Source organism: Pleurodeles waltl, chromosome 6, assembly GCF_031143425.1.
Source record: "Pleurodeles waltl isolate 20211129_DDA chromosome 6, aPleWal1.hap1.20221129, whole genome shotgun sequence".
Taxonomy (NCBI): domain Eukaryota; kingdom Metazoa; phylum Chordata; class Amphibia; order Caudata; family Salamandridae; genus Pleurodeles; species Pleurodeles waltl.
The window spans coordinates 146,174,085-146,246,173 of NC_090445.1; positions in this window are offsets into that span (position 1 = coordinate 146,174,085).

The following is a 72,089-nucleotide window of genomic DNA, read 5'->3' on the forward strand; positions in this document are numbered from 1 at the left end:
GAGATTTTCTTCCTGTGTAAGAATGGTAGATATTAATCATTAGGTATCAAAAGGTTGAAATCTAAATGTATATAAAGGCAAAAACAGTGTCATATGTCAAAGAAACACTAATTAAATTTTAAAATTTGTAAATTGTGTTTGTGCAATTTACATCCCAAATATTTTGAAGATTCTATGTGTACTTGACACTTAGGGATAACCCAGATCTCTAGTTTGGCTTTTGCTCAATTTCAAAACCATATAAAGACATGGACAAAGTAGGCAATTGCCTTGCACAACCTTGCAAGGGGTCTGGCCCCTGCTCACCCTTCAAAAGCACTAACAGCGGACCATTGCACCAGAAGAGTTTGCCAAGGTGGATGGGTGCTGCTTGTTCAACCACTTGACAGTGCCCCTTCTGTTTCGCTCCTGTGTGCAGATACAACTCCCCAGGTTCCCAATACCTTTGAATAGTCTTGGTGGACCCATCTTGTCTGATTTTAGGAATTGTCCCACCCTGTACTTCTCTTCCTCATTTACCCAGTTCTTGGCAACAACCCTTTGAATTACTTGCCGTGGATCTCCCATTTGCTCTCGATTTCATCCTCCTCTTTTATTATCTTTGATTGGTAGTCCGGGCTCCCATTTCTGAGATAAATGTAGAGTCCCGGACATACACTCTAGTGCTGTGAGACCACAGACAAGTTATGGTACATCACATCCTGACATTAGGTGTGAGACTGTCGCCCACACCATCTGCCCTGCCTCGTTAAGTTGAAAGTCCATGGGCGGTTGGGGTAAGCCAGATGTTTTTGTTCAATTTGTTTAAACTAGAATAAGGTTAATTACCTTAATGTTTCCCAAACTGTTTGCCAGGGGTTTTAAAATGTTCAGAAACATAATCAAAATTTTGCTGTTACTTTCTCTTCAGGAAAGATCGGGTAGATTTGGGTAGGGGTGGTGGCCTTGCCGTGAAGGGCATTAATTTACTACTGCACAAGGCCGTAATGTGACACCTGAATGTAGCACACCAGGAGGCAATCACAAAAAGACCACAGTGAATAAATAGTGCTATGTTAAAAAAGAGTAAATAAATGCACTGACAACATAGTGAGGCATGGCCTCTCTTGCGCGCGTCTGTAAAACTGACGTTTGTTCTTGAATTTTTGTCCTGAATTTTGACCCTTTGTCCTGAATTTTTGTCCTGAATTTTGACCCTTTGTCCTGAATTTTTTACAGTCCTGTCCAGAATTTGCCTTAATGCCAGGTGGTCACCCTATCTCAAGTAGGCTGAAATGGTGGATCTACAAATGGAGATATCAGAAGAATTGTGTTTTGTGGAGAGTGAAACTTTGTTGTCAATCTGAAAATGAGAGAAGACCCATTTGAGAGAGGACATCCTTCAGTTGTGAAATGCCAATGATGTCACCTGGGGAAAATGTGTCCCCAGTCACAATGCTGTCTCCCTCGTTAGTCTTTCCAGTCACTGGATCGCACAGAGGAATTCTATCCAAATATCCAACACCACTTTAGGGGCCAGAGTTTTCTCCATACACACAGCGTTCAGTGCCTGTAAGATGTGCTAGGTCGTCTCAGTAGTCAAAAACACAATCGATACTCATCAAAGATGGAAAGTATGGTAGTGTCTGAGACATTTCTGATTAATAAATAATGTCTGCTTAGCATTTGGACGTTTTGATATGAAAATAAAAACACTGCATTTTACAAAGTCATGTTTTGCTTGCCATTGGCCGAAGTAGGACGACACTAAGCCAGACTACTCCTTGCATTTCTTTGTATTTCTGGGCCCCATTTTTTCATTTTTCATTTGATTTCACGTAGCAAAATGTGCATTACTGAAAAGTTGTGTTTTGACTCGATATTCTGATATTCTCGATAAACTTCAGAAGAAGCTTGCCTTCCAAATGCAACTTTTCAAGGTGTTTCCTGTCTGTTCTCTCTTGATCTATTCATGACTTCATAGGAATCAGCCATTTGTTTTGTTTGTAACTACAGTATATCTGTACTGTCACATCAATGACATTAGGTCAAGAGGGATCTAGTAATTATTTATTTAAGGGATGTGATTCTTATTTTTAATTCTGTTGACATGATGCGGACGGTGTGGTTTCTCACTGTGAATTCTCTTATTAAAATGACTCATTTTGGAAGTGAGACCAGAATCACCTTTTTAAGAGCAGACACTTGTCAGCCTGTCTCATGCGTAGGACATAGAACTGTGTCATTATTCTTTCTGAAGCTTAACTTTATGTCAGATCTCCTGCTGCATTTGACTGAGCCTTATTGAAAATGCGCCCTTTATGCAGGGTCACCACAGATGTTTGCCTTCTATTGCCAGTTCTAGCTGTGTTGGCAATAGGGCATTGTACACTTTGCCCTGTTAACCTGCGTTAAAGTGCTTGTGCCCTCTCTTTTAAATGTGTTAGAATGTTCGTATCCCTAATTGACACATTTGATTTACTTATACGTCTCGAGTACATGGTACTAAATGTAGGCAAGGCTTGTACATTAATGCTTCCAGTAGGCTACAGCAATCATTGTACCACCCACCAAAGTAGCACTGTCGCCAGGCCCACCTGTGTGTTCAGTTTTATAATTGACATTTAGACCTCACAACAAAATCTTTTGCAAGGCCTACACCTTACTTTTAAATGCTTACAATTTACATGTCCTGGCATTGAAAAACCTCCAAAGTCGTTTTGCACTGTGACAAGGCTCGCTCTCCCATAGGTTAACACCGGTTTACACTATTGCCTTTAGTAAGTGCTAAATTAAGTTTGGGGATAGATACAAACATTGTGGAAGCACTCATTTTAAAAGTAATTTAAAACCCATCTTAATGGTCAAGTTACATTTTATAGCACTAATTTGAAAGGTGTGATTTTCCTGCCTAAAACCAAAAAGCTTTCCTGCCATTGTCCAGCTGTCTCCTGGCTTCCCTATGGTAAGATGTGTATTGCTTGCAGAAAGTGGACAAAGGTCTCTAGTGTGTTGAGGGGGAACCCTCCCTTGACAGGATTGGGGTACTGTGTCCAGCCCCTTCATGAGCGTCAAAGGATGCCTACCTTGTCACTGGCAGACATATATTCTACTGTCTTTTGAAGTTATTTTATATAGGAGTAAGCGCAGACTGCATTTAGGACTTTTACATATTGAGACACCGACCTGCACACTTGGATTGGCGGCGCTCTCTTTCTTCTTACTAACAATATCATTAGACATGTTTTATCTTCTTATACTTTCACTTTGCTAGATACACTACGTTGATTTGCTACAGAATCTTGTTTCCACGACTGTAGTTACCTGTAATACGGGCAATTTTAACCTGTCTGCTACATGGAACCCTGCACTGTAACCATTTATAATTGATTCTGTTTATACGTGCTTCAGTTTAGTATCCATTGAACGTGATTCTGTGTTCCCAGAGATGATACATGTTAGAAATGGGGTTTTTGGTTGGCAGTCAGGTTGCCCTCTGTCCAAGCAAGAACCCTCACTCTAGTCAGGGTAAGTCACACACAATCCAAAATCAGCCTGTGCTCACCCTCCGGTAGCTTGGCACGAGCAGTCAGGCTTAACTTAGAAGGCAATGTGTAAAGCATTTGTGCAATAAATCATACAACACCATAGCATAACACCACAAAAATACACCACACAGTGTTTAGAAAAATATATAATATTTATCTGGGTATCTTCAGGTCAAAACGACCAAAGTTGCAATACGAATTTGTAAAGATATCACTGAAAAGTGATAGAAAGTGTCTTAAGTCTTTAGAAAGTAAACAAAGTCTCTTTCAAACACAAAGTACCTGGTTTCTGGTGGAAAATCTCCTCAGAGGGCCACAGGAGAAGAGGTGCGTGGAAAACTGGTGTGTGCGTTGATTTCTCCTCAGCACACACGGACTTGCGTCGTTATTTTCCACGCGGGGAGTCGGGCGTCGTTTTCCGGCGCGTGGACAGTCTCTTACTGTGGTTTGCGGGGAGTACCAGATGTCCCGGGTCTGTGCGTGGATTTTCCTGCTTGTTTTCCGGCTGCGCGTCGTTCTGCGGGGCTGGGCGTCGAAGTTTCGATCTCACGGCAGGCGTCGCGTCGATTTCTCCTGCGGAGTCGGGCGGCGTTGTCCTTGCAAGGCCGTGCGTCAAAGATTTGATCTCACGGCAGGCGTTGCGTCGATTTCTCCTGGGAAGTCGGGCGGCGTTGTCCTTGCGAGGCCGTGCGTTAAAGTTTCAATCTCACGGCAGGCGTCGCGTCGATTTCTCCTGCGGAGTCGGGTGGCGTGGTCCTTGCGAGGCCGTGCGTCAAAGTTTTGATCTCACGGCAGGCGTCGCGTCGATTTCTCCCGGGAAGTCGGGCGGCGTTGTCCTTGCGAGGCCGTGCGTCAAAGTTTCGGTCGTCCCGAAGACGTCGTGTCGATCAGCGTCGGTGTGCGGCGTTTTTCTTGCCGCGGAACAAACTGTGTGTCTAAAAGTTCGGCGCACGGAGCGTCCAAGAGGAAGAGAGAAGTCTTTTTGGTCCTGAGACTTCAGGGAACAGGAGGCAAGCTCTATCCAAGCCCTTGGAGAGCACTTTTACAGCCAGACAAGAGTTCAGCAAGGCAGCAGGCCAACAGCAAGGCAGCAGTCCTTTGTAGAAAAGCAGACAGGTGAGTCCTTTGAGCAGCCAGGCAGTTCTTCTTGGCAGGATGTAGTTTCTGGTTCAGGTTTCTTCTCCAGCAAGTGTCTGATGAGGTAGGGCAGAGGCCCTGTTTTATACTAAGTTGTGCTTTTGAAGTGGGGGTGACTTCAAAGAGTCTCTAAGAAATGCACCAAGCCCCCTTTCAGTTCAATCCTGTCTGCCAGAGTCCCAGTAGAGGGTGTGGCAGTCCTTTGTGTGAGGGCAGGCCCTCCACCCTCCCAGCCCAGGAAGACCCATTCAAAATGCAGATGTATGCAAGTGAGGCTGAGTACCCTGTGTTTGGGGTGTGTCTGAGTGAATGCACAAGGAGCTGTCAACTAAACCTAGCCAGACGTGGATTGAAGGGCACAACAAGATTTTAGTGCAACGAAATGCTCACTTTCTAAAAGTGGCATTTCTAGAATAGTAATATTAAATCCGACTTCACCAGTCAGCAGGATTTTATATTACCATTCTGGCCATACTAAATATGACCTTCCCGCTCCTTTCAGATCAGCAGCTGCCACTTCAACAATGTATGAGAGCAGCCCCAATGTTAGCCTATGAAGGGAGCAGGCCTCACAGTAGTGTAAAAACGAATTTAGGAGTTTTACACTACCAGGACATATAACCACACAAGTACATGTCCTGCCTTTTACCCACACAGCACCCTGTTCTAGGGGTTACCTAGGGCACACATTAGGGGTGACTTATGTATAGAAAAAGGGGAGTTCTAGGCTTGGCAAGTACCTTTAAATGCCAAGTCGAAGTGGCAGTGAAACTGCACACACAGGCCTTGCAGTGGCAGGCCTGAGACAAGGTTAAGGGGCTACTGAGGTGGGTGGCACAACCAGTGCTGCAGGCCCACTAGTAGCATTTAATCTACCTGCCCTAGGCACATGTAGCGCACTCTACCAGGGACTTACAAGTAAATTAAATAGTCAATCATGGATAAACCAATCAGTAGTACAATTTACACAGAGAGCATATGCACTTTAGCACTGTTTAGCAGAGGTAAAGTGCCCAGAGGTCAAAAGCCAACAACAACAGGTCAGAAATAATAGGAGGAAGGAGGCAAAAAGTTTGGGGATGTCCCTGTCAAAAAGCCAGGTCCAACATGACCCCCTACCAGCCTAAAGCCAGGGGAGAACAATCACTATCCTGATGTACTTCCCTGTTTGAGGCGACAGAACAAGGACCCAGGCCCACAACAGCAGGGGCATGCTCCAGTTCTTCGCCTTCCTGACTCCAATTGGATCCCTCTGTCCATACTCTCAGGGCCCACTAAGCCAACCCATGGGGAACCTTTCTCCTTACCTGCGGATCCCATCTGTGCAGCACCTAACCTTACTTTGCTCACAGATGTATCCCAGGAGCAGGATAGTACCACCATGACCAACACAGTGGTGTTGCCCACTCTACCCCCGGGGTGTGACACTTGTCCCCTCCCCAGGGATAACTCTGTCCACCCGGACAGCAAGCCACAGTGATTACTGGCAGCTGCCAGGGATGAGAGCCAGGCCCCAGGCCTCTTAAAGCTCTCCAACCACTGTGGCTGTGGAGAGTGGGGGGCGGTAGCCCCAGGTGCTGGGCACCCTTTAACCACTCTCCCTTCCACCAGGTCAGGGATGACAGCCTGAACCTGGTCCTTCCCTCTGGGGCTCTGTACCCTACCTCCTGGAGCGGTACCCCCAGAGTCCAACATGGTCAGGGTGCTTACAGAAGTCGCCCTGTACCATTCCTCCACCAGTGCAGGGCTGTTAACCTGCAACTGGCCCTCCAACCTGAGGTCTGTACCTTCAGGTTGGACTAGGGCCTGGGGTGAGGCTTCCCTCCCCCTGCCCTCCCTTCTGGGGTCCAGCACCCTCCAACTCGGAGTGGCCTCCTCAGAAGACAACATGGTAGGGGCACTGTTATCAGTAGCCCCTCCCTCCAGGTCCGGGGGGACACCCTGAACCTGGTCTTCCAGCCCAGGGTCTGTACCCTCAGACTGGATCACTGCCTGGCAAACCAGGACTTTCTGGGAGGCACACCTACCCCCCACCAGGTCAGAGTTTAACCTCTGGACTTGGCCATTCAACTCAGAGTCACCACCCTGAAGTTGAACAATTGCCTGGCACGCCAGGACTTCCTGGAGGGCACACTGACCCTCCACCAGGTCAGAGTTTAACCTCTGAACCTGGTTCTCCAACCTAGGGTCACCACCCTGAGGTTGGGCAACTGCCTGGCACACCAGGACTTTCTGGGAGGCACACCTACCTCCCACCAGGTCAGAGGTTAACCCCTGAACCTGGTTCTCCAACCCAGGGTCACCACCCTGAGGTTGAACAATTGCCTGGCACGCCAGGACTTTCTGGGGGGCACGCCTACCTCCCACCAGGTCAGAGGTTAACCTCTGAACCTGGTTCTCCAACCCAGGGTCACCACCCTGAGGTTGGACAAGTGCCTGGTACACCAGGACTTTCTGGGGGGCACTAGTACCCCCCACCAGGTCAGAGTTTAACCTCTGAACCCGGTCATCCAACCCAGAGTCAACACCCTGAGGTTGGACAATTGCCTGGCGCAGCAGGACTTCTTGGGAGGCACACCTACCTACCACCAGGTCAGAGTTTAACCTCTGAACCTGGGTATCCAACCCAGAGTCACCACCCTGAGGTTGGGCAACTGCCTGGCACACCGTGACTTTCTGGGAGGCACGCCTACCTCCCACCATGTCAGAGGTTAACCTCTGAACCTGGTTCTCCAACCCAGGGTCACCACCCTGAGGTTGAACAATTGCCTGGCACGCCAGGACTTTCTGGGGGGCACACCTACCCCCCAACAGGTCAGAGTTTATCTCCTGAACCTGATTAGCCAACCCAGAGTCACCACCCTGAGGTTGAACCATTGCCTGGCACAGCAGGACTTCTTGGGAGGCACATCTACCTCCCACCAGGTCAGAGTTTAACCTCTGAACCTGGGTATCCAACCCAGAGTCACCACCCTGAGGTTGAATCTTTGCCTGGCATGCCAGGACTTCCTGGGGGGCACTCTCACCCCCCACAAGGGACACACCATCCCCAAGGGCCACACAAGAGTCTGGTTGGCGCAGGTCTCCCGACCTCTGCCCATCCGGCAGAGTCTGGGTTTCCCCAAAACCAGAAACGGTTTCACCTGGGTCATTCCTGGGGGCTCTGCTCTCAGAGCTGTCCCCTGACTCTCAAGGTCCTCCACTGGGGTCTGCAACCCCCTCTCAACCCTATGTCTGGACTTCTGCACCCCCGCACTAGGAGGGGTACTGCCAGACACCAGAACTGTTGGGATGCTGGCTACAGTCACCCCCCCAAGTTCTTCTGACACTGCGGGGCTTCCCTCAAAAGGTGGCCCTACGGTACAGGCTAGGCTTCCCTCCTGGTGTTCCCTCATGGAACCCTCTAGGACCTGGGACCTACCTGGGACACTACCATCCTTTCCCACCTCACTCGGTTGGGAACCACCTAGACCACTCCCTTCAGGAGCACCCCCAAATGCCTCTTCAGACTCTCTGGTACTCACCCAGAAGTCTGCCTCCATTGTAAGTTCCCTTAGGTCAGAGAACTCACACTCCACCTGGTGTTGGCGTAGCTCTGGAAAATAAGGACCAGACATATGCTCTCCAGCAATTACATCATTCTGCCCTTCACATGTATTAACCACAGTACCCTTCACCCAACCACCCAGTAACTCAACCTTGAAAAAGCACTCTACCTCACCCTCCTGAGACTGGTGAGACAGTATCTGTCTGTCCCTGACACTCAACCCATACTCTTCTGGGATGTCTCTACACTCTATATCCAGGACGTCCACCAGGGGGGAACCCTTTTCTCTGTCACTCTCTGCTAGAGTCAGTAAAGTGTCCCTCCCCCCAGTAGGAATATGACTCCCTGTGCCAGTTCCCCAATCCTTCTCAGGGACCCTGTGCATAACGGGAACTACCTCATACCCTTGAACCGCCTGGGGTGTGTCAACTCCCTTCTTCAAGTTGGGCACCACATCTCTGGGCTTGTGCCCTTCTTCAGCAGTACTAGATGCAAGATTTTTGCTGCCACCATCTGAACTGGACTCAGCCCTTCTGGCCTCCAGTTTCAGCTCTTTACAGCTCAGCTCTTGAGCTGCAATCTTTTCTTCTTCCAGGGCTAAGAGTCTTTTTGCCTCAACCTCTGCAAGATACTCCTCTAATTGTTGCTCCTGTCGCCTTTGACCTCGGAGCCATTCATCTATTTCTGGGTCACTGTCCAAATCTGAGTAGTCTTCCTCCTCAGGTGCGTAGTCCTCCTCCTCATCTGAGGGGTACTTAGTCATTTGGTTTCTTGCTGCCTCTCTCTCTGCCCATCTTTCCTCCCCCCAGACTATGTAGGCATGTAGCATCTCCGCTTTAGTAGATCTCCTTGCTACAGGAAGGCCCCATTGTCTGCAAAGCTTCCTTAGGTCAGCCTTAGTGAGGTGGTCAGTACGAACAAAGAATGAGCAGGTAAGCAATCCCATTCTGATAAGATCTTACTAGCAAAAACCAAAATCCAAAGTCCAAAATATCAATAGTATATCCAGGAGGACATCAGAGAACCAAAAGCAAAAAAGATGAAAAATCGAGTTGACCTTCAACTGTGGGTAGGTAGTGAAATACTTAGCTACTGTATGTCATTGCACAAACACAAGTCCTATCCTCACCGCTGATCACCAATGTTAGAAATGGGGTTTTTGGTTGGCAGTCAGGTTGCCCTCTGTCCAAGCAAGAACCCTCACTCTAGTCAGGGTAAGTCACACACAATCCAAAATCAGCCTCTGCTCACCCTCTGGTAGCTTGGCACGAGCAGTCAGGCTTAACTTAGAAGGCAATGTGTAAAGCATTTGTGCAATAAATCATACAACACCATAGCATAACACCACAAAAATACACCACACAGTGTTTAGAAAAATATATAATATTTATCTGGGTATCTTCAGGTCAAAACGACCAAAGTTGCAATACGAATTTGTAAAGATATCACTGAAAAGTGATAGAAAGTGTCTTAAGTCTTTAGAAAGTAAACAAAGTCTCTTTCAAACACAAAGTACCTGGTTTCTGGTGGAAAATCTCCTCAGAGGGCCACAGGAGAAGAGGTGCGTGGAAAACTGGTGTGTGCGTTGATTTCTCCTCAGCACACACGGACTTGCGTCGTTATTTTCCACGCGGGGAGTCGGGCGTCGTTTTCCGGCGCGTGGACAGTCTCTTACTGTGGTTTGCGGGGAGTACCAGATGTCCCGGGTCTGTGCGTGGATTTTCCTGCTTGTTTTCCGGCTGCGCGTCGTTCTGCGGGGCTGGGCGTCGAAGTTTCGATCTCACGGCAGGCGTCGCGTCGATTTCTCCTGCGGAGTCGGGCGGCGTTGTCCTTGCAAGGCCGTGCGTCAAAGATTTGATCTCACGGCAGGCGTCGCGTCGATTTCTCCTGGGAAGTCGGGTGGCGTTGTCCTTGCGAGGCCATGCATTAAAGTTTCGATCTCACGGCAAGCGTTGCGTCGATTTCTCCTGCGGAGTCGGGCGGCGTGGTCCTTGCGAGGCCGTGCGTCAAAGTTTCGGTCGTCCCGAAGACGTTGCGTCGATCAGCGTCGGTGTGCGGCATTTTTCTTGCCGCGGAACAAGCTGTGCTCGAAAAGTTCGGCGCACGGAGCGTCCAAGAGGAAGAGAGAAGTCTTTTTGGTCCTGAGACTTCAGGGAACAGGAGGCAAGCTCTATCCAAGCCCTTGGAGAGCACTTTTACAGCCAGACAAGAGTTCAGCAAGGCAGCAGGCCAACAGCAAGGCAGCAGTCCTTTGTAGAAAAGCAGACAGGTGAGTCCTTTGAGCAGCCAGGCAGTTCTTCTTGGCAGGATGTAGTTTCTGGTTCAGGTTTCTTCTCCAGCAAGTGTCTGATGAGGTAGGGCAGAGGCCCTGTTTTATACTAAGTTGTGCCTTTGAAGTGGGGGTGACTTCAAAGAGTCTCTAAGAAATGCACCAAGCCCCCTTTCAGTTCAATCCTGTCTGCCAGAGTCCCAGTAGGGGGTGTGGCAGTCCTTTGTGTGAGGGTAGGCCCTCCACCCTCCCAGCCCAGGAAGACCCACTCAAAATGCAGATGTATGCAAGTGAGGCTGAGTACCCTGTGTTTGGGGTGTGTCTGAGTGAATGCACAAGGAGCTGTCAACTAAACCTAGCCAGACGTGGATTGAAGGGCACAGCAAGATTTTAGTGCAACGAAATGCTCACTTTCTAAAAGTGGCATTTCTAGAATAGTAATATTAAATCCGACTTCACCAGTCAGCAGGATTTTATATTAACATTCTGGCCATACTAAATATGACCTTCCTGCTCCTTTCAGATCAGCAGCTGCCGCTTCAACAATGTATGAGAGCACCCCCAATGTTAGCCTATGAAGGGAGCAGGCCTCACAGTAGTGTAAAAACGAATTTAGGAGTTTTACACTACCAGGACATATAACCACACAAGTACATGTCCTGCCTTTTACCCACACAGCACCCTGCTCTAGGGGTTACCTAGGGCACACATTAGGGGTGACTTATGTATAGAGTTCTAGACTTGGCAAGTACCTTTAAATGCCAAGTCGAAGTGGCAGTGAAACTGCACACACAGGCCTTGCAGTGGCAGGCCTGAGACAAGGTTAAGGGGCTACTGAGGTGGGTGGCACAACCAGTGCTGCAGGCCCACTAGTAGCATTTTATCTACCTGCCCTAGGCACATGAAGTGCACTCTACCAGGGACTTACAAGTAAATTAAATAGTCAATCATGGATAAACCAATCAGTAGTACAATTTACACAGAGAGCATATGCACTTTAGCACTGTTTAGCAGAGGTAAAGTGCCCAGAGGTCAAAAGCCAACAACAACAGGTCAGAAAAAATAGGAGGAAGGAGGCAAAAAGTTTGGGGATGTCCCTGTCAAAAAGCCAGGTCCAACAATACATGATAATTTTCTTCTGACCTTTGACTGCCATTTTTCTATATATAGTGCAACTTCCTTTGGTCTGAGGTTTACGCGTCCCTATGATGCCTTTCTTCCACATGGGATGGTAAGCCCTTTTTGTCTTGTCAAACATAACAGATTGTGTTATACGGGGTCTACGCTAATTACTTGCATAATGGTTACCTTTTGTTTTTAGACATCATTGTATGTGCTTTTGTTTTCTGTCTTTTTCACAGGGCGACCCACCACGTGACTGACTTTGACGATTAGTCTACGTATAGTAAGTGACCTTCTAGCACTTACTTCTTTTTCTATAGAAGTTACTAACCACGGTCCTGATGAAGCGCCAATGGATCATTGTCTGACCGCACAGGCGCGAAACATGTCGACCCCTAAATGTTAGGATAGAGTATTTCTCTTCCTTCCCCTTTTTTTCAGGAGTACTGGTAGCCATTACTGCTCCGAAGTACTCCTTTCTTGTTTTTTAATCTTGGCCTGACCACATTTTGAGTAAATTAAATTTTGCGTCCTAGTGTCCAGAGCCAATTTTAACTTTCTTTTCACTCTCCTTACTCTTCACTGTCAGCCTAATCTGTAGAGTCTATCGGACTCACGATTCCATCTCCGGTTTTGTGTCAGCACCTTTTGGGTGGTGATCCGTCAGACATTGCAGTGCCGGTCTGACGAGGAGTTAGCCCAATGATGACGCCTAGCGTACTTTATGACGCTTGAGGGTACTCCTACCTTATTACTGACACTTGTCCTCTGTTTAGATAGTCTCTTTTGGAACGGTGTACACCTTTTTTTGGTTTTGGTAGCTTTAATTGCCACATACTCATATGACAAATAAATCCCCCTCAACAACTCTCATTTTTTGCTGAAAGAGAGAAAATAAAAACACTGCTAGAAGGACTTTCACCATTTCATTGGACGAAATTTGATGATTTTTTTCCTACCCAGAAAGAAAGGTACAGACACAAAGAGGAAGAGGTAGGTAGAGAACGAGAGGTGGCGAGGTACATAAGGTTTTAGATTCAGATAGAGAGGTAGAGAGAGCTAGAGATATGTAGGAAGGAAATTAAGATAGAAGTAGAGTAATGGGGTACACTGAAGGCAAAGGTTGAGAGAGTAAGATAGAGAGGTGTGTTAGAGAAGTGTTGAGGTAGAGACAGGTATAGGAAGACAGGTGAGGTAGTAAGTAAAGTAGACAGAGAGGCAAGGTAGACACAGCTTTGAAGTAGAGAGAGGGATAAAATGAGAACAGAGCAGTTAAGACGGGTCAGATAATAGGAGCAGTGAGGCAGAGAGAAAAAGACGGGAGGGTACACAATAAAAGACAATGCAGGAGCTGCTCCTTCACAATGGCCAAGAAGCATTGCTCTCTGGCTAAGCCAGGAGCTGGAAGATAAAATGATATTTCTTTATCGTTTTATATTTCATTGCTGGCTCTGCCATGGGAGGTGGTAGGCTGAAGGAGGAGAGAGTGTACCTAAGTGCGCATGTGTGTTTGGCCGGCCGTCTCAGGCTGGGCCAAACACACATGCGCACTTAGGTTTCTCCAGCCTTGCTGTGTTGAACAGCCAGGCTGGAGAAACTGCACAAACCCTAGGATTGTGTCTGAGCCGCAGTCCAAGCCACTCAGACCAATCTTAAAGCTGCTTTCATGCTAACTTTAGCATGAACGTTGCGCCAGGATTGCTGGGTAATCTGTGTTGGTGTCCCAGTAAATTCTGGGACACCAGAAGAGGATCGAGGCGGCAGGTGGCAGTGGTGACAAGAAGAGGTACTTTTTTTTTTATTATTATTTTTTATTCTTTCTCCCCGTTCCTCCCCTCCGCCCACCCCTCTCCTTGAGATTTGCGTTGGCTGCCGATGGAGATATGAGGTGTAGTTAGTAAAGTGATTAAGTAGAGAGACATAGGCAAGGTGGAAAATGAAAAGTGAAGTGAATACAGAAGAAGAGAAGTTGAGGTTGTGACGCAGAGAGTTCCTGTTGAGAGAGAGGCCCACAGAAACAGAGAAGGGAGAAACTGAAAGCCGAAACGGCTTTACAAACATTGATAAAAAGCTTTCTCTTTGTTCACAGAGCTAGGCTGTTTTGTCATGTGAAATAAACTCTGGCTTTATCGCAACCCATACCCCAACACTTATTTTCTTTTTTTTTAATAACTTTTTCACTTTTGATCACTATTTGTCCTGTATTTCACATCACGTTGCTTTTTTAAGTGATCACAAACAATAAAAGACACGTTTTTTGTTTTTCTTGATTAGACTTAAAAATAAAGCTTGTTAAAAATACTTTGCTCCACATTGTTTCTTTTCTGATTTAATGATGTAACTTCATAACAAATTCACCATGGTGACATAATCCCCTACGCACCCAGTCCCTAATTTCTACTTCCCACACTCATTCATATTTTTACCGTCTGGTATGTCTCGTGACAGCCCACAGCTCTTTCATACAGCTTAGTGTTGACTGAAGCTGTTGAAATGAGCTTCAGAAATGTCAAGACTCAAGTGAGGCTGTCAAGAGAGATTACAAAATGTTGCACATTGAAGTGCTTTTTGGAAACGCTTCCATTGCCTTATAGGTAAACAGAACACCTAGTGAATTTTCAAAATACAAACTAAAGTTAATTCGTGTTATTTAAGATACTGAAATCCATCTATCCATGAAAAAGCAAAATGTTAAAGTAACATTATAGTTAGGTGAAATGTTCAGTAACAGCATAACGTTGTAAACACTAAACACAACAGAAATTAATCAGTTAACTCCTTTGACGCCATGGACGTAATGGTTATGTCCATGGCTGCGCCCCAGGTCAGGGCTGGAAGGGGAATCGCTTCCCGTTCCACCACCAGGAACTATGCTTCCAGCGCGATTGCGGAAGAGAAATGCTTGGCATTTCTCTTACGCTCGAGAGGAGGGGCCCAGCAGAGACATGAAAGGAAAGGCGATGCGATCCGGCAGCAGAAATGCCCACTAGACACCAGGGATTTTTTTTTTTTTTGATAATGGACATAAGGGGAGCGGCCCCTTGGGTAAGAGCTGCTCCCCAGGGGGAAAATAATTTTCAGGCCATTTCTGCCTCCCGGGGGCAGATTGGCCTACTATAATTAGGCTGATCTGCCCCCGGGGGGGAGGGCAGAAAACCCCCTAGACACCAGGGATTCATTTTCTTTTTTCTTTCTTTTATGTTTAGGGAGCGACCCCTTCAGCAAGGGTTGCTCCCTGGGCGGACAAATTGTCTCTAGCCCATTTTTGCCACCAGGGAATTTTTTTTTGGGGGGGGAGGGAAATGAGCATAAGGGGAGCAGCCCCTTCGGCAAGGGCCGCTCCCCAGGGGGGGGCAAATAATGTTTAGGCCATTTCTGCGACACAAGGATTTTTTTTTTTTTCTTTTATGTTTAGGGAGCGACCCCTTCAGCAACAGTCGCTCCCTAGGGGGCCAAATTGTTTCTAGGCCATTTCTGCCCCCCCCGGGGAAAGATCGTCGGCCTAATATAATTAGGCCGATCTGCCACCAGGGGGGCCAGAAACCACTAGACACCAGAGATTTGTTTTGTGGCAATGAACATAAGGGGAGCGGCCCCTTGGGCAAGGGCCGCTCCCCAGGGGGGCAAATAATTTCATGCCATTTCTACCCCCGGGGGAGGGGCATAAACCACTAGACACCAGGGATTGGTGTGTGTGTATGTGTGTGTTTTGATTGGGGGGCTGCCCCTTGGGCAAGGGTCGCTCCCCATGGGGGAACATTATCGTTGGCCATATATGCCCCCCTTGGGGGCAGATCGGCCTATTTTTGGAAGGCCCATCTGTCCCCAAGTGGGGCAGAAAGCCCACCAGAGACCAGGGAAGATTGGTCATACCCCCACCCCAAATAAATGGGACCAAAGTTGTTCTGCCCACCAATGGGCAGGTGGGGCAATTACCCCCGATCCACACCTGGGGGGGGGGGGCAGAAGAAAGTCTACTAGATGGCATGGAATAAAAAAAAATGAAAAATAGTGGGGTGGTGGCTACCAACCAGTATGGCCCTGGTTATGCCCCCACCCCAACTGAAGGGGGTAACAGTCTTTCAGCTCTCCCCCCACACACAACAAAACATTTTATCCCATAGCAAGCAAGAAGATATTTGATTATTTTGGGTTTTGGTTTTACATTTGGGCCATGAGAGCTTGGTTAGTCTCAAAATCGTCCATCTTGGAATGGTGAGGGCTGCACTTTTTTGACTTTGGGATGCTGCCATGTAGAAAAATCGACAAGACCCGGACACATCTGAAAACTAAACATCTGGTTGATTCCAGGGTGGTGTGCTTCACATGCACCCACGCCATTTTCTTACCCACAATGCCCAGCAAACCTCCAACTTTTCTGAAAATCACACATTTTTCCCACATTTTTATGATGGAACCTTCCGGAATCTGCAGGAATCCACAAAATTCCTACCACCCAACATTGTCCCATCTATACCGATAAAAATGTTGCTGTACTTGTCAGCCTAAAAATGTTTTTTTTCAAACTGCCCTTTTGTACCCGCTTTGGTTCCCCCTCTATTTCGACATGTTTTTGTCTCTTCCCTGTCACAGGCACTTGGACCACCTACATAAGTGAAGTATCATTTTTACTGGGAGACTGAGGGGAACGTTGGGTGGTAGGAAGTTTGTCCCGGTGCAGTGATCCCACACAGAAATGTGGGAACAAAGTGATTTTTTAGAAAAATTTGAGGTTTGCTGAGAATTCTGGGTAATAAATAATTGGAGGATCCACGCAAGTCACACCTTCCTGGACTCCCTCGGGTGCCTAGTTTTCAGAAATGTCTGGGTTTGGTAGGTTTCTCTAGATTGCTGATGAGCCCAGGACCAAAAACGTAGGTTGCCTCCCACCCAAAAAAAAAGGTAGTTTAGTATTTGATAATTTTGATGTGTCCAGATAGTGTTTTAGGGCATTTCCTGTCACAGGCACTAGGCCTACCCACACAAGTGAGGTATAATTTTTATCAGGATACTTGGGGGAATGCTCGGTGGAAGGAAATATGTGGCTCCTCTCAGATTCCAGAACTTTCTATCACCAAAATGTGAGGAGAAAGTGTTTTTTTGTTAGCCAAATTTTGAGGTTTGCAAAGGATTCTGGGTAACAGAACCTGGTCAGAGCCCCACAAGTCACCCCATCCTGGATACCCCTAGGTGTCTAGTTTTAAAAAATGCACAGGTTTGGTAGGTTTCCCTAGGTGCTGGCTGAGCTAGAGGCCAAAATCCACAGGTAGGCACTTTAAAAAAACACCTCTGTTTTCTTTGGGAAAATTTGAAGTGTCCACGTTGTATAAAGGTTTTCTTGATACCTATTTTTCACTCTTCATATTTCAGCAAATAAATTGCTGTATACCCGGAATAGAATGAAAACCCATTGCAAGGTGCAGCTCATTTATAGGCTCTGTGTACCTAGGGTTCTTGATGAACCCACAAGCCCTATATATCCTTGCAACCAGAAGAGTCAAGGAGATGTAACGGTATATTGCTTTAAAAAATCTGACATTGCAGGAAAAAGTTACAGAGTAAAACGTTGAGAAAAATGGCTGTTTCTTTCACCTCAATTTCAATATTTTTTTATTTCAGTTGATATTTTCTGTAGGAAACCCTTGTAGGATCTACACAAATTACCCATTGCTGAATTCAGAATTTCGTCTACTTTTCAGAAATGTTTAGGTTTCTGTGCTCCAGCATTGGTTTCACACCCATTTCTGTCACTGACTGGACGGAGGCTGAAAGCACAAAAAATCGTAAAAACGGGGTATGTCCCAGTAAAATGCCAAAATTGTGTTGAAAAATTGTATTTTCTGATTCAAGTCTGCCTGTTCCTGAAAGCTGGGAAGCTGGTGAATTTAGCACCGCAAACCCTTTGTTGATGCCATTTTCAGGGAAAAAAACACAAGCCTTCTTCTTCTTTTGAAAAAAACACAATTTTGACTGTATTTTGGCTACTTTCTTGGTCTCCAACAAGCAAACATACAAAGTCTGGGTACCTCTAGAATCCCTAGGATGTTGGAAAAAAAGAATGTAAATTTGGTGTGGGTAGCTTATGTGGACAAAAGGTTATGAGGGCCTAAGCGCGCACTGCCCCAAATAGCCAAAAAAGGCTTGGCACCTGAGGGAGAAAAGGCCTGGCAGCGAACGGGTTAAAGTTATCTCAAGCAACAACAACTCGTACCATAAAATAACTATAACTCTTCCATGTTGTGACTAACATATTAACCTCTTCTGTTACTTTACCCTTTGGATTCTTCAATGGATTTTTAAGGTTTTTCTAAGGCTTTCCTTTTAAATAAAAGCAGATCTTTTTATCACACCTAACTATAATGTTACTTTAATCTTTATGTTTTTTTTTCACTAAATATATATCCATATAAATATCTGCTTTACAGTAACTCGGTTGTATTTCCTCTGCTTTGTTATCACAATGGTGGGTATCCTGGAGTAGCATAGTTATAGATATGTCAGAGTATACATATGAAAAACAGCTTTTGTTTTGCTAGTACCTTTGGTTTGACAAACCTTCATGAAACTTTCCCCAAAAATTAATTCACCCTCCTTGGTCCTTTCATGGAACGTTTTCCATGCATTGATCAAGTGTTGGTAAAGAAAAAGAGGGGTGCAAAACACTGATTTACCATGTTACTTCCCACAAGAAACCATGCTCTCTGACACAGAAAAACATGAATTGATTTTTAAACTAAAAATAATACTGAAACTCACCAGTTGTAGTGATCTCAAGTAACTATAACTCATGCCCTAAGGTAAATGTAACTCATACCCCCACCATGCACAGTTTTTTCATGAATAATATAATTATAAATGTTGCAGTGATATTATTAATGATGTTGTAAAAGATGCCATGAGTGATTTAATATGTGAGTTAAATAGCAGTGCATGTTGATGACAAGAGTTATAGTTAGTTACCATACGTAAGTCAAACCATGCCTCAAACGGCCCGATAGCGAGTCCCATGCTCCGAGTCCCATGCTGCGAGCCCGATAGCCAGTCCCATGCGTGGCTTTGGATTGGCTGCAGGACATGTCCTGTGATCAGGCCCTGCATCTAACCCATTTTTTCAGTCTCCCCTCTCCAAGCCACTTTGGGCCCAGGGACCTCATCCCCTGGTGCCAGAACATAGATGTTATGAGGGGCATGCAGCCCCCTTCACCAAGCCTTATTAGACCTCGGCACCCCATTCCCAAGGGCCTCGCTCAACTTAAATGGGTAGGGGAAGCATGGGAGATGAAGCATGTCCCCCTCCCCAAGTCTTAATAGGCCCTGGGGACTACATCCCATTGGGCCCCAGCTAACTCAAAGTGAAAGGGGCATGTGGCCCTCTTCCCGAGCCTACTGTGGACCCAGAGACAACATCTCCTCTGGGGCCTGTGTTTCTTTAGGTGGGGGCCTGGTGCCCACACAGAACATCCAGCAAACTGCAAGTTGGGGATTTGGGGGAACTGCAGGAACCCTGTAGGCCCAGCCAGCTCCCTGAATGCAGGGGGAGCCGTATTGCTCCTGTCTGGCAAGAACAGCTGTTTTGGGTATGCTCCCACTAGGGAGGAGAAATGTGTGTTTCCCTGCCTGCAGGAGCACACACAGGGAAACACAAGTCTGCTCCAACTCAGTGGGTGCATTTTTAAAGCTACGGCCAAGTAAGAGAACAAAGATGTGCCTTCCCTACCTGTGTTTCTGCAGGCTTATACATATATTATGTAGATAGATAGATAGATAGATAGATAGATAGATAGATAGATAGATAGATAGATAGATAGATAGATAGAAATGCTAAGAGAAAAGATAGATAGAGACCTAGACCCATACACAGCAGGTCTGAAAACAATGCTATGGAAAAGGTATCTTATCAAAAGATGTTACATTTTAACATCATTAATACTTCTTATGTACTGATGAGAGCTGAATAGTAAGCACCGATAATGCTTGCAAAAAGTCGAACTAAGGCAAAGGACAATAAAATGAATTTCCCAGGATCACAGGAGAAGGGAGCTAGGATTAGCTATCCAGGAATCTTCCCTGTATTGGACCTAGGTCTTCCATGGGTCCAAATGCCAGGTTGGTGGTAGTTTGAGTAACTTGAGTGATAGTGATGTCACTTTCTTTACACCCTGACGCTTCTTATATTTAGTTGCTGGTGCATTAATATGGGGAGATGTCACTGTCCTGGGCACAATTGTCAGACATCATGGCTACAGAGGGCACTGTGTTCAAGGCTAAGGGGGCTAACCCGGGTGATGTGACCAAAGCAGCTGTAGTGAGGTATTCATTTCCATACAAAGGCAATGTCTGTTTGGATCCTAATAATCCAGGAGTCAATGCAATAGTGGCAAGTAATCAACCTTTTCCCTGAGCAATTTCCTATTTAGGGCTCCCATTGCTTTCCTAATGTATCTATCAAATTTAGTAGAATTTGCTCCAGCCCTTACTGTTGTGTGGAATTTCGCTTCATAATCATGAGACAGGTCACTACAACAAACTCTAAAAAAATAAGTAAATGGCAGGGTACAGTACCTTGAGGGGTCACCATAAAATAAGACCAAGTGTGATGGCCCAGCTCAGTCTCTTCTGGGTGGTGATGAGCATAGACTGGCCTGGTCTTTGCCCAAGCACACAACCGGCTGCATCCCACACACATCCCATGCTGCGGGACTGTAGTGGTGCTTAAGAGTGTGTCGAGTGCTGCCAGGACCTTCTTCAACCAAGATAAAGCTGGGGTCCAACCACCACATCTGAGCAGGTGGAAAAGGAGGCATATAAGGCTGAAAATCACCTGTACTCAGCTTCACACATCCGGTGCCACTATGGAGCTGACTGTACACGCACTTCTGCTGCTTGTGCTGCTAGATGACGGCCAAAACCGATGTTGTTGTGGATGCAAACAACAGTAAGTCAAAAACCTACTAGTTACCAACAATTTCACAACAAATCAATGCCAACCATGATTCTGCCATGGAGTGCATGGTCCGTGGGCCACACATCTTCTGTTTGCCCCCGTATGGAGTTGTACTCAGTGTATTACCCAATCACAGACCTATGATGCCCTCTTTAGCCAGGCCACTGACACTGCAAAGACACACACTCCTAAATTTTAAATGTGTGCACAACCAATATTCAAGGAAAGTGGTGAGTCCATAACATTGTATCACACAACAGCAACACGCCGTCAATATCCCACCTGCAAATCTAAGTGACACCCTCACATTGTTCACATGCCATGGCCTGTTGTGATATAAAAGATACATTTGTATGGATGTGTTATGAAACTGAACCACACTTTGGTGGTCATTATGACATTGGCGGTGAGTGATAAAGTGGAGGAAATACAACCAACACCACTCACCACGGCGGTAGCCATCAACAGCAGGTGGAAAACAAGGTACCGCCCACCATATCATGACCTTGTAATCCGACATGATTTTCGGGGTGGAACCAATGCCATCAAAAGCCTGGCGGAAACACTGCATAGAAGAGCAAAGACTTACCATCAGATGCTCAGAGAAGAACAACGCCGTCCTGGAAGCGGAACTCCAAGTCTTCCCGATGCTGTTCTACGCCATGCTTCACCTGGAACACCAATGCCGACAAAGATGACGACGGTGAGTACAGCCGCCTAGCACACAAGGGAGGGCGGGAGTTAAAAGAGAGTGACACACACACGCACAACAAAGACCAGACACACACACACCATACACACAACCAGCTGCAGACGTAAACCAATGGCACACCACACACGGCATAATAAAGCAAGGACTAGATTTCAGAAGTACTAAAAATGTATTAGCAAGGGAAAAGCCACCACATGAACCAGATATGTACAATTGTCCACAAAGGGCTACTGCCCAGTCCGAAGTACTAAGGGCTCACATGGCCACAGGGCACAGTCCAAGGCCCAACTCGTTTCCTGACGACATCCTCACAGAACTGTGCGGGGGCATCATGATTGAAGTGGGAAGGCACCTCAGGGGGAAGAGGGGTGGGGGGCACTTCAGCCGAAGTCGGGATCTCGCCCACTGCTTCTGGAGGGGGCTCCATGCCCATTATCCTTTACTGGAGAGTGCAAGGTCACAGTCTCTCAGGTGGGGAACTCACCCACTGCTTCTGGAGGGGGCTCTATGCCCATTATCCTTTGCTGGGGAGTGCAAGGTCACAGTCTCTCAGGTGGGGAACTCCCTTATTGCTTCTGGAGGGGGCTCCTTGCACAGCAGTCCCTGGAGGGTGGCCTAAATGTCCGCTGCAGGAGGAGAGGGCTGCACCGTCTCAGCTGGAGGTGAGAGCTCCGTGACCACTGGTGGTGGTGGTGATACCCTGCCAGCCTCTGCTGGAGATGAGGGCTGCTGTGTCCCAGCTGTGAAAGGTGCCTCCTGGGCAGCCTCTGCAGGAGGTGAGGGCTGCTGTGTCTCAACTGTGGAAGGTGCCTCAAGCGCCCATCCAGCTCTGGGTAGGCCACTGCCAGTATGCAGGCCATCAGGGGATCCCACGGCACCCCTTCCTCGTAGGGAGGCCATCCCCAGCGGGGCCTCCGGGGTCTTCCGTGCCCAGAGTCTCAGGTCCTCCCACCGTTTCCTTTAGTGGGTGCTCCGCCTGCTGTAGCCCCCCCCAGGGTCCGCATGTCCTTGGCAATCCCACACAACAATCCCTTCTTCTGATGGGCGCTGACCTGCAGAGGAAACACAGACATGAGGACACCATTAACCATACAATCCAGCCTGTCACACATGTGGCCTACCAATCCTGTTTCCATCATCATTCGCACACACATCGTCCGGCACCCACCATATACACTACCACCAGACATCCCCCCGATGACACGATGCTTGTACACACATCCTTATGCATCCTTCCCACATGCATTGTGCCTATCGTGTACTCACCTGTTGGTCTGGAGGTCCATACAGCAGTCCATACTGGGGTAGGACCCCATCCACCAGTCGCTCCAACTTCTCCGAAGTGAAGGCAGGGGCCCTTTCCCCAGTCACACGGGCCATGGTAGGTTCCAGACACAGGTCACAGCAGCACACACAGTGTAGGTGTTGTCCTGTGGAAAGTCAGGAAACAAGTGAGGATTTGGATATAAAATGGCGGTCACATCCGGGGCGGTGTATACCGTCACTTCCGGCGCAGATCCCCATTGACCACTGTACTCCATAGAGCCCCATATTATCCAATGAGGAATTGCACAGCAGTGCAAGATCGCCTTCTGCCACGACGCCTAATGTCAGCGGAGTTACACCTTCACCTGTTCCCAGGATACAGGATAGGCGGTTGCCATTTCATGGTGGTGGACAACGATCAGATAAACCATCACTGCATCATTGTCTAAAATAACACATACATTGCCATTCCCACTGTACCATCACATTGGTGCTGTATGTACATTGAGATGGTGGTTCTATTATTCAAATTGTGACAGCCTACTCACTCTTGTGTCCCTTAGATACCTACCGCTGTGGATGAATAGGAGGAGGAGACAAACCCCTGTGTACAGACCCCTTGTGGACTTGGCTACGCTGGAGGACAGGCACATTATAATCACCTTTAGACTGGACACAGCCACAATCACAGAGCTGTGTGCCCAATTGGAACCTGACCTGATGTCAGCTATCCGTCATCCCACTGGGATCCCCCCTCTTGTGCAAGTGCTATCAGTGATCTATTTCCTGGCAACTGGTTCCTTTCAAGTGACAGTAGGCTTGGCAGCAGGGATGTCACAACCAATGTTCTCAATCGTGCTGGCAAGGGTTCTGTCTGCCCTTGTGAAACACATGTTCAGCTACATTGTTTTGCCCCACATGGAAGATTTGGCCACACTTAAGACAGGATTCTATGCAATGGGCCATATCCCCAATATTATTTGGGCGATTGACTGTACACATATTGTGTTAGCCTCCCCGCCAGAATGAACAGTTGTGCAGGAATCGGAAGAGTTTCCACTCACTGAATGTGCAAATTGGTGTGCCTGGCTGACCAATACATCTCAACGTCACTACCAAGTATCCTGTGTCGGTGCATGACGTCTTTGTCCTGAGGAATAGCAGCATCCCAAATGTGATGGCTCAACTAAAGAGGCGCAGGGTGCAGCTAATAGGTGAGCCAGAGTCCCCACCCACTGTATGTCAGTGTATGCCTTGAGGTGTTATCCCCATAGGATTGTGTAAGGCTAAAGATTGTCTCTCACTATTTGCAGGTGACTCTGGGTAACCAAACTTTTCGTTGCTCTTGGCCCCTGTGAGGAATGCCAGCACAGGCGCTGAGAACCGTTATAATAAGGCACATGGGTGAACCAGAAGAATAATTGAAAGGCCCTTTGGCCTCCTGAAGGCCAGGTTCAGGTGCCTCCAATCTGACAGGTGGATCCCTGTGCTACTCTCCCAGAAAGATATGCCATATAGTAGTGGCATGCTGCATGTTGCACAACCTAGCCCTCAGAGGGCATGTGCCTTTTCTGCAGGAGGAGGAGACTGGAGATGCCCCTGTGGCAGCAGTGGACCCTGAGGACAGTGAGGATGAGGAGGCAGAGGATGAGGATGTGGACAACAGAACATCAATTATACGTCAATACTTCCAATGGTACACAGGTGAGACAGTGGAACTGATCATTGCTCTGAATATTGATTTAATCTGTGTGACTGTGGCATGATGGCATTCACTTCCTTTGCATCTAAGCTTAATGTCACCTATCGCTTGTAATATTACAGATGTTGGTGATATGACAACAGTGTCCTGATGTGGTTACTACAGACAGATACAGGTCATTAATTGTATGCTATCACAGTGTCCATATCATTTGCACCAGATGTGACTGTTCCCCTAAATTCATATTTTCAACGCATAAAATACTATCAGTCAAGTTGTGTTCAAGGGTGTTTATTTTCATGTTATACAATTAAGCATAAAGAGCAATGGAATGGGGTGATGATAGAGGAAATTCCAGGGTATTGTTTCAGGCTGATTGTAGCACAGGTGCAGTATCCAAGGGGCCATAGAAAGGGGAGCAATGGCAGTTCAATGTGGACAAGGTGACAGGGTGGGATACAAGGGGGACAATCAGGAGAGTCTCATTTCCTGGTGGTGGTCTTGGTCTTGGCAAGTGTCTCTGGCTTCTGTCTGGGTTGCAGGGACCATTGGAGGGGTGGTTCAACTTCTGCAGGGGGAGGGGTGCTGGTGTCCTGTGGGTCCTGTGGCAGGGCCTCATGCCCACTAGCTGCAGCAGAGGTGGTGGGATGGTCAATAGACTGGCTAGTGGTAGGGGCCCGCTCGTGTGCTGTCCATTCCCTCATGATGTTTGCCATGTCTACCAGCACCCCTGCTATGGAGATCATGGTGGTTTTGAGAGCCTGCAAGTCCTCCCTGATCTCCTGATGGCGTTCCTCCTGCAGCCACTTGTTTTCCTGCATGTTGTCAAAGATTTGTCCCATCGTCTCCTGGGATTGTTGGTAGGCACCCAGGATCTTGGTGAGTGCCTCCTGGAGAGCCGGTTCCCTGGGCCTGTCCTCCCCCTGGCACACAGCAGTCCTCCCAGTGTCTCTGTTGCCCTGTGCCCTTGTCCCCTGAACGATGTGCCCACTGCCACTGACCCCAGGTCCCTTATCTTGGTTGTGAGGTGTGGACTAGGGTTCCTGTACAGGTGGGCACACTTCTGATTGATGTGTCCTGGGGACAGAGGTGTGGGGACGCTGGGTGGGTGCTGTGGTGTTGGATACTGATGGGGGAGGTTCTGTGGTGGACTGTGAGTGGGCTTGGGTGACCGACTGTCCAGTAGTCCCAGATGGGCCAGGTTGTTGATCCATATCCTGAGTTACTGTCATCACTCGGGGCATCTTCTTTTGGGGACTGGTTTGTCGTGGTGCCTCAGCTCCGATGACATTGGCTGGGGCACCTGTTGGGTATTAATTGATGTATTATGCTTCATGCCTGTTTAATATTGTACATCCCTGCCACCTTTGTTTGTGTATGGTGTTGTATTGTGGGATTGTTAGTTCCCCTATGCTGTGCATGCTTTTGTGATGGGTGTCCATGCAGGGCTGGGAGGGCTGTCCATGCATTGGTATAGCATGCAGGGCTGGGCGTTGTGGTTATTCATATGTGTAGGTGCTGTGTGTGGGATGTAGTGGAGTGATGGGAGTGAGGGTGAGGGGTGTGATGGCATGCAGGTATGGGCGTGATAAGTAGTAAATGTTGACTCACCAGTGTCCAGTCCTTCGGCAACTCCAGTGAGTCCCTCAGGATGCAGTATTGCCAAGACTTGCTCCTCCCATGCTGTGAGCTGTGGGGCAGGATGTGGGGGTCCACCGCCAGTCCTCTGTATGGCAAGCTGGTGCCTTGCTGCAATGGAACATACCTTCCCCCGTAGGTCATTCCACCTCTTCCTGATGTTGTCCCTTGGTCTGGGATACTGTCCCATGGCATTCACCCTGACCACTATGCTCCCCCTAGCTCCATCTTCCTGGCAATGGATATCTGCTGTACCTGTGCTCCAAACAGCTGTGGCTCTACCCTGGCTATTTCCCCCACCATGACCCTCAACTCCTCATCTGTGAAATGGGGATGCCTTTGTGGGGACATGGGTGTTGTGTGGTGTGTCTAAGTGTGTGGGTGTTGTGTTGTGTGGTTGGGTGTGCGTAGTGGTGTGCGTGAGGGATTTATGGGCGTATGTGGTATGTGTCTAGTTGTCTCAGTAGTCTTGGTGTCAGTCTGGTGGCAATAATTTGTATTAGTAAAAGAGTTATGGGTAATGTGAGTGTGTGTTTTGTAGTGCTGTGTGTGGGTGGGTGTGGTGTGTGTATGTGTGTCAGGTGTGTGTTTTTGGTATTGGCCAATGTTGTGCAGGTTTGTATTTGGGTGTCCATTCTAAAAGCGCCAGTGTGTACCTCCAATGGTTTACCGCTGTTAAATGTCTGCTGTGGTGATTCGTGGGTAATGATGTAGTGTGCCTTGTTTTGTTGGTGTAACAGTATGGGTGTCAGTACCGCCACTTTAGCACTAACCTTTGGTCTGGCAGATTTCTGTATGTGGCAGTATTTTTTCGGATTGGTGTGTGTGTGTCACAATATGGAGGACGGGTATTCACCACCGCGGCGGTATGTTGGCAGCCTTCACCGTGGCAGTAAGCGGGATTTACCACCAATGTCATAATGAGGGCCTTTGTCTGCTAACCCGCTTCTATGGACGTCCACATATCACCCACATTTCAAAATAATGCAAGGTAAATGGGATGCCAGATAATCAGTGTGAGAAACATTCGAAGGTCACAATTGAAAGAATCCCTGCAGAATAGAAATGCCTCTACCAGGGAGACCCCTGGTAGACTGGTGCCCGGGGCTACATACCACTTTGCACATCCCTCAAAACCACTATCTGCACATGCACTGTGGCTTGATGTATATACGGGACAACCAATAGTATAGTAATAATCAAGTGCCATGCATATGTTACAAATGTGTAAGTGCAGGTCATGAAAGCAAGTACAGCAGTAACAGAATGGATCACACATTTAATTAAAGCAGGTGTAAGGTACACACATGAAAATGGACACGTCCATTAAAATGTACACAAAGGTATGGCAAATGAACACCATACATGTGTGGACACACACATTTCTATCTTGCACACATCAAATAAAAGTCTGACCTACATCATAAAGAGAGAGGGAACCCAATAGATGCCAAGCCAAGATAAAATACTGACCATATGAAACACCACCCAATGCAATGTCAGCCCCAATAAAATTACATTCCACATAGCCATCCATTGAACATTTCCCCTTACACTGAGTGACTCCAGCACTGGTTCCAATGTCAGATCATATCAATCACATCAAATGGATCATCAATCAGGGTGAAAGAAACACAACTGTAGTCATACATCACAACATATCCATGAATATCCAAATGGTAGAAAGGTAATGGCAAGACTAAGGTGTACAAAAACTAGCTACTTCTTTTTCATTTGAAGAAAAAAAACACATGTAGGTAAGGCCAATGTCCAGTACAATAATTCAATATGTGGTCCAGCACACTGCTCACCTGGAAGGAGCATATAGTGGGCAGTCCATGCACCTCAGTGAAGTCCTTTGGAAGGGGTGGGGTTGGTTTTGTGATGGGTGGGTTTGGTTGTGGGAGGGGTGGGCCGGACCTTGGGTGGGGTGTCCTTTTTGGAAGTTCATTATGGATACAGCTGGGATCAGTGGGTTGGGAATCAGGTGTCACAGGGGAGGATTTAGATGTGGAAGGGATGGGTTGGGGTGTGGCTGTGGTCCCTTTGGCTTTGGGAGAGGGGTGGTTTTGACAGGGATAAGAACAAGGGCAATCATTGAACTTTCTTTACAGAAATGGGTAAGGTGTCCAGGAGGGATTAGAGGTTGGGAGATTGAGGCAGTGGAAGTGTAAGGTGTGAGTGTGTATGTTGTTGGTGCTGCTGGCTTTGTGTCTGATGTATGATGTTTGTGTTTTGTATGTGTCTGTTGTGGGCCTTTGTGTTTCCTGGTGGTGTGTGATGTGGATGTGCTGGGTTTGGTGGGAGTGATGTATGTGTGTGATGATGTGGGTTTTGTGTCTGGGGTATGGTGGGAGTGGTGAATGTGTCTGTTGGTGTGGGTATGGATTTGGGGGTATGGTGGGAGTGGTGGATGAGTCTATTGCTGTGGGTGTGGTGTCAGGGAATGGTGGGGGTGGTGGGTGGGTCTGTGGGTGTGGCTGTGGTGTCTGGGGGAATGGTGGGGGTGATGGTGGTTGTGAGTGAGGTGAGTGGTGAGTGGTTGCAATCTTTTTATGTGGTATTTCTGTTTACATGTTCTGCTTGGGGCTGTTGAGGTGTGTGTGTGCTTTTGTGTGAGTGTGCTTGGGACAGGTATAGAAATAGGGAAATTGGATGGGGAAGAGGCAAGCGGCAGGGTGGAAATATGGGATGGGTGGAAGAGCAGACATGGAACTGTTGATGCCTTCCAGGTAGGCCACCATCTGTTGCAGCTGGCTGCCCTGCCTCTGGATGGCATTCAGTAATGTGTCTGACCCACAGAGATGTTTCTCAGGAGGTCTATAGCCTCCTCACTAAGGGCAGAAGGGGAAACAGGGCCAGGGTATGAAGTGCCTGGAGGGAAGGAAATGGCTCCCCTCTTGGATGAGCGGGACTGGCCAACTGGGTGGGGAGCAACAAGAAGGGTGGAGATGTTAGTGGGGTTGGCGGACAAGGATGTTGTAGTAACTGGTCCTGTATGTCCCACCACAACTAGGGAGTGTCCACTGGAGCCGGATTCAGATGAAAATGATATAAAGTCGATCTCCTCTGTGGTACTCCCCTCACCCTCTGGATCACTGGGTCCATCCGTGTCTGTAGTGTCACGACTGGAGGTACAGTGGCTAGCCGCTTCTCCACAGATGTTGGCTCTGTCTCTTCCGCTTGCCTGGGATGATGCTTAAATAAACAACACCTATAGGATTATTGTATGTGCCAGAATACACTTGAGCAACAGTAAGGATTACAGAACATTACTATAATGTACAGTAGACTCCAGCTACAAGGTCCACTAAAGTGGCTTCAACATTTCCAAGGCAACATGCATGCATGCTACTTGAACTGTAAACAGTTGCCCATTGTAAAGTCAGAATCACAGACAACTCCAATTGCATTAGTGAAGTTGTGCAATCACAATACCCAGTAGGAAATCTTGTCACCTTGAATGGTTTGGCTCTTGTAGCATACGTCAGTAACCTGTTGTCATCCTACCATATTCCTACTGATTTCACACAAGGCCTTGCAATCTGCAAATGTTCATATACGTCATACCACATCATGATGAAATGATGGCTAACAAATACAGCTATGTTGCAGCAAGATGTACAGTAGCTGGAAGAAGATGATATGGAAAAACCTGTGTCATACTGTAGAAACTTCCCAACTGTAACTTCCTAATATCTCCATTGACAAAATAGTGTCATGAAAGAAGTACTAATGTAGCTCTCGCAACATAACGTGTCGCACAGAAAAGTTCACTAGAGACAGTCTTCTCAAAATGTCTGTGAGATTTGCAAACAAATATCCACAGAACAATTAATCAGTGAGGCCTAGGCAAATCACCTGTTGCAATTGGTACTGGTGAGAACTCCATTCTAACACTGCATAATTCATTGCATAAGTAAAAGCCAATAGTTCATTGATTGCCCGTTGAGGCTCAGGGAAACTCCATTACCCGAATAGGTGGTTTAATCTGTTTCTCAATGGGAAGGCACATCATTGTACCTTTTTTCTTGCAAACCCAAATTCCAATGTATTACTGAGTGTTCACAAACACAGATGATCCCCGCATTTCTGCATGTCACTCCATGATGCATGTCAACTGACAGTTAATGATCCTTCACCAATAAATAAGTGCAAATCACTAAGCTTAATAATTCCACATCAGTGGCATGGAAATGCACATTGTGAATAAGTACTGTAGGTCTACATGTCAAGCCATTCATTGCTTCAGCAATTGGACATGACAAATGACATTGAGTAATGGATTGGGGTATGTGTGCCCCATCAAGCAATGTTGACACACTCCTGTCTGTGGTAACAAATGAACTGTGTACCCTGCACATATAGGTATTTTCCAATAAAATCTTGCATGCACATATATGTGATGGACTCAGACATCATACCATGAAGACAAGTTGATCATGTGGGAAACAGCAGTGCAACTGATACTACTAAAGTGAAAGGTACACATGCCAGCATGTAGGCACAAGTACTATTGGCAATGGTGATGTTAGCCTACTCATATAACTGTACGTTCCCCGCTTACCAAGGGACATTATTGCTCGTGACTGCATCCAAAGTGCACTATGGCCCTCATTCTGACCCTGGCGGTCCTAAACCGCCAGGGCCACGGGCAACGGAAGCACCACCAACAGGCTGGCGGTGCTTCAGTGCCCATTCTGACCGCGGCGGTAAAGCCGCGGTCAGAAAAGGGGATCCGGCGGTTTCCCGCCGGATTTCCCCTGGGCCAGAGAATCCTCCATGGCGGCGCAGCTTGCAGCGCCGCCATGGGGATTCTGACCCCCTTCCTGCCATCCTGTTCCTGGCGGTAAAACCCGCCAGGAACAGGATGGCGGGAACGGGTGTTGTGGGGCCCCTGGGGGCCCCTGCACTGCCCATGCCACTGGCATGGGCAGTGCAGGGGCCCCCTAACAGGGCCCCACAAAGATTTTCACTGTCTGCTATGCAGACAGTGAAAATCGCGACAGGTGCTACTGCACCTGTCGCACCCCTGCCACTCCGCCGGCTCCATTCGGAGCCTGCTTCCTCGTTGCAGGGGCTTTCCCGCTGGGCCGGCGGGCGATCTTCTGGCGATCGCCGGCCGGCCCAGCGGGAAAGTCAAAATGACCCCCGCGGTCTATTGACCGTGGTGCGGTCTTTCGGCGGTTACCGCCCGGCTGGCGGCGCCCGCCACCCGCCGGGCTCAGAATGAGCCCCTATATGCCATATCACATGAATGAGGGCCACCATTACATGAGACACAGTAGTGAGGTACCAGCACTCATGACACACTGAAGACAAATGGCCTGTTGGGTGCAAATGTAACCCACAACACCAAACAACATAAACTGATTGATCACTGTACTCAGCCGTGTGTCTGCTTAAGACAGCATATTGGTAGTGGGCTGGACTCTGTTGTGTACCTGATCATTTGGATAGTAGACAAGGAACATCAGCTGCACCTACTACCAGACCTACACAAACAATAACTCTTCATGTGTGTCGCACATGGGCCACCTCCAATATTCAGGGGGAGATAGCTGCTTCTAACACATAAAGGTGGCAATGTAACATGTATGAATCTCACCCTCTTGTAGCTGCTGTGATTCCCTCAACCGCCCATCAAGCTCCGGGAAGGCCACCACCTTGCTTCTAATGGACTTTGACCTGTGTGCATATAATAAACCAATGAACAGATCATAATTGCATAATTTTGGATATCGTTTTGGTCTACACACATTTTGTAGACACCTAGCACAAGCATTTTTGAATTGTCAACACAGTAAATGTGGACATTTCTAATGCTGATAAGTACAGGGATATACATGCACACTTTTGTAGTCATCTGCTGACTATCCACAACCCTGGTCATGACCTACACTGACTAACCAAGCCCACTAACATCATGAAGCCCACGGCCAACCAACAAGTACTGTGATGTGAGCCACTATGAAACACAACACACCATTGTGACCTTCTGAAGGGCAAACTACTTGTACAAACACCTTTACATCCAGGCACATTGATGTGTGCATATGTTCCATACAGGCTGCTACCATAGTAAAGACTACACCCCAAGACGTAGGTCAGAATGAAAGGGATGGCATGGGTGTCACTAAGCACTTCCTCCCTGTGGATGTGTGGAATACCTAATGTGGAAAACATCTGATTGAGTTTGTGTGGTATATACTGGTATCACAGGACACACCTTTTATCATAGGTGGCACTCTTACAGAGATGACATTCAACATTCCAATGTATGTTTGGTCTGATTGGTTTAATGTAATAAAGCTAGTAATTCACATGTAATGATCTCTCCAGAACTAACCAACTATCTTCACTGTATGTTTGTCACTTGCTCAAAAGGCCACTGTCAGTAGTAAATGTCAATGGAAAAATGTACCCTTTCAGGGGGTTACCTAAGACAGCAGTCCAAATGTAGTCAATGTAAAATCATTCATACCTTATTATTGGTTCGGAAGTCTCATTTTGGGAACATCCAAGGTTCAGTAGCTCTAGAGGGAGTTTACCCTCTGCATCAATTGCATTGCAACAGTAACTCTGCCCCAGCCTGGGTTATGGCCCCTAATGAGAAAACCTTTGACAGGCATTGCTCTCTGCAGACTGAGCATACTGAACCAACATGAACATCACATTTCCATCACTTCCATGCATAACAATGTATCTTGTGATAGTCCTATACATGAACTACATGTTGTATGACACTCTGAAGTGGCCAGTGAGATTTAGCTAGCTCTCAGACAACAGTTTGCCAAGGCCTCATCTGTGCTGAGTGATTTGTGGGACTGTACACCATGCCAACATCCGACTCAGCTGCTTCTAACAGTATACATACACAGCTCATGCTGTAATGCAAATATATTTATTTTCTCATTTACCATCATCTGATCATCATATATATCATTGTTACCCTGAAAGGTTTACTTGCATAGACATATGAATGCAACAGAAGGAGGCTCTAGAGCGTATCATATATCACACAATACACAAAGTACAGGGCTCCACAATCTATGACAAGTGCATCCTATGTATGGTCCACACAATTTAACTACAGTTATCCTAACACATATCTGGAAATCAGAGGTACATTGTAGCCTGCGGGAAAGGAGAGGATGGTGTTGAAAATAGTTAAGTATGTATGTGAGGTAGTCATCTGTTCCTCTGGTAACCCATAGAGCTGAGCATGCATCTCATCAACAAGTTTTCCCAGCTCCTCTTGAGAGAAGGCAGGGGCCCTTTCACCTGCTTGGCCTGATTGCTCCCAAAGGTGGCACACAGCAGCTAAAGTGGCAGAGGTGTTGATGGCAGCAGTGCAGGAAGCAATTTTTATTTTTCAAACCACAGCGTACATGGTCATCAGCTTATACAGACACAACCATTGCTCCGCGAATGTCACAGTCAGCAACATTAGCTTATGGCTGAGACCACCGTGGATGAAACCACCCACCGCGTGGTTGACTTCAGCCGCCGCCGGCAGCTTCCAAAAGTCCAATGTACACCAAGTCCACCATTTTAGGGGTTTAAACTACAGCATTGCTGACTGGTAAATGTGTCACTAGCACTACAAATGTGTTGTAGCATGCAAACTTATGTAATACTCCATTGATGTTTAATTTCTAGTACATAATCATCAGTGTAGTGTGTTACCGGTCATAATTGGCATATATCTGCGGTGCACTGTACACCGCCGGTGACGGTATTTTGGGAGGAGAAAACATACTTTTCCATAACAAGGTGCACATGACGACAAAATAGGTGTATGTTGTCCACATATATGTTGTAGAAACATGAATAGACAACAATGGGAATTATAGCTGGATCTTGGGGTGTAGACAATTGAAATGTGGAATGTGTTTAATAGTTTTTCAGCCAGTAATGTTTTGTCTCATTACTTTTGTGTTACTCATCAAATATGTTGCTCTGGACACTGTGACTGATGCACCTGTTTGATTCCACACATAGGTACCCTGGGAGAGGGAGAATACGACAACCTCCAGTCTACTGACCATCTCCAGACCTTCAGACAATGGAAGAAAGGTATGTAATAAAACAGTTGAATAGGCAAACTATATAAGATCTATGTTGTCAGTTGGAACCAGACCTCATGCCGCAAAACACACCCATTGTGAGACTTGTGGCAGTATTATACTTTCTGGCCACAGGGTCCTTTCAGTATACACTGGCTATATCTGGTCATATATCACAGCCTATGTTCAGTTGTGTTTTAAAAGACGTGCTATCACAAATGACGAAACATTCACAGCTTTATCAGGTTCCCAAGACATGAGGATCTAGCCATTTGAAGATTGGCTTCTATAGATTTGGTCACCTCCCACATGTGGTGGGAGCCATTGATGGCACTCATATTGCATTAGTGCCACCGCATGCCAGTGAACAAGTCTATCAAAACAGGAAGCACTTCCATTCTATCAACATGCAAGTTGTCTGCTTGCCAGGTATCTACATTTCAAGCACCTGTGCCGGGGTCCCCGGTTCAGCCCATGATTTCTTTGTAATGCAGAACAGTCCATACCCCAGATAACGTAAAACAGCAACCAGAGAGGCCCTGGCTTGTTGTTAAGTGACATCTGTCCAAACTTTGTATGTGCACTGTCAGGTGCTAGAATCAGGAAGTGTGTGTTTCATTTCAACTCTTCTGTCTCATTACAAAGCAGGAGATTCAGCATATCCAAACCATCCTTGGATGTTAACACCGCAGAAGAATCCAACTATGCCAGGGGAAGTCTGCTTCAATGGGGCCCATGGAAGAACACAGCAGTTAGTTGAGTGGGCATTTGGGCTCCTGAAGGCCAGATTTCACTGTAAGGGAGCCCAACTCTACTCACCTTGGAAGGTGTCTCAGATCACCGTGGCCTGCTGCATGCTGCATAACATCACCCTGCGAAGGAACATATCTTTCACGGAGAAGAGGGAGCGCATGCGGTGCCACCGGGTGAGGATCCTGAAATGTCACCATTGACAGCTTCTTCTCATGAGTGTAAGTATGTCATGAGATGTCATGACTTTGACTGTACAATTAGCTCTTTTTGTGATGATGTGAGTATATTTTTGGAAAGTTTTAGGAGGCTGAAGTTCTGGAAAAATCTGGCAAAGGGTGTTTGGTGGTAAAGCTTTTGGCCCCTTCACATTTAGTAAACGTTGCTTTGTTTATGTCAGATTTCTGTCATGGACTGAGTTCTCCAGACATTTGCTATATGAAGTGTGTCATAGATATGGTTTCATAACTATACTCTTTGTTTTTATGTTTTTTAGGTATCTTCACCATAGCATCTTCATTTAGACATTTCAGAGTTGTGACATTGGCAGGTATTTGATTTTGATGCTGTTGTTTTTGGGAATGTATGTCACAGACTTTGGGTGTACAAGACCTGTGGCAAGACAGCTTGTTCAGTGTAAGAATGGAAGAAAAGAAGATTCCATTTGACTTGTTCCTTGTCATGTGGTTGCCATATTGCATCATGTTTGTCATCATGTGGTCAGTACATATATAGTTGTACGGCAAGTCCAGTTTTGCTTCACAGTGGCACATCACTGACGTTTGTTTGTGTCATACCACCAGATGCAGAAGCACTGGATTGTAATGACCCTGTGATTAGGAACTGTTGTACTGCCATGTGTCTAAATCTTGCATTATGTGATGGTGGATTCCTTTTGTGAGGTAGGCCATATACCTCCAGCTGATGACATCAACCAAATTAACTTCTGCTGTTTCTACAGGACAATGTCTGATATAACCCTTCATTCCATGATCTGGAGGTCTGTACCTGTAATTTGATCACTTACACAGTATGATTCAATCATGTTTGATTTTCTATGTATCTGACATCTTGACAGCCTATGATTTGAACAATTAAATAAACATTGTCTTAGACAGGATACTTGAATGTATGTGTTGGTGTGGCATGGTTGTTATCCTGACCTAACATTACACAAGTAGCTTGTTTTGCCATTGTATAGTTCACATGGTCCTACATATCTTCATTGCTATATGTGAAATTTACTACAGCAGACTAAGAGTTTGTGACTTGTGAATTTATTATAGTGTTAAAGGTGAAGACATACTTGGTGCAAAAGCAAACATAAATAACAAATGTGAAGGAGGTCAGTCATGGTGAATGAAACCATAGATGCCAAATCTTCTGAATTGCAACATTCAGATTACTCATCCCATCAGGAATGGAAAAGTGCCCAGAATTAGTCCACAGAGCGAATGTTTGACAAATAAAGGAGGCCATTAAGGTTGATATTTCTTGCTAGCAGTGGTGGGTGTCTTACCATCCGCACCTCCTGGTTATTTGCATGGACATCCCTGCTTCCAAGAGCTGGGGGGGGGGTTAGCTGCTGCAGAGGCAGGGGTGTCTGACAGTGTTTGTTTCTCTGGCAGAGCATCCCTTCCTGTGTCTACGCAGATGCCTAGAACAACACAGGAAGGGGGTAGATGGTGGTGGAAAAGCCCTGCCCAGGATTGTATGGATGTCCATCAGCACCCCTGTTAGTGTGCTCATGTTGTCATTATGGGCCTCCATAGATCCCCAAGCCTTGGCTGATGGTGTCCTGGTTGTGAGTGGCCTCACTCTGCCAACCAACAGCATCCCTCCCATGGATCCTGCCACCACGAGCCTGTGCCCTTTTGCCCAGGGTGATCTCTCTAAATGTGTCCTGGTCCCTCGGGGTCAGGGACGGTGGCTGACACTTCAGGATCCAGGACTGGGGAGGCACAAGATTGTGCTAGGTACACATGTTGGGGGGTATGTTGCTGGCTGAGATGTTGTAGCAGCTGGGAAGGGAAGTGCTGATGTGAGCACAGTAAGACTCACTGTTGCCGTCTGACCAGGCTGAACATATGAGCCAGGTCCGACATCCACATTTCCAGGAGTGTTGTCATCCATGAGGGCTTCATCCGGTGGTGGGTTGGTCGGGAGACTATTTGGTGAGCAATGTCTGCTCGGGTGCAGTGCCAGTTCGACCTGTTGAGAAATAAAGTACACTGTTATTGGTGGAAGTGTGAAATTTACATCCAAATGTTTAGTGTCACAGTAAGTAGTGACCAAGGAAAATACTAATAGGTACGGTTTCCTATTGTGCTATATTTCCATGGTATTGAAGTTGTTGACAAGACATTTGTGGAGGTTGTAAAAACGAGTAGGATTGAGCAGCTCATTAGATGTGATGATAATTTGCAGTTTGGATTAAGGAATGAACATCACATCTAACAAACAGATAAGCCAATACAGTGGAGAAAGGACATGAGTATATGACCATTCTAAGGCCTAGTTGTATAAGATACAGGTGAACACACAACTTGGTTGTATATGTAACAGTAGACATATACAACTAGTAGACATCATGTGAGCAGTGCAGAGTCAATGGGTTACCTGCCGCTTTCAGTCGGATGAAGCAGCTTAATGCCTTACAACTACTTAATGTACCCAATTCGTAAGGTGGCATACATGGCATCAGTAGTGTCATTTGGGGTTACCAGGACATCATCAAACTAGGTGGGTGTATACATCTTAGAGTTAAGCATGATATGTAGATTGCTTAGTCCATGATGAGAGAACATTAGTTCTGATTTTACTAACAAGTGTCGCTGGACCATACATTTACATGTTGACACATTCCATGGATCCTTGGATGATCTTTTGATATTAAAACACTTATAGACCCCATTCCAACATATGTCATGCAATGGAATTTGATACAAGTGATGTTATGACTGACCATACACATTGCCAATTTACTGTAGCTGATATTTTGGGCATTGCAGGTTATGGCAGCAGATGAACATCACAATGGCAAAAGCTGTGATGTGAGCATTCAGGGCATTGAAGTTTTGTGACAGTTCTTGTGGTGTGACTTACCAGACTCCGCTCCCCCAGCCAAGACCTTCTCCTTCCAGGGAAAAAGTTGTAATGGGGGCCAGAAGGATGCCCACCAGCCTTCTGGAACACCAGGTGTTGCCTGAAGGCCAGGGAATGCATGTCCCACCTCAGGTCACTCCACATCTTCCTAATATCTTCCTTTGTGCACATGGTGGTGCCTAAAGCATTCACTCTGTTGACTATTCTTTGCCACATTTCCATTTTCCTACTGAGAGGAGTATGTTGGATTTGGGTTTCAAACAAATGTGGCTCATCTCTTATACTTTCATCCACCTTGACTCTCAACTCATCCTCTGAAAAACGTGGATTGTTGGGCCGTGAAATAACTGTAAATTAAAGTGGGTGATAGTGACTAACTAAACAAGACAAGTGTTATTTGGTTAAAAATATAGAAGTGTGTTAAATGTGTTAAATGAGATAGGGAAAAAAGGGCTGCCTTATAAAACAAAAATGAAAGAAGAAGTGTAGTCTCTGTCTTGCTGTGTTACAGAGGAGAGGCAAAGGATCATGGTCTGAGATGGGGCGTGTCTTATAGTGTGATTTGCAGGTGTGTCCATTTGGCAAATGGATGTCAGCTGTGTTGTTTTTTTAATCTTCTGGTGCTTTGCAGTGAGCGTACCGTGACAGCCGATCTCCCTCAGCTAACCTCCACAAGGGAGCCACCATGTCAACAGAGTTTTTGTAATAGGCTCGGTGGTTGGCCGCAGCCATGATGGCGATGGAGTACACACCGCCAACATTGCAGCCCACCGCGCTGCTGGCAGGCAGCAAAATGTTGCTACGGTTGGTGTTCAACCTGCATACATCGTAATACGGCGGGTGGGAGACCACTAGCTCAGCAGTCTTCTTGGGACAGCCAAACTTGTAATCCGGCCCTAAGATGGATTGGTCCTGCAAAAAAAACCTTGATGGGGGACTGTATCGTTATTAATTTTCACACAACTAGACTAGCGGGAGAATCACTGAAAAGACCAGCATTGCTCATTCCTATTGACAGGAACATTGTGCTCTTTCCCCTGAGATATTTGTATCGTATCATCTGTGTCGAGTTCCAGAGATGCCTTTTGACCGATCATACGAACAACAGCTTACTATCCATTATCCACCTGCTATTCCATTTTCTAATAGGTTCCAACTTCCGGGCTCTTTGCAGGAGAATGACTGACTTTGTACTACCAAGGAAACTCTCTCTCCTCGTTCTATGGGCAGTGTGTGGGCGGCCTCAAAGTCCGAGATAAGGGTCTGGTTTTATTGGATCAGTAACATAACATCAAGACTAAAAATATTGTGATACACAAATATTGTGTCAAAAATATCGTTGACAAAAATATTATTTTCCTAAAGTTATAACAGTGAATAAAATAAATACCTAAAAAAAATATCGTTCACACTAATATAATAAAATATAAGATAAAAATATTGTTTTTCTATAGATAGTATAAAATTGTAAATGTTAAATATTTTAATACATCACATTAATATAATGTATAGTTAATAAATGTAAGTTAATATTAAAAATAAATATACACTTATATAAACATAAATACATGTGTGTATGTTTATACATACATATACATAATATACCACTATCATTAAAAATATATACTTTGCATAATATTACCTTCTACTTCTTAGAACCCACACCTAACATATTAACTTAAAATTAAAATAACACAATTTACATATTTATCAATTAAATAAATAATAATGAATAATCAGTTATTCCATAATTATCTTTCCACTTTATACCCGTAAAAACTCAACAACCTGCACCTAAAATATAGCTTAAAAATATAATTACACAATTTACATAATTAGTTATCACTCAAATATTTAATGATAATTAAAATTTACAATCAATTAGTTTTTGTATAATTAACTTCCCAATCTGTAGCCCTGCAAACCTCACAACCCGCTACGACACTCTAAATTACTATTCACACACTTAAAAATACAGACTAAGGGGCTGATTAGGAGTTTCGTAAACGGAAACACCTGTCCACCAAACTACTGATGGTGGCAACCCATGCTGGCGACCTCCCCGCCGGCCCCATTACGACTTGGTTTCCACCTGTCAGCCCAGTGGGAAAGGTGTGGCAGCATTGTCGCTGGCTCATAATAGAGCCGGCGGCAATGCTGTCGCACTCGGGGTTAGGCATCACCCGCAAAAAGTGCACTGTCTCCACAGCAGACAGTGCGCATATTGAAGGTACTGGGTCCCTCTGTGGCCCCTTGCACTTGTTCTCCACCAGACTTTTCATGGCGGTTGAACCTCTATGAAAAGACTGGTGGAACACAAGGAGGTAATCAGGCAGCACAGTGCTGAGTTCAGCACCGACCCTGGCTGATTACAACCTGCACCGCCGTCAGCTCGTCAGGATCTGAGATCCTGGCGGGGACCTCAGTAGGTTGGTGGGTCTGCTCGCCAACCTTGTAATGTGGCAGTTGGACCGACACAGTTACAAGGTTGGCAGTCTTCGGACTGCCAGCCTCGTAAACAGGCCCTTCATTTATAAATATTAACAATTTTACATATAGTATAACATATATACAATTAAAATGTAACTAACAGTCATAAAAATAAAAGTAATTATTTAAAACAATATTAATAACACAGATAATATTGAAAATGATATTAACTACACAGAGATTATTGCAAACGATATTACTTACCTAAAGATCGATATTTATATCAACAATATTTTTGCATCAGGATATGTATGTGTCACGATATTAAAAACTCCATATTTCTGTAACTCAATATTTTTAATTCAATATTTTGTGCGAATACTATTTTATCTGTGTGCCTTCTCCTGTACATGCTGTTTGTACTGTATGCCATGAACCAATTACATTAAATATACCTTTGGAAGCTAATTGTTAGGGTCACAAGGGGATATGTTATATTACTACGTGAAATATAAATGGGCTCCAAAGTAAGATGGATTACCCAGATTGGCTCCACCTCACTTTAGGCTCTAATTTAATTTACATTCCTTTTTCTTAGGAGCAACTCCATCTCCTTGAGCAGATACTAGTGAACCTATTCCCTCATTTATTGGCAGAGATGCACAAACTATTACAGCTGCATGTGTTACAAATGCCATTCCAGTTAGGCCTAATGCTGCTAGGATTAAGTGGACAGGAATGGAACCATGTAAAGTTTTGCAGTAATTGGTAATAAAGAATCCTGATGAGTACAGTTACTGCTTAGAAAAGAAGGTGGACCATGACAGGTTACTGGATGCTTTTGAGCAGATTGCCAGGTCGCTCAGTTCATTACTTGCACAATCCCCATGACGAGGTAATATATGAAAACAGAGATGGTTCACCCATTCATTCACCCAGGCATCCAAACTTTTAAGGAATGCGCTTCACAGTACTCCTAAGGATTATCTAGCCAATAAGAATCTATTTAAGAACTACAAGCACGTATTTGCAACAAGGAAGAGGGTATTACAGGAAGAGGTCTGGCCAAATTTGCCCAAGGTTGCCGAGAAGAAAGATTTCACATTGTTTTGGAGTGCAGTAAACTCTCCTTTCCTAAAGGATGACTCTCTGACTCACTGCCCAAACTCACTTTTTTTGTTCCTTGTGAAGCAAGGGTAAACAATGTATCAGCCTTTTTTGATTTCCCATATGGAGAAAGTGCTACCTCACAAGGGATGGGGAGAACCGCTTAAGATTTAGACCCCATTGTTTATTACCCTGGAGGAAGTTCTTCTTGCAGTAGATATGATTGCTGTGGGGAAGGCTCCAGGACCGGATGGGGTACCTATTGATGCATTCAAAGCCTTGAGGAAGTTGTGGGACCCCATTTTGACCTGGGTATTTAAAGCTGCTGCTGATGGTTTGATTCCCCTATCTTGGGCCATATCAATTATAGTCCCTATTTTTAAGAAGGGAAATAAATCTGATCATCTCTCTCCTGGAGTCCTCAGCAAATTAATAGGTGAGGCCTTCTTGCATAGACTGGAGGAGTGGGTAGAGGTTAATTCTATCATAATGAGGTGTGGTTGGGGTTCAGGAGATGTCTGGGGATGATGGAGCAATGTACCAATCTTAAATTGCTTATAGGGAAGTATACCAAAGCTAAGGAAGGATCCCTTTATTTATGCTTTCCTGAATTAAGTAGTGCCTTTGATTTGGTAGACCACTTGATTCTTTGGTTCACGCTGAAATCTCTGGGAGCTTCAAGGGATATTATTAGTTTTCTAGCACAACTTTATGAGAGCTTGTCCACAATGGTTCGATACGGCCCAAATGGGGAATGTTCCCCTCAGTGGTGTAATGAAACTTGAGGGGGCCCCCTGCACACTACATTTAGGGCCAGACTCACTCAAGAGTTTTCAGACTAGGGTAATGTGCTGAGGGGGGCTCCTGGAGCAGGGGCTGCGGGGGCCTTTGTTACACCACTGGTTCCCCCGTTCAAGATTAAGAGGTTAATTAGGCAGGGGTGTGCATTGGTAAGTTCTTGTTTTCACTTTTTATTAATAGGGTGGATGGTACCCTTCGGTACTGACGCACTTACTGTTGCCAGCTGCCCGGAATCTGTTTTATTGTATGCCGAAAGAGACGTCCTGTTGTCAAGGACACCGTCTTGTTATCAAGGATGCCCGTTGGCTTACAGAAACTGATGGATTAAACCCAGATCTGTGACTGGGGGTGAATGTTTGACAATGTTCAGCATTCCGTCCATCACTTGTTGTTTTTGCATTTGTTGCCCTAAGTGGGAAGGGTATGCCCAGACGTGGGTCCCGTGCTTCCCATGCCACTGGATTCAAGCTAGCCTGGCTGATGAGGGGTGAAACCCCGAAACCGGTCCCAGGATGCTTGTTTCCAGTCCAGGGAAGACCTGGCCTAGCAGTTCGGGCTGGACTGTTCCCATGGGGAACAGGGTCAAGACTGATTTGCATATGGCTGGGTCCAAACTGGAATGGCATGTGCAGCAAAAAAACGATGGATTAAACCCAGATCTGTGACTGGGTGTGAATGTTTGACAATGTTCAGCATTCCGTCCATCACTTGTTGTTTTTGCATATTTAACAAACACAGACCTAGGCCAAGAGCCTTACAAAACCTACCATTCAAATGGAAATCTCCTCCGGCTCCGGTGACAGAACCTGAAACAGAAAAAGAGGAAAATTTCATGCAGACGAGGAAGGAACGCATCCATCCCCAACCGGGATGTGCACATATCTCCTAAAACAATCTGAAGACCATTGACCCAATATCATGATGTCTTCTTTATCCCATCCTTGGATGCCTGCCTCTGTTGCTGCACAATTCTAAAGGAATGTGTTGGAAAAGCAGCAGACGGAGACCTAAAATTGGCAGAGCCTTGCGCAGTATAGCTAGGCGCTCAAAGGCAATAACCCTGGATCCTGACCACCGCTGGAACACCACACGTGCCTGATTGCCGTCCAGCACCACCCACTTCCTTCCCCAAGCTACTGGACAAATTTCTGTCTCTGAGAAAGCTTGCAATGCCTCATTCTTACCTTGCAGTCTCTGGTCTGTCTTAGAGCTACACGAGCGAACAACCACACTGCCCCCATGCAAGGACTTGTCCTCCCACAAAACTCCTTCCCTTTGGTTATTGCCTAACAATTCTGACACTCTAAAAGGTCTGAAGAAATCCAAGACATAAGCGCAGAGAATATGTCTGTTTCTTCATCTCCCATGCATATGTGTGGCAACAAGCACATTATGCGCCTAAAGATGTTAAAAGAAAGAGGTCTCCAAAGTCTGCCCGAGCGTTTCTGTTCTCTTGCCCACCCTCCAAGCATTATTTTCCCCAGCAGATGAGGGTACCCAACTCTCACCAAGCCTGGCTGTAAGATCTCCTGGTTGACTCCCCAAGTGACCCTAGAACCAATTGAACCACACTTTGTTGCCTACTGACCACTACTCCTCTGGAATGTGGGGGGGGGGTCTTGAAACTGTCTGCATCCTTGCCAGCCCACAGAACCTCTCCCACTGAAAATGAGACAAAGCATCTGCAATGTCCTTTTCACTCCCTGGAAGTGACCCTAGAGCCAATTGAACCACCCTTTGTTGCCGGTGTGGGGGGAGTCTTGAGACTGTCTGCATCCTTGGCCAGCCCACAGAACTTCTCCCACTGAAAATGAGACAAAGCATCTGCAATGTCCTTTTCACTCCCGGGAACATGAAGCAGTCTGAAAGAAATGTCATGACGCAGGGATCCAAGCACAAAATCTTTCAACAATTTCAACACCTGCTCATGCCGGGCCGACTACTGGTTCACCAATTGAACCATGGCCATGTTGTCCACCCAGAACAGCACCTTACAGTGGGCCAGTCCTGCACTCCACAGTGTGATTGCCACTACCAAAGAGAACATTTCTACAAATAAGATAATTCTGCCTCCCGACGTCCACTGCTTTAGCCACTCCTTTGAACACTACCTTCCCTGCCAAAACTTGCCAAAACCCCTTCCACCAGCTGACTTAGAAAGAATCTGCACATCCCATCTCATCCTGCTGGGCAAATGGAATACCATTGAACGACTTTAGAAAGAATGACCACATCCTCAAACACTCCTTAATTCCAGCTGGCAACCTCACATTATGGGTTGGCAGGATACCCCTGTTAGGGCCAAGCCTAGCCATCTACAGAAGGTCCTGATTAGCCTTGATTACTCTACCAGCAAAGTTGAGATGGCCCAGCAGTACCTGTACCTCCTTCACTCTTACCTTCCTCTTTAGCCAGCATACCTGGTATCCTCTTTCTCATCTTGTAGTAGCCTTGCTTTCACATGATCTGTGTCCAATTATATCCCCCAGAAGGACAAGATTGGTGTGCGAGTGGAACCCCCAAGTGTCCCATGTGATGTTGGAATCTAGCCAACGTTAGCTCCCAGTCCGCTGAGTCAGGTGTCCTCACAAAAAATAAGTGATCCAAGTAATGTGTCGCCCACCCATGACCCGTTTGTCATGCGAACAGCCATTATAAGAAGGAGCTGAAGCATTCAAAATCACACAAGAAATTAAACAACCCATTGGTAGTGCCTTGTCCACATACAAACTCCCTTTCAAATGTATGCCCAGCAGCTGAAAGACATCTGGCTGCGGTGGGAATAGCAGAAATGATGACTTCACATCACTTTTCACCATCAAAGCTCCTTGTCCCAGTTAAACCACCAAGGACATGGCCACGTCCACCGAGGAATATGATACTGAGACCAGCTCCTCTGGACCGAAATGTTTGAAAGACCCACCCTCCGAATACGACAAATGCTGAATTATTCGGAACCAACTCATTTCCTTCCCAGGCACCACTCCTACCAGTGACACAATCAGTTTCTTTACTGGCCAGTTCACAAATGAAATTGCCATTCTCCCCTCTGCAATATCTTTGTCCACTTTGTCCTTGTCCTATACTTCCTCCTTATGGTCTTTTGGGAGGCACAATTTATCTGACCACTTGCGAAACCGGGAACCCTCTTACCCCAAGTGAATACCCTCCCTGCAACCTGTCATGAAGATCCCAGTCTCTACTGGTCCATCGTAAAAGTCCAGCCAATATCCTAATCTATGTAACTTAACCGGTGTAACTGGTCTCTGCAACCCTCTGTTTGAAAATGTATGTACGGACTGCTGTACTCCTTGCCCGCCCCGGTAGGGATGCCACTGTCCTGCTGGCTGCCCCTGGGAATCCCCTGAGAGTGGACATGCCCTTATTGTATTCCCTGCAAGGTCCTTTGAACCCTTCCATCCCTTTATTTTATTGCCCCACCTCCCCTCTTGTGGGAAGCCCTTGAAAGGGCTTGTTCACTATTGACAGACTGCTGGCTGTAAAAACTACTTTTCCGCATTTTGCAGGGCCCATGGTGTGATGTCATAAGTCTGTGTCTAGCTCCCTCCATTTGCCCTGAATTCTTCATAATACTAGGCCCTGGCATACCTTCCAAAAGTCAGCTGAGTCTTACGTATGGCGTCAGAGAAAGGAATATTGGTACTTGCTTTCTATCCTCACCTTCTCTGCTCTTTTCTTCTGTCTTCTTTCCCCACCTCTTTTGCAGCCTCTGAGGTCACCATGTCCATCCCTACCCCCATGTCACCCACATACCGCCAAACAAATGCTGTCCACCACTCAACACTGCTTTGCCCATGCCTGTGGATGCCAATACTGTGCCCTTTGCCACCACTTTGCCCTTACCTGGTTCCAAGGTCGGTGCCCATGTAGGTGCTTGCAGCGTCGCCAATGGCCTTCCAGTGTACGTGACTTCACGATGCCATGCCTGCAACAAGTTAGATGCCAAAATATTAGCGGTATCCCCAACTGAGCCCCTGTCCTCCTTTTTTCAGTACCATAATTTTCTATCACCTCGCATTCCTCTAGGTTACCTTCCCCTTAGTCCAATGTCGACACTCCCAGGGTGTCTTCCTATGTGACCCATGCCAACTCCTCCTACTCATAATTCCCAGATCTGATGGGACTCCTGTGATGTTTGGGCCAACACATGGTGTCTGGAGGGCTGTACGAATCCCACCATACCAGTCTGCCTGCCCCACCTGCCCTTCTTCTGCATAGAAATACCCAAAGGTCGCCCCAGACCTACCTGCTTTTGAAGCCAATGAGGTTGTTCTGGACCTATTTCCGCCTGCTGCAATGTGATCCCTGGCAGCTGGTGAACCGCTCGGACCCGACCTTCTGTTCCCGTTGGTGTATCTGAGCCACTCCTAGCCCTACTGAGTCAGGAACCCGGTGATGTCCTTCTTACCTGCAACAAAGAGGAGTGGACTTGTGTGCTGGCGACCCTGGTCCCCCCACCCCAAGAACCCATGTCTCGTGGAAACCTGGTCTTGGAAACCCCCTAAGCGTCCCAAGTTTGCCTTCCTGAACTTGTGTTTCCCCAGAAACCGCCCCCCCCATCTTCTCCCTGTTGCTGGTGTTGTTCCATGGCTGTCCTTAGCAGGCCCCTTTCTTCCTCATCACCAATCCAAACCAGCATGTCTGCAGTGGTAGCGGAATCCGCCACCTATGTATCAAATGGAAGCTTTGCCCTTATTTGTCCTTGTATGCCCCCCATCTCCTGGACATCACTAACTTCTTGCTGCAATAATCCTATCCCCAAACTCCATGGGCCCCCATCATCCCACCTGTCTTGTGGGGGGGGGGCTTTAAAGCCAGTCCCATTGGCTCAACCAGGGGTCTTCCCCCATCCCAGATGTTTCCCGGTTCAGCCTCCTCAATGTCTGTTACAGGATGTCTCACAGTTCCTATAGACCCCTGCACCTGCCTCTGAAATGATTTCCCTGTACTTCTTAACAGCTGTGTGCTCCTCGCCACATCATTATAAGGGGACATTGTATGTGCCTTCCTTTCCCCCACGTTCCAGCAGGCCAAGCCCCAAGTCCCCGTCTGCCTCTCCTTCTTCATGGCCTGTCTGGGGGGAGGTCCCGCAGCAATGTTCTGCCCTCGTGTTGCAGTTTCTTTTTTGAGCCAGTACACACAGTACGAGCATACATGGGCGTTTTGTATTCCATCAGGGAGAGACGCTGCCACATTTAAAAGGGGCACCTGCATTTTTCACACAGGGAGGCTCGGCTCACACTCGTGCAGCAGCCTCCCGCACCACATGCGACTATACTTTTGCACCCTGCCCTTGTCGTGGCTTTGAAGAGGGTTGCTTGAGAGGCTGCCCGCATAGTAGGAAAGAGGCCTGTCCTTACCTGCACTTCTGCCCAGACTTTCTGTGGGGGTCAACATGGCGCCACAACTGCCGCCACATGCTAGGAGGCCAGACACATGGGCCTCACTTCTCTCTTCTCTACTCTTGCCACCTTAATAAGGTCCAAGTGGCTGGCCTCACCCAATAGGTGCATTGCCTCCTCCACTTTCTAGGCACTAGACACCATTATAATTACCCTAACCTGTGAGTGAAAACACTTGTCACTGATAAGGAAAACAAGCACTTGCAATGCAACAAGTTTTGCATTTTCTTGAGTTAGAGCTGTTGGCATTGTAAATTCATAACTGGACTTTTCTTGACACATAATGTGGTCAACCCTGCCTCGTAATGTTGTCTTTTCCTGCCATATAATTCCAGTGGCCCAGCATTTAACTAAAACACTCCAACTTACCTTCTTCCTCTAGCTTAAAAAATATACAATTATCATGTAAACCTTTTTCAGAAATAAACTTTTGGCATTAGAGTTTTGCCACCAGTGGAAGTCCCTTTGTAAAGGTTGACTGGTCACCTTCTGTTGCTTATTGCTATATTATGGTCATAAATTGGTACTAATGAGGTGAAACTATTGCCCAGTGTTATTAAGTGAAAACATTGCAAAATGATGAAGTAGTACTATCACAAAATGTGCAGCATTATGCTGCATAATTTACCTTTTCTTGCCACATAATTTACTCAACACTGCTGCATAATTCCAGTGGCCCTGAAAATACGTGTCTTTGATTACTCTACTTGCAATCGTGATTACAGAATCTGCTTCATTTTTGTATACAGTGTATATTGCTACAAAAAATCCTAACAAATATACGTTTAAAGAAAGAAATTCAATGTAACAATCAAATGGCCATCCTATGTTCGCCCACTAAGAAAGATGCTTCACCAGGTTAACCATGACCATAAAAATAGCAAAACCAATTTGTGTGAAGGATCATGGTCTGTTTCGCCACTATCCCAACCTTTTAGGTATTTTATGCAAGAAGTCTGACTGCGTCAGATCCCTATCCCTATTTATGCAACAAGGCATGACAAAACTTCCTACCCCACAAGCTCTCCTGCGTGTGCATGTCTTTCATGCTGTTATTTCCGTTGACTCTGCAATATCATCAATTGTTTTTGCTGTTGGGGTGGAAGCAGTTAGGTTGTGTGCAGAATGAAGCCTTCATAGACAGATAGCTTTTCATTCCCCTCCTGTTTTTTGTAAGGAGGCACCAAAACCTAATACACAAGCAGTTCTGATATCTGAAGATACTTCTTTAACTTACTCCTTACGCCTATCAGTGAGCTGGTAAACTTGAAGCCCTACTGGCATGATCAAGACAAGTCTCAGACTCTTGGCTTGCAAAGTTCAGCCTACAAGGTGCAAGCCTGATCAAAAGTCCATGAATCTTGAAAAAACTAAGATGAAATAGTTTCTCAAAATACTGGTATGCTACATTTTATATGCCTGTGATCTAAGCAATGTTCATAATTTTCCAATGTGTGATGTGTTTCCTTACTGACATAAAACAGAAGGGGTGCTCTTCATGGCTTCCAGATTGGGCATCCCCTGGTAGATGCTGAAAATCTCCTCATGTCTATTTTGTACTCAGGGACTAGTTCGGCATTAAAGAATGGTTTGTAATCACATGTTATGTAAGATGCTCGTGTTCTGTTCATTTGTATTGTTCCCGTGCTACAGCGACAAAGGGTGTACCTGAATGCAATCTCAGTTACATAGCGTGGACTAGTGGCATAATCTCTGGAAGTTTGCATGACAGACTACCACAAAATGCAAAATATTATGCAAGATTACACTGGCACACTGGCGCTGGAAGACGGGACCTGCAGAGACTGGTGCTGGAAGACGCGACCTACAGATACTCCCTCAGGAACCACTTAATAGAAGACATGAACATCAATAATGGGTCCACCACGGCCCAAAGTATAGAATGGGAGGCCTTGAAGGTAGTGGCACGAGGGCATTGTATGGGGCAATCGGTGGGGATCCGGTGAACTCTCGAGCGAGACCTAAATTGCCTAGAGAGAGAGAGATACATGATAGAGATAATGAACAAGACGCATGTCAGTGGGCACAACAGTGGCTTCATCATACACGTGAGGCACATAATGAGACACTGGAAAGGTTGTGTTGCCACAACTACTAAAGGTACTTGCCGGCAGAATGCTAGCCTGGTTGGTGCACCCTGGGAATGAGTGTTCTCTGATTACAAGCCTCCGTGTGGCAGATGGGATGTGTGTATATTCTCCGACAGGTATAAACAACGCATTTAAAACCTACTGCATGCCACTTTACAGGCAGCCTGAGGATGAGCTGCCGCTGGGACACCAATTGCAGACACTGCAACTACAAATGCTTGAACAGGCAGACAGGGACACCCTGGGTGAGCCAGTAACATTAGAGGAAGTTAAGGCCGCCATTAAACAACTGGCAGCAAGCAAAACACCGGGCACAGACGGACTCCCTATGGAGTTCTATGAGTCATTTGTAGAGATCCTGGCACCCAAATTGGTTGAACTGTACACAGAAGCGTGCAACAAGCGTATACTTCCAGAGACAATGAGGGAGGCGCTAGTTGCCCCCTTGTCCAAAACTAAATCTAAAGAAGCTCCAGTGACCGATTTCCGTCCACTATCTATGCTGAACTGCGACTTCAAGATACTGAGCAAAGTTATGGCTAATCGACTACTCCCTCACATATCCCAACTAATACATGAAGATCAAAATGTTTTTATACCTGCACACAGTACATCCCTGAACCTTAGGCACTTATACTCACTATTGCAAGTTCCTCATGACATGCAACACCCTAATGCTATGCTCCTATCATATGACTTGGAGAAAGCATTCGACTTACTGAGGTGGGATTACTTGTGGGCAGTATGATCAGGATGGGACTGGGTGAACGATGGGCGCGGTGGGTGGAGCGACTATATAGTTTCCCAGTGGCAAGAGTGAAGACAGGCAGGGCAATATCAGAAGCCTACAGAATATTCTGAGGCACCAGGCAAGACTGTCCGCTCTCCCCCCAACTATTCGCCATAGCTTTTGAACCCTTTGCGGCTCAGTTCTGCATGCAGGGACCGGACAGAGGAGTGCTGTGGGGCACCACTAATCATATTTTCGCTGATCCCTTGAGCCTTAAATATATTTAGGTAGTTTGGGGGCCTTTTAGGCCTTAAGGTGAACAGGAAAAAAAGTGTGTGTTTCTACTGCTCGAGGACACAGTATGCACCATAACTTGTCCCCCTGTTATTCCTCGGTCTCCCAGCACATTCAAATACCTGGGGATTCAAATATTCCACAACCTCCGTAACAGAAACCTAGGTAAAATGCTCAGATCCCTACGATCTTGTGTAATATTCTGGCGCTCCCTTAGACTCTCTCTGATGGCCTGGGCGTCCTTGTCCAAAATGACTATGCTGCCCCATATATTATATTTCTTTATTAATCACCCAGTGAACATACGAACACGCTGGTTCAAAGACCTAGACACCCTCCTTAGGGAACTCCTCTGGGACGGTGGCAGACAACAGACATCCCTCTTTACTCTCCGCCGACCCACCGACGGAGGCGGCCTGGGGGTGCCAGACTTTGAGTTATATTACCAGGCTAGCCATCTACAGTGTATTGCGAAATGGCTTGAGGGTAGGAACCACCTGGACCTGGGCACATCCCAGGAGAGGGTCAGCAATGACCTGTTGTTAACCAAGATGTTCAACCCCATGGTTCCCTTCCGGCCCAGAGTACATACCTAACGGCAGCCCTGACCTGTTGGTGACGGAGCCTGAGGCACAATGGCGTGAAGTTCTTATACACCCTTGAGTTACCCTTGATGGGCATACCTTATGGGACCCCAGTCCACTCCTTCATAGCACGCCAAATGCAGAACTAGACAGAAGCGGGAGTGATGACTCTGGGGGACTGCTTTCAGGCTGGTGTTCTAATCCCATTCGAAGATCTTGCTGCAGAGACTAGGTTACCCCTGGAGCAGTTTCTTACCTATAGACTGCTGATGTATGCTATATGGGGTTTGTGGGGCACTGTGAATGCAGAACATGACGTGCACAAAATATTCCAGCTCTTTACTGACAATGGCAGAGGGTACTCATTTAGTCACTTGGCTCTACAGAGACCTTAACAAGATGACTCTGAAGTCGCTGCAGATGCTGAAAACCAAATGGAAGGTGACGCTGGGAAGGGAGGTGACAGATGAAGAGTGGCAGAGGGTGCTGGACTCCCATGATTCAAGATTTAAATACACTCAGTATAATTATGTCCCCAGATGTAATGCTGCAGACCCAGATTTCGACTACCTGACATGGAAGTGCCCCAGAGTGCAGCAGTTTTTGGTGCCAGGCCCTGGGAACCCTGGGGAAGGTCTTTAACCATCCCCTAACACCAGGCCCCTCTCTCTGTCTGCTAGGCCTATTAGCCAAGGCCCACCCCCAGAAAAGTTGGCAATACGTTTTTAGATTTACCCTTGGTCCTAGCTAGACGCAGGATAGCTAGAGCCTGGAAAATCCCCCATAGGCCCGACCTTGGCAGACTGGAAGCATGATGTAAAGAGGTGGGCACAGGCAGACGTGTGCGCATTGAAATGAGAGGAGGCACGTGGAGTACGTGCGCGCCCCATTGCTCCCCATCGGCCCGACCTTGGCAGACTGGAAGCATGATGTAAAGAGGTGGGCACAGGCAGAGGTGTGCGCGTTGAAATGGGAGGAGGCATGTGGAGTGCGTGCGCGCCCCATTGCTCCCCTGTGGTCCGAGGTGCTAGAGATGTGTGAGATGCAGGAGTGGGAGGGCGGCTGGGAAACAGAGGACAGGGTGCATATAACTCGATTAAAACCTGACCTAACCCCAAGTGGAAGAGACACTGGGAAGTGGGCACACCTAACAAGCACACTGCAGATACCAACCTGCGTGATCACCAGCTGATGTAGATGGGTGGAAACTGCTAGTGGTACACCACTGCGAAGTGCGGCAGTTATACACACAGGTGCTAGATACGCCCCATACCTTCTTCCATTGCCACAGACTGCATAGCCTAAAGACAATGGCTCTACCAACTGGACGCCACCACCACACAATGAATACCTCTGCACACCTTAGCAAGGAAGTGTTCCTCAGGCGCTATGTTCATTGTTTCCAGTTTTGTTTAAAGTTCTGATTTGTAATAACAAGAAAATGTTGAATAATTGATCTCAGATATGATATCCCTACTGTAATGATCAAAGTGCATGATGAATATCTTAACTGGACTCAATGTATGAACCTAGAACGGGCACGTCCCGGTGCAATACCTGCCAGAAGACAATAATGCTACTGGATTTTGTATATGAAACAAATTCCATGCTATACCTGCAGTGATTATGAGATGTAAACCTCTTGAAAATACCAACAAACAAAGTTAAAAAAAAAATGAAGGAGGCTAGATCGGTGCAGCAGGTTTGCCAGGATAGGTTATGAATGGTCTCACAGTGACTGCGGGGTGATTGACAACATAGGTCTCTATGTGTGGGGATTAGGTCTAGGGTATGACTATCTCCAGGAGTTGGACCAAGCACTGACTGAGTTAGTGCAAAGGCCTGCACGTTTTAAAGAAATCTTGAAGCTGGCTTTGATTCTGGTTGTCAATCTACAGCTAAAATAAATATTTCCCCGGCTATAGTCTGAAGGTAGAAAGTCAATTCAAGAAATTCTTTAAAAAAGAGGGGTTATGGCCTGGTGGAAAGTAGATCAAAATGAATCGTTTGATCTAGTTGTTTGAGCACCAGGGAATTGCTTACTCAACAAGGTGTGCTAGATGGCTTGAAATTAAGAGCCCTGGCGATAAGAGCTACTACTCCGCTTGCTTTGCATTGTATTCCTATGGATGATTTTGAAAGCCAAAGGGAGGATCTCATCAATGTAGATGACGGTGTTTCAGTGATCACCAAGTCAGCTGTCTATTAAGCCCACCATGTGGCAGTGTAATTCAGTTAGAAGGTCAAAGATTTCCAGAGCATGCCTTCGGTTCAAATCGGCCTCTCTTGCTTTCGCACGTGGGCGCTGTTGTCAAAAGATGACAATTACATTGTTCCAAATATGCGAGACCTATTGCATTACAAATGTTTGTTTGATAAAGTGGTTTGTTAAAACATCACAAAACCTCTTAGTGTGTCGTATATTTGCCTAAGTGAAGGATTCCATTAACATTATGAAGCATTCTTTTGTTTTGCATGTAGTTTCAGAAATACGTTTACTGTATTGGTGTTGGCCTTTTTGATGAAGGCTCTGTAGATTCCGTACTCCCTTTGGTCATTCTCTTTATTGTTCAGTTTGAATGCTTTCTGTTAAAGTCTTTTGAGTGATCTTGTTTCAGTTTATTGTTGCAGCAGCAAATTTGATATAAAAATGTATCCTGTCATGCCATGGTCACTCCTACATTGGGTTTGTTTCCATGACTTAGAGTAAACTTTTAGAAGCATTTATTAATCCAAGGCTCTGGCCTGCTGAGTGGGTGAGTCCAGCAAACAATTTGTGGAAATGCAGAAATGTGAGAGAGTATGCATGAGGTCTGGTGAAGTTACGGTTTGTCAAACCAGATATTGAGATCACCTAGTATGCAGAGGTTCTCATGATCCAACAAGTTGTTCACTATTGATTCCAGTAATCAGAGTTGTCTGGCCAAGGTTGGTAGATGAGAAGGAAGGTGAATGGGAAAGTTGCACAAGAAGAGTAGAAGACAATGAGTGTTTAGAGGTGGCGAAATCTTTAATGTCAGACGGGAGTAGAGTATTTTGTACACCACTGCCAGCCCATCACCATCATCTGTGCTTGATTTCTGAGTAGGGTTTGGAATCTTCAGGTTTGCTTTGTGAAGCATAGGAGGCTCGTTTGGGATCTGCTTGTGGTTCATAGATGTGCCCTCTGTTATTACCTAGCGATCTTGCATGATGAGCATGTTTGACAGGCCAGACTGGCCATACCAGACATCGGGCATTTCCTCTGGCGGCTGAAAGGATGGGGGGCTGCATTTGTTATGGGGAGGAGATTTTGTGCTAGTGCAGCACTTTTAAAAGCACTGGAGAGTTCCTTGTGCATGCAACAGTTTTCAGGTAGTAATAAAAGTGCCAAAATAACTCTGGTGATTAATGAACCTGTTGGAGAGGGATCAGAGTTTAGTCTAGTGACAATTTTGACTCATCTAAGGTAGCACAAAGAGTTAATATGCCTGCTGCAAAGAACGTGTACTATGCTGATCACATAACAGTATTTTATGTGCAATGCTCAGTGGGACACTGCCTTTGTCACAGAGATTCTTTTGTTACTGTGCAGTTCGTAAGTTACAATCATATCTAGCACAGTGAGCTCTGAACTGCCATAAAGGAACTGCAGAGGTTAGAAAGTGATATTTTTTTCCCAGTCTTTGATTCTCCTAAATTTGCTCAAAATAGTTTGTTTGTGTAGAAATACATTTTTATTAGTAAAGTCAACCCTAACCACTGAGCTACGTTCTGAATCCTGAGTTTATGCTTCCCCAGGCCAAGATCTCTTAAAAAAGGCCTACTATTATGGATGACATGTGAATCCTACACCTTGTAGTCCCCTTTGTCTTATGTAACATTTTCTAACAACTGATTTACACATGTCTGACTCATTGTCTTAAATGTGTGTGTGATGTAAAGAGCTCCAACACCCTAAGTTGGTAAGAGAGGCGCAATAAAACAAATATAATAAATGCGAGAGAAGGTCTATGGAGAGATGAAAGGCACCGTTAGTGGGTGATGGTGAAGAAGTCATTGAAGAGCCTCAACAAAGGTTGTTGTGTCCTGGCGCACAGTAAGGTCATCAATTAATATGTGTTAAAAACTAATACAATTGAATGTATAACGAAAAGTGTGTTATGGAATGCACCGTTTTTGCAATGAGGAGAACATCCCAAACCCCATTGCAGTGGTCAGGCTCGCTCGCTATGCACCCTATCGGGGCTGGTCTGACAACATTTGCCAGGGCTGGTTTGGGATTCTCAGTGTGGCCCTGCATGTATGGGCATAAAAGAGAACTATTCACGTTTTAGTCTCTATCTTCCAGCTGACATGACATGATAGGAGTATTCATTGAATCCTTGTTGGTGGTGTTCTGCAAGGTAGCTATCATACTCATATTTGTAGGAGAGACAATTGGCAATTGTTCTGGTTAATGTTGTTGCCAGTTTATGTCACATTGGGGGACTGGCTGACTTTGAAGTATCCATAGTGTTGTTCAGAAAAGAAAACGGATATTGCAGCTAGCTCTGGTCAATGTGACCGCAAAGGAGGTTAACAGAAACTACTGATGGGTTTGACTGGTTGGCCCAAAAGATTGAGTAGCGACTTTACTTGGTTAGGTTGGAAAAGAGAAGCATGTGCAAGCGGGGAGGGATTTAGATTAGTGGTGAGATTGGGGGATAGGGAAGATAAATAGATGTTAGAGGGGTATGAAGGCAATCTGATGGGCAAAAAGGATGAAACTAAGAGTATGGTATAGGTCCTTTGGTGGGTTATAACTTAGGTGATGTGCATCTTTTATGACGGTCACTGTGGTTGGGGCTGTGGGTTGGTGGAAGCGGAGGGTAATCATTAGTAAGATGCTTTTTGGATTTGTAATGTGAGTTAGTAGTTAGAGATATAGAGAGACGGGGTATGAAGGTTAAAATAGAAGTGTAAAATAGAGGGGGAGCAGTATGAAGGGTCTATGAGGGTGGATTAAGGGGGCAGTAGATTGACATACTGGGTTGGAGATCTGGTGTTTTTAGAAGGTGGCATGGGGAGAGTGTAACATCGACAGACTGCTTTAAAGGATTAAAATATATGTAAGTAGTTCATGTCCTAAAGTATCTTATGATAAACGTGTTTCTTTTTCTGAAAGCTTTATAGTCATTAGCACTTACTAGCATGCAGTTGGCCATGGCCATACATCTGAACTGCCCTTGCAAATGGGTGGTCAGGTGCCTTCAGTCTTGTACAAGTATTATTAATGAGTGATGTGCCAAATGCTTTCATGGTTAGGTCCTTTTCCTAGCATTCTTGCAGGATTTCATGAGTGAGTAAATATTGAAAATGCTGCTGAACCTGACCTCTGAAGGTGGGCAGATGGCTCCTTCTTTTAGAATAAGGTTCTAGTGTGGTATTGGCTGGATCATTGTAAGGAATGATGTGAAGTGAGTTTTGTCAAGTGAAATTATAGGCTGAAAGGATACTGTCCTTTAAATATGGTGGAAGGGTTGATAACCTCTACAGTTTGATTGTCTGAACTGAAGGGGTAGATGAATTGTAGTGTCACCAGTGATAAGTGATGAAATCGGCATTAGCTGAGTGGGGAAGTTGATTTTCTTGTGCTCACTGACAATCAGAGGTGGCTGAAATATAAGATGAGACCAAACCAGGAGGGTGCATTAGAAAATTGTGCTTCCTGGAACTCACATTTTTTAAAATGGACGTATTGTTCTACTGGGGTTTATATCTATTCTAATTTTACAAGTTTACAGTTTGGCTGTAGTATAGGGATAATGTCTCCAGATTCAAACCAAGACTTATACGGTGTACTGTGTAGAGTTGTGCTTGAGGGCTTGTCACCCTAGTTTGGAGAATGGAATCTCTTTGAGATTTAGATGATGTGCAGTTGAAAACATTGGGTGGTGTTGTGTACCAGTTATGCTGACAGTTCTCTCTACACTTTGGGAGAATAAACCATCAAACCTTTGATGTCATCAGGACCAACATGCCATTTTACTTCTTTTGGTCCTATCATGGGAAGGAGGATCAGAAGAAGTATCCAGATGTCCTCATGACCACCTGACATCGTTAACACGATTTGCCCACAGTCCCTGCCTAATGCAGTCTGACCCCATCATATCATTAATTACAGATTTCACAAAAAAATATGAACTTAACAACAAACATTAAAAAATTTAAGAATGGAAATAATGTTTTATGTTTTTTGTAAAGCAGTACCATGTTAAAAAAAAAAAATATATATATATTTGCCTCCAACCTAAAAACATAAATGAGGCTAATTAGCCAAACAGATCACAGTATCAAACTATGGAGTCCTTAAATAATAAAATATTCCCATGCACTCTCCATCATTATTCCTTCCTATTCCTCCATCTATTTCCACTTCCTCCTTGATTTCCTGCACCTCTCTATCAGAAACTGGATATTATTTAACGGTTAACACCAATTCCACACTGGTTCGCTCCACATATTGATTAATATCTTAACTGAGTAAACTATATGACTGTAGTTGACACCACCGTTCTCGTCCCTCCCTCTGATAATCCTCTTTTGTGATGATTTAGGACCTCATTATGAGGTTGGCAGTCCCACCACGAGACCACCAAACTCACGGAGAGGATGCCACTGCCATATCGGTGATGTCCTCCACGAGCCTATTAAAATGTTCCCACTGGGCTGACCAGCGGGAACATTGTAATACCGGCAAGAACAGTGTTAAGATATTGGCAAGGGAGCCGAGGCCAATATCCTAACACTTCAGCACCCTCGGAATGCCAACTGTCTTCAAAACAAGAATGTGCAAAACAGACATGCGCATTCCGATGGAGTTAGGCAGGGGGCCCTCAGCACTTCAGGAAAGAGGGGTTCTAATCAGCCTGAGTTCAGCTCTGCCATGGCTGGTTGCAAACCTGACTGCCGTCATGCTGTCGGGAACCATGTTCCTGATGGAGACAGTTGTCCTTAGGCGGTCTGACCACCAAAGTTGTAATTTGGCGGTCAGGCCACCAAAGCGGTCCATCTGCCACCGCAAGTTTGCCGATCTCATGACTGCCAAACTTGTAGTGAGGCCATTAGTTTGAATTTTCTGTTTCTTAAAAAAAAAAAAAAAATTGTTTAAAAAAAAAATTAAACTGAAGGTCATAGGACCTTCAGCTGAACTTCAGGAATAGCATAGATTATAGCAAGGGCAAATTTATTTTCAAACTTTTAATTAAAATTCAACATGAACTTCAGTGTGTAAATTCTCTCGGCATGATCTGAATATTCTCTCTGCCTTGTGGATATGTAGCAAAGCCAGAACAGGAATGGGAATCAAAGTGATCAAAGAAACATATTGCAACACCATCGCCAGAAAGCACTAAGCAGCAAGCCCCTTTGTGCAGATCTGTTTGTGAACATTCCCTCTTTCACAACACATTTTGAAAAAATGGGGCCAACTCTGGCAAACCTCAGGGCAAATCCCACACTCCCTTGTGCCATTTCAGCCATGTGTCAGAGCTCTTCCACAGGCAACACTGAGGGTTGTGCACATCAGAACCCCACAAAAAGCTATTGTTACCTCAGGTCTTATTCACTATTTACTATCTACGAAGGTCTTGCATGGGCACTCGCAGGGTGCGAAGCTATGCAAAGCATTATGTTAAATGACCCACCCTAATCTTTATAGTTGTGCTGCTGAAAAAGCAGGCCATATTACAAGCATCTGCTTAACTCATTGGGTCTATTAAGCGTAATCATTGATTAGTTTTGAATCATCTCATTCAAATTACGTGTAGTCCTCACTAAATAGTTTGCAAAAATACGACTGAGAAAACAGGGAAAATGAAGATGAGCTCGTAAAAAGCTAAGCAGATTGGGAGAGTGATACAATGAGAAGGAAAATAAAGGGTATTGTTAGAAATGGGCTCTTAGGTTGACAGTCAGGTTACCCCCTGTTCAAGCAAGGACCCTCACTCTAGTCAGGGTAAAAGAGAATCACCCTCAGCTAACCCCTGCTTACCCCCTTGGTAGCTTGGCAGAGCAGTAGGCTTAACTTCAGAGCGCTAGGTGTAAAGTATTTGTACCAACACACACAGTAACTTCATGAAAACACTACAAAATGACACAACACCGGTTTAGACAAATAGGAAATATTTATCTAAACAAAACAAGACCAAAACGACAAAAATCCGACATACACAAGTCAAGTTATGAATTTTTAAAGATTAAACTCAAAAATAGCGCTCAGAAACAAAAATGCTTCAATTGGATGTTAACACGGCGCCGTGATGTAGTCGTTCCCAACAAGCCGACACCAGCGGCCCCGGACACGGAGTCGTGTAGACCCCCAAGTACAGTACCTTTGGTGAAGAGTGAAAACAAGCCGAGGCGCGAAGTCGGGAATCGCGGCGTCTGTGCGAAACGTTGAATCCGTGCACTTCAAGCGGCGTCGGTCACGACGTGGTGCGGCGACTTCCACGGAGTCGCGAACTTCAGCGGGCTGCTGCGGCATCGGGCCTGCGAAGAGCGTCGTGTTCCACCGAAGGTCACGGCGTCAGGTGCAGGTGGCGTTACCGGATTCAGCAGCGGCGTCGGTCCGAAGTCGTCCGAAGTCGATTTCCTTGGATTCCACCAGCTTTCCTTTCAAGGGCCCAGGGACTGGATAGGGCACCACTTGTCGGGGCAGGAGTCTCTCCAGAGACCCCAGGTGCTGGCAGAGAGAAGTCTTTGCTGTCCCTGAGACTTCAAACAACAGGAGGAAAGTTCTACATCAAGCCCTTGGAGATTTCTTCACAAGATGGAAGGCACACAGGGGGTCATTCTACCGCCAGGGCCACGGGTGACTGAAGCACCGCCAACAGGCTGGCGGTGCTTCATAGCCCATTCTGAATAGAGAAGGGGATCCGGCGGTTTCCCGCCGGATTTCCCCTGGCTGGGCTGAACCTCCATGACGGCGCTGCAAGCAGCGCCGCCATGGGGATTCCGACCCCCTTCCCGCCAGCCTGTTTCTGGCGGTTTTTACCGCCAGGAACAGGATGGCGGGAACGGGTGTCGTGGGGCCCCTGGGGGCCCCTGCACTGCCCATGCCACTGGCATGGGCAGTGCAGGGGCCCCCTAACAGGGACCCAGCATGATTTTCACTGTCTGCATAGCAGACAGTGAAAATCGCGACGGGTGCAACTGCACCCGTCGCACACCTGCAACACCGCCGGCTCCATTCGGAGCCGGCTTCAGTGTTGCAGGCCCTTTCCCGCTGGTCCGGCGGGCGCTCCCTTGGCGGGCGCCCGCCGGCCCAGCGGGAAAGTCAGAATGGCCTCCGCGGTCTTTTGACCGCGGAGCGGGCAAATGGCGGTAACCGCATGGCGGGCGGCTACCGCCGCCCGCCGCGGTTGGAATGACCGCCACAAAGTCCAGTCTTTGCCCTCTTATTCTGGCAGAAGCAGCACTGCAGGAAAGCTCCACAAAGCACAGTCACAGGCAGGGCAGCACTTCTTCCTCAGCTATCAGCTCTTCTCCAGGCAGAGGTTCCTCTTGGTTCCAGAAGTGTTTCTAAAGTCTGTAGATTTGGGTGCCCTTCTTATACCCATTTTAGTCTTTGAAGTCACCTTTCTTCAAAGGGGACTCACACCTACTTGTGAAATCCTGCCTTGCCCAGGCAAGGCCTCAGACACACAGCAGGGGGTTGGAGCCGGCATTGTCAGAGGTAGGCACAGTTGTTTCAGATGAGAGTGACCACTCCACCCCTCCCTCCTAGCAGAGATGGCTAATCAGGAAATGCAGGTTACATCCCAGCTCCCTTTGTGTCACTATCTAGTGTGAGGTGAAAAACAACCCAACTGTCAAACTGACCCAGACAGGGAATCCACAAACACGGCAGAGTCACAGAATGGTTTAAGCAAGAAAATGCTCACTTTCTAAAAGTGGCATTTTTAAACGCACAATCTTAAAATCAACTTTACTAAAAGATGTATTTTTAAATTGTGAGTTCAGGGACCCCAAACTCCACATGTCCATTTACTCTCTAGGGGAATCTACACTTTAATCATATTTAAAGGTAGCCCCCATGTTATCCTAAGAGAGAGACAGGCCTTGCAACAGTGAAAAACTAAGTTGGCAGTATTTCACTGTCAGGACATATAAACCACATTACGACCCTGGCGGTTGTAAACCGCCAGGGCCGCTGTAGGCGGGAGCACCGCCGACAGCCTGGCGGTGCCCCGCAGGGCATTCTGACCGCGGCGCTTTGGCCGCGGTCAGAAAGGGAAAACCGGCGGTCTCCCGCCGGTTTTCCACTGCCCCTAAGAATCCTCCAAGGCGGCGCAGCTCGCTGCGCCGCCGAGGGGATTCTGACAATCCTTACCGCCATCCTGTTCCTGGCGGCTCGCCCGCCAGGAACAGGATGGCGGTAAGGATTGTCGTGGGGCCCCTGGGGGCCCCTGCAGTGCCCATGCCAATGGCATGGGCACTGCAGGGGCCCCCGTAAGAGGGCCCCACTTTGTATTTCACTGTCTGCATAGCAGACAGTGAAATACGCGATGGGTGCAACTGCACCCGTCGCACCTTCCCACTCCGCCGGCTCGATTACGAGCCGGCGTCCTCATGGGAAGGTCGTTTTCCCCTGGGCTGGCGGGCGGCCTTTTGGCGGCCGCCCGCCAGCCCAGGGGAAAACTTAGAATACCCGCCGCGGTCTTCCGACCGCGGTGCGGTATTCCGGGGGCGAGACTTTGGCGGGCGGCCTCCGCCGTCCGTCAAGGTCCGAATGAGGGCCTATATGTCCTACCTTATCCATACACTGCACCCTGCCCTTGGGGCTACCTAGGCCTACCGTAGGGGTGCCTTACATGTAAGAAAATGGAAGGTTTAGGCCTGGCAAGTGGGTACACTTGCCAAGTCGAATTTACAGTGTAAAAATACACACACAGACACTGCAGTGGCAGGTCTGGGACATGATTACAGAGCTACCTATGTGGATGGCACAACTAGTGCTGCAGGCCCACTTGTAGCATTTGATTTACAGGCCCTGGCACCTCTAGTGCACCTTACTAAAATATGCCAATCATGGATAAACCAATTATATACAATTTATACGGAGAGCATATGCACTTTAGCACTGGTTAGCAGTGGTAAAGAGCTCAGAGTTGAAAAGCCAACAGCAACAGGTCAGAAAAAAATAGGAGGCAGGGGGCAAAAAGACTGGGGATGACCCTGCATAAGCAAAAGTCCAACAGGTATGTTAAGAATGAAGCTGAAGTTTAAGGTTAAGGGGTGGTTAGGGTGCAGGTGAGGCATGGATTAAAGGTGACAAAGTGGATGAGTTTTAGTTAGAGTTAAGATAAGAATATAAGTCAAAGTTAATGTTAAGGGTAGAGTTAAGTTTACATGCATAGTTGGAATTTCGGTTAAGGACAAGGATGAGGATATTGGCACTTTGGAACCATTTACTACAGAGCTTTTTGAATAGATCTAAAAGCTTTTTTCTCTAATGGTTCACCAGTTTGAAATAGAATTGAGAGTGGGTATTCTGTAGAAGAAATGTACACACTGACAGCTTTTTATTACATCCTGATTTTGATGTACAGTCATTGGTGAAGTGCTACAGTGGTACTGAACAACCGTGTACGAACTAGCTAAATAAGCTTTTGCAATATTTTGAAATTTACCTTACATAATATCCACTACTGGCATCAACCTAGCCCCTCAGCAACAAATAGGAAATGTTGAAAGGATAAAGGATCAACACTGGAATGTCACCATGGGTTATAGGATTTGTGATGATCCTTCCCCTGCTTAGCATTTTGGTAAATCAATGTCCATGAAATCAATAAACTTTGCCAACCTGATTTTTTTATAAAAATTAAAAACCTAAATAAATAAATAGGTGAAAACTGATTTTGGAGAAATTTTCCCATCCTGCACAGCACAGTGTCGAAGTTTTTCTGATGTGCAATTTTGGGTGACAAATTATTTTTTGGTACTAATGACTTTTATTGTAAATTCTAGTCTTAACCGATGAATTAATAATATTGCACTTGGAGCAATGTTACTTAGACATCTAGAAGTTTTCTTTAAGTGTGCCACATTTTCTATTGACTCACCTTTTTATTAAAATGGATGTTATTCTGATGTACTATTCAAACAAATTGCTCATTTCCTCTCCCATCAAAGTCCCCCTGAGTGTATTCTCTTCCCACAGTTTCTGCAGCATTTTCAGAACACAGGACACTATGACATAACTAGTTACCTTCCTTTGAGCATATGTATTGTGAATTAAACTTTCTCTGTCTTTCGGATGTAATTATTTCAAGGCAAATGTGCAGTTTTGTTAATTATTAATGCTAAAAATGTGTATGAAAACCTCTGGTTTTGGGGATGAGCCAGAGACTTTCTGAGCTTCTCCAGGGACTCTGTCTGATTTAATAGAGACTTTTCCTATTCCTCCCGAGACTCTGTCCATTTGTTCAGAGACTGTTCCCTTGCTACTACAGATGCTGTAAGTGTTCCTTGATGTCCTGACAGAGACTGTCTGAGTTCCTCCAGGAATTCTGACTGGTTAACTAACTGTCCATTTTCCTAATGACTTTGCTTTTTCTCTTGAGAGTTAAATGTATTCTGATTTCTGATTAGGTATGTCTGGATCTTTGTCTTCATGGCATTTAACAAATATTCTGTAGCATCTGATTTATGAGATTTTGTAATAAAACGCATCACCTTTTCTATATACTAGAACTCAGTTATTGAGCAGACTCAGTTATTGAGTGTCCCCAGCTTCTATTTGCTCTGCTGAATTTGTTGGGCCTCATGTTGAGGAGGGTGGTGACCCTTATTGCAAGATCAAGGATGTCAGAGCAGAATCACCTAAGCTAAATTTTGGGGTGTAATAGAATACTGGGTTTCTGCTCCCACAACAGCATACCTTTAGGAGGTAGCTTTCACCTGGAATAAAAATAATTATTATCTGCAATACTTGCCATTCATAAGAAGATACAGAATTTATCAAACCTTTACTGATAACATATCAATTTTATACCGCCTCACTTCATGGTGTGCAGATAATCTTGAAATTTGCCCTAGTTACCTGCAGATCTATTACACTTTTTTGTGCTGCTATAGTGAGCTGTTTCTTGCCAATAAAAGATCTCTGGTTACCAGTGTTGTGGTGCAAGACATTGCTTTTGGGGGCAGCCCCAAGCCTGAACAAGTCAAAGAAACAGAACAGGTTCCACTGGCTGCAGCAGGAATGTGCTTGGCAGAGAGCAATACACTATATTGTAAGTTGAACTAACCTAGCCAGTTAGAGAGGTGGGATCAGTTACAGAAGTGCTGTGCCTGGAAACCAGAACCAGCATTTACCTGTTCTTGGAAACCCTTCCGTTAACGATTGCACTAACTGGATAGCAGATATGCATATTCAAGAATGTGCACCTGTCATGATGAATCGTGATAAGTATGAGGAAGTATTTTATAAGTGATGGGGATGTGGACATTATTATTAAGCATTTACAGTTACACATGCATACATTTTTAATTAGACTCATAAACGTAGACAAAATCAGGAAATTCAATTTTACAGGTAGTAGGCTTGTCTTTTTACATCTTTACCCAACAACATAATAAGTAATTACATCTATTGTCCCACCTGCCCATCCACAATTTTCTTCTCCAGGATGTTCAGCCTGAAAGCAGACTGGACACTCCCATTAAGTACAGTAGGGGCTGGGGGAGGAAGTTGCTGGGACATGGCTGGGCAAGGAAGGGTGCTGGCATTAACTCCAGTGTACGGGCATGCAGTGCACTGGATTGGCTGGACTGGCCAAAAACACTTTGTGCAGGTATCCAGGCTAGGTTGTGAAACTTTTTTGCAAGAGTGCTGGGGGTTGTTTTTAAGGCAACAGTTTCTCTGGGTGGCCATTCACCAGCAGCGTAAACAGTTTCCTTCAACTACAAAGGGCAACTGCCACTGCACCTCAGTTACTTTTTTAAACTGCAGTCAATTTAGGGCCTGATTTAAATATTGACAGGCGAGTTACTCCGTCACCACTGTGATAGATATCCCGTCCATCAATATCTAAACTCATCCACCAATATCTAAATCAGGTCCTTAGTTATTTTTGCAGTTACATATAGTGTAAAAAAGGTATGGAGGGCTGGAAGTATTCAGGTTTGCAACTTCATGCATCCATAATTGCAGTGCATGAAACTATGCACATTTTTGGAGTTGTGCCTGGGCCTGGTAGCAGGAAATACTCCCAATGCACCTATGTCTCTCGCCCTCATCCCAGTCAATACTAATGAGGTGACTATCACCTCATGACTGGAATCAAAGCAGGGTGCAAGCTCTACCCACCCAATGTGGACGCATTAAAGGGGCTGGCACTCATGGCTCCTCTTGATTTGCTTCCTGTTTGCGGGATGAGGAACATTGGAACTATCTGCTTGGCTTTGACTAGCATAAAGGGTGTTTTATCTTCCTTGCTGAGCCCGGAAGCCTAGTAGTGGAAGCCCCTTCATCGTGGAATCTCGGATTTATGGAGCTTGTAATGGTGCTGCTCTATTATGGTGCCTGAGGATCTTCGCCTTTTCAGTGTTGGGAATGGCAGATGGCAATTCTTTCCATTTTCGCACCGGAATTGGCTGACGGAGGGGGAAGTGTCTTTGTTGTGCATGTGTTCAGTTTGGGATTCACAAATTTACGGTATGCCTGATCTTGACCATGTATGTCTGCCACTTCAATTTGGATGCAGTTTGCACAGCCTGTGTCAGGGGACATATATAAAGAAAACGGGTAAGCTTTAGTGATTGCATATTGCAAGTTTTCAATGCTGATGCATTTATTTGCTAAGTTGTCAGGGGGATGCATGCTCATAAGAGGAAACATGTCTCCCCTTAGTCATCATCAGGCTCATCATGATCTCCAGATCGATCTCCCTTTTCTAAATGGTCCAGTATTGGGAGAGAGGAGGAGGAGCAGAGAATCTCCAGGATTGTGCTTCAAACCTTGTCCACTCTGAAGAGGAAGGAAACCTTAAATAAGATGAAGCTGATGGTTCCTTCGGACTCTGGGGATTCTGAGCTTCCAGTCACTATAGATCAAAGTGGCAAATATGTTTCTAAGAATGTGTTACCAGATTTCTTGGCCCATTTTAGGAATAGAATAAATTTCCATCCGATTCAGAAGCAATAAACCTCAGATGACTCTCTGCATAGACAGTTTCAAAGGCTATATAATGTGGGGTTACCAATTCACCAGTTTGATTTGGATGTGGCTAAACAGGAGTGGAAAGATCCTTTGGAGGATATTGATAGAATATTACCAGATGGAATTTATGTGGACTCAGTTGTGACTAGCTTGGTGGTTTGTTGATCTACCGCAGAGTCGAACATTTTGAAGGTTACAAGGGTGGGATTGGTTGGGGGGGTGACCTCACCCTTGAAGTGCTTTCCTGCCTTTTCACCTCCCAGCTGACCAATCCTTCCCCTCTTAAGGGTGGCCGCTGCAGGGCCGCACTCAGCGGGCGCGCCACTGGCACGCCAAAGGTGCACCAAAGGCAAGCCTGTCCGCACCTGGACCATGCTCAGTGCCACAGATCCTGGCTCTTGCACCATCCACTGATACAATGCCGAAATCCTACGCACACTGAACACAGGAGATTAGACTACCTGCCACCTCGCTTCCCCTGAACCGGACCTTTTGCCTGCTTCAACTGCCACCGCACTTTGTCCGCACTCAAAACACCAGACCCCCCAGCCGCAGAACCATCACAACCCCTCCAGATCACCTAATAGACTCCACCCACCCGGACATCGCCTTCCTCACCAAGACCTGGATAAACACAGCATCTGAACGGGATGTCACAATCGCCGTCCCCAGTGACTACAAACTCTTCTACAAGGACCGACCTTCCAGACCAGGCGGTACACTGGCCATCACCCAAAAGACCACCCTCTGCCTATCAAACAACACACAGGAATACTCCCCCCTCATGGAGCACCTTCACTTCCAAGTCCACGTCACCCCAAAGACCACCATATGTGGCACCCTCATCTACAGACCACCGGCCCAGGCCCAGCCTTTAGCGACTCCATCGTCGACTTCATAGCCCCCCACGCACTCGCCTCCACCAACTACATACTTCTCTGAGACCTTAACTTGCACATCGATGACCACAAAGACCGCAACACCTCCTTGCTACTCGAGACCGTTGACACAATAGGTCTCAAGCAATTGGTCTCCTCACCAACGCACATTGCTGAACACACATTTGACCCCATCTTTTCCACCAGCAGCGTCACCATCGATGACCACTGCTGTATCCATTTCTCCATCACCACACCTACAGCTCACATCAATACCGCCCATCCCCCCCACAGGAAATGGAACCAGACCACAAAGGAGCCACTCGTCAACACCCACAGCAACTCACCACCCCCCAACACAACAGATGCCAACACCTCAGCACGCAACATCCGCCGATTGCGCCAACACCCTAGCTCCACTCCGAATGACCAGAGGGAAACACGCCACAAAGAAAGCCAGCTGGTGCACCCTCGCACTCCAGGACTCGAAGCACACCTGCAGGAAACTGGAGAAAAAATGAATGAACAGCAAATCCCCAGAGGACCTTGAAGCCTTCAAATCCACCATAGATCCCACCATGGCCTCATCAGAGCCACCAGAAAAACTGCCCTTCAGGACCGTATCAACAACACCACTCACAACACAAAATAACTTTTTGCCATCATCAAGGAATTTGCCATACCACAAGCTAAGGCAACTAACATCCCTCCATCCCAGGAGTTCTGCGACAGACTAGCCGCCTCCTTCCATCGAAAAATCAATGATATCTATGACAGTTTTGGCCCCAAGACTCTCCGAACTCACCAACAATGCCCCAACTCAGATCCACTATACCCCCACAGTTCCTGTACACCTGAACCCCCCTCATGATGGATGAAACTTGCTCCATCATGACCAGCATCCGCTCTGGAGCCCACACCAATCCTTGACTTCACTACATCTTCAACAGAGCCAGTGCCTTGATTGCACCCGAGCTCCGCAAGACCATCAACTGCTCCCTCGGCCACTTTCCCCGAGGATTGGAAGCACGCCGAGATCCGCCCACTCTTCAAGAAACCCATGGCTGACCGTACACATCTCAAGAATTACCACCCCATCTTGCTGCTGCCTTTCCCAGCCAAGGTCACCAAAAAAGAAATCAACGCTCAGCTCTGCCAACACACTGAGGACAACAACATCCTGGAAATCCTCCCAATCAGGATTCAGAACTAATCAGAGCACCAAGACAGCCCTGCTCGCGGCCAAAGATAACATCTGCTACCTCCTCAAATGTGGCCAAACAGCAGCCCTCATCCTACTATTGGCCACTTTCAAAACAGTGTTCCACAACACCTTATGCGCCAGACTCCACGCAGTAGGTACACGTGACAAGGCCCTTCTGTTGATACACTCCTTCCTGACAGGCAGAACACAGAGACTCAGACGACCGCCACACCTGTCAGAACCTACAGAGATCAGCTGTGGAGTACCCCAAGGATCCTCGTTGAGTCCCACACTGTTCAACATCTACATGGGGCCGCTTGCCCCAAACGTCAGAAACTACGAATTGAACCTTGCCTCCTATGCCAATGACAGCCAGCTGATCATCTCCGTGACCGAAAACCCCACAACGGCCAAGAAGAACTTCCAAGACGGGATGGAAGGAGTTAACGCCTGGATGAAGGAGAGTTGCCTTAAGCTAAACTTGGACAAAACAGAGATCCTCATCATCGGACCCTCCTCAGCCTGGGATGACTCCTGGTGGCCCTCCACACTTGGCAGCCCCTACAGATCATGCACGGAACCTTGGTGTCATCCTCTACTCAGTGCTCACCATGACAAGACAGGTAAACTCCATCACCTCCACCTGTTTCCACACCATCAAACTCCTCCGGAATATCTTCAGATGGATCCCAAGCGACTTCTGCAAGACTGTGACACACGCCCTGATCACAAGCAGACTTGACTACGGCAAAACCCTCTATGCCGGAACCACCAAGAACAGCCCGAACAAGCTATTGAACTTCTATTCCTCTGTCTCTCATTCTCTCTTACTCTCTTTGGGATTTCCTTGGTTATTTGACTCCTTCCTATTGTTTTCTTCTTTTAATTACTTCCCTTTGAAACTAGAATTAGCAAGGGAAAGAGAAAACAACAAAAAAATACCTCTCAGTATTTTACCATCCCACACATTTATTTTATTAGGATTCTGCATCTCTTGATATTTTCCCATTTTCCAGTCACTTTAAAAGCTTAAAAGATGTGGTCATCTTAGACCATCTGTGTTAGTCCTCGTCAAAAGTCCTCCCTCCCCCACAAAAAACCTCAAGCCCTCTCTTCTACCCCTTTCCTCAAGTGCAAGTCCCCAAGCAAACACCTACCTGAAACAGCCACAATCTCCCACCCCTCCAGGGACGTGGCAAGAACTGCTGGCATCTCCTGTCTCGGTCTTAGCTGGTAGCTCTGTCATCGGGACCTCTCTGACTTTATTCGCTCAGTCTTCCTCGTCAACATTAAGGGTCCTTGGATGACACCATGTCTCTCTCGCTGGGTCTCCTTGAGTAAACACCAGGACAGTGCACGCTCTACGGGCAGCATAATGCAAAATGACAAATCTTATGCAAAGTAATAATTCATGCATTATGTGTTGATATTGTATATTAACCTTTCCAGGTATTTATCTTGAAATGCCATTAATGCTGTTTGTAATGTATTGTTCATTTTCAAGGCTTTACTGCAGGAATACAGAGTGTGGTCCCTATTCTGAGCCTTTCCAGATGCCTTTCCTGCAGCCTGGCTGGGTGAGGCATGTGGGCGGGGCTTGGGTCTATTTAAGGAACCCAGGCCAGCTCCATGTGCTCACTATTCAGAGGTCCCGGTGCAGAGCAGCAGCATTTCCCTGAACTCCTGTTCCGGAGGCCTACTTAGGCATTTACCTGGCCTGTCCTCAGTAGTTTGCTGATCTTCAAGCAGGGCGGTAAGGCGGAGGTTGGGGTAGGCCCCCGACTCCGTTTCTAGAAGCATTTGAGTTTTGGCCTAATGATTTACCGTGTGCGCGATTCTTTCTTGGCAATTAACCCTTGCAGTTTGGATCAGCAGAGTGCGCGATCATTTGAAGGCATTTGAATCTTGATGGTTGAATCGGCAACAGTGTGTGCAATTCATTCTTGGCATTTAACCCTTGCAGTTCGGATCGGCAGAGTACGCGATCATTTCGAGGCATTTGAATCTTGATGGTTGAATCAGCCACAGAATTGCGATTCATTCTTGGCAATTAACCCTTGCAGTTCGGATCGGCAGAGTGCCCGATCATTTCGAGGCATTTGACTCTTGATGGTTGAATCAGCAACACTGTGCGCGATTCATTCTTGGCAATTAACCCTTGCAGTTCGGATCGGCAGAGTGCGCGATCATTTCGAGGCATTTGAATCTTGATGGTTGAATAGGCAACAGTGTGTGCAATTCATTCTTGGCAATTAACCCTTGCAGTTCAGATCGGCAGAGTGCGCGATCATTTCAGGTATTTGAGTCTTGATGCGCAGTCTGGCAATAAGGTGCGCAATAATTTCTGGGCAATTGAATCTTGAAACTCAGACCAAGCAGAGTGTGATCTTTCTAGACAAAACAAGTTTAGTCAGTTTACCTCTTCAACAGTATCATTCATGAATCCTATAGCAGTTAATTCTTAGGGAACGAATGTACTCATTGATTCAGTGGAGAAGTGTGGCTCAATGGTTAGAGCGGCAGACCCTGAAGCAGAGATCTGGCTCAAGACCAGGGTTCAAGTCCTGCTTCGGCAGGTCTTGGGCTCAATTCCCCTTGACCAGATAATTCTCGCCTCAGTGCCTAATCTAATTCATGGGTTCTGCAACTCTGGGCAATAGCTTGCTTAATCTCCACAACGGCACCAATAGTGCTTGGATGCCTGGCTTCACCCTGGGGGTGCTCAGGAGTGGGTGCCTCACAGGGAAAAAAGCCAGGAGGGGTTCCATAGCGGTATGAGTACAGCACCTTGAGACCCTAACAGGTGAGTAGTGCGCTATACAAGTGCTAATTTACATTTTATTTACATTTACATTCTTGGTATGACGTAATTGCTATTTTAAGGACTAACTTGAGAGAGTTCAATGTTCAGAGCATATGATTATAAGAAGATGTTATTTTTAAAACGCTCATATGAAAGTCTGCGTAATCCTTCTTTTATTTCCAGGTATCCAGAGTTAAAAAGGTCACGTTATTGAAAAGTTCTTGATCTCTCATGGTATTAGAGTATAGATTATGAAAACAAAGTTCATGAAGATTAATGTGAATAACCTTGCTATTGTGTTCTTAACTCTTGCTTCCACAGGTCTCCTTCCCCGCTGTTCCCAACCTAAAACCCCATCCCCCACTTGGCCATTCTTTAACTCTGTGCTATGATAGCTAGTAGAGTTTGTAGCTGCCAAGAGGTGGACGTATTGGGAACAGACGCAACCCTGAGGATCCGGTCCCGCTGAGAACTTGCATCTCTCTCCCACTGCCAGGTCACTTCGATCCTCTGCCTGTTGCAGGATAAATCTAGGGTTCCTCTTCGCTCTCATTGCATTCTTCTGTCTCTTGTGTTTTTTCTGCCTCCCCCAAACATTTACTTCCTCCTCTTCAAGGCTTAAAGTTTGGAGGGGAAGATATGAGATTCTTGCTGTTGCTGTGTCTGTTGTTTGTTTTAACTCTTTTGTCTTTTTTTCCAGGAAGCAGTGCGACTCGGAAGATCTTCTTGAGCAGGTTTTCAGTAGG